Source organism: Odocoileus virginianus, chromosome 23 (genome assembly GCF_023699985.2).
Source record: "Odocoileus virginianus isolate 20LAN1187 ecotype Illinois chromosome 23, Ovbor_1.2, whole genome shotgun sequence".
Taxonomy (NCBI): domain Eukaryota; kingdom Metazoa; phylum Chordata; class Mammalia; order Artiodactyla; family Cervidae; genus Odocoileus; species Odocoileus virginianus.
The window spans coordinates 33,868,189-33,940,277 of NC_069696.1; the positions used below are offsets into that span (position 1 = coordinate 33,868,189).

The 72,089-nt window shown below is 39.0% G+C and overlaps 1 long non-coding RNA gene across 1 annotated transcript; it reads right to left on the reverse strand.

The window, feature by feature from the left end:
• Positions 1–13,900: 13,900 nt before the first annotated feature.
• On the reverse strand, positions 13,901–56,310 carry LOC110144402 (uncharacterized). The gene is made up of 4 exons (XR_011483096.1): positions 56,175–56,310; positions 54,895–54,951; positions 41,373–41,497; positions 13,901–14,045 (listed from the first exon to the last, which is right to left on the reverse strand). It is a non-coding gene; the product is annotated as an uncharacterized lncRNA (long non-coding RNA).
• Positions 56,311–72,089: the final 15,779 nt, after the last annotated feature.

The window sequence follows — 72,089 nt, forward strand, 5'->3', positions numbered from 1 at the left end:
GATGGCCAAAGTCACATGCAGCAACATAGACTAAATAGGGATGTATTGTTTGAGCCTATTCCACAATTTTGGGCTCTGCCCAAGTAATCCTACATTCTGTCACATCTGTGTGTGTGTTAGGTGCTCAGATGTATCTGGCTCTGAGACCCACAAACTGTAGCCTGCTAGACTTCTATGTCCATGGCATGGAATTCTCCAGGCAGGAATACTGGAGTGGGTTGCTACACCCTTCTCCAGGGAATCTTCCTGAGCCAGGGACTGAACTGGCATCTCTTATATCTCTTGCATTGGCAGACGGGTTCTTTACCGTCTGAACTACCAGGTCATTAAGGCAAATATGAAACAGAGACTCCCACAACAGAATCTGTGGCATCCTAACCCAACTGTTTGTGTTTTCTATAGTTTTTATTTCCAGAAGAATCACAGTACAGCATAGTCTCCTGTCTTCCTTAGTTGTCTCCATCCCATTGATTGATTCCTTCAATTTTTAATGCCAGTTATATGCCAGGAATGACCACAAACTTATCCCCTACAGAAAGGAGGATTTCTATTTTCAGAACTGCAGATGAGTATAACACTCCTGAATTTTGTTCCAACATTCTATCAACTAGCTTTCCCAATTTTTCCAAAGAAAAATTCTACTTTTCTCCTGCAGAGAAATTTTAGCACATGAGGGTGAAGGAACTTCAATCCTTCAAGTTAAAGGATGGTGGCAAGAAGTAAGTCAATGCAGTGTTTCTCCTTATACAGTGGGGGTAGGGGGTGGGAAGAAGGATTTCAATCCTGGATTGAAAAACAGGATTATTTCAGGGCTTTGGCCATCCTGATAAAATCCAGTTTTGATCTCAACTCTTCTTCTCTAGGAAGGTTGGGAGTCCCAGTTTGCTCCATTTCTGGGGCACAGGAGATACTGCTGCAATTTGAATGATGTACTTCTTCTCCAGAGGAAAAGGAGACATTTACAGGAGTCACTGCTCCCCACCATCTCTTCAGGAATAATGTCCACCATTAGGCTAAGTTCTAGAAGAAACAGAGAATGGGGCAGAATAACAATCACTTGAGATTGGGTTTTTGTTGTTCCCAGGGTCAGGTCAAGTTCTCAGCAATCTTTCTGTCTATAAATGGTGTAGCAGACCAGCCTGGGTCAAACTCTGGGGTCACTCAAGCATGTCACAACATGGCTCAAATCTGTGTACTATAGAAGCATCTAGCTAAGGAGTAATAAAGAACAGGTGTCAGCAGCTTCATTGTAATAGAAAGAGATGGAGTGAGAGAAGGAAAATAGGTTTAGTACATTCCAAATTGTAACCCTTGTTAACCAACCCTTGTTGTATTAAATCTGCTCAGGTTGCTATAGCAATCGCATAGACTGGAGACTTAAACAATATACATTTCTTTCCTTACAGTTCTAGAGGCTGAAACACCAAGATCAGAGTGCTGGCCAATTTGGTTATCAGTATGAGCTCTCTTTCTGTCTTTTTCTGGATTGTAGAGAGAGCTGTCTTCTTGCTGTATCCTCACATGGTAAACAGAGATATCTCTCTTTCTTCTTCTAATTATAAAGCCACTAACTAATCCTCTCATGAGGGCCCCATCCTCAAGAACTCATCTAAACCTAATTATCTCCCAAAGGCCTTATCTTCAAACACCATCACACTGGGGGGTTGGGGCATCAACATATGAATGGGGGAGGGCAAAATCTAGTCCATAGCATTGTTTCCCTGGTGGATCAGTGGTAAAGAATCCATCTGCTTGCCAATACAGGAGAGGGGGGTTCAATCCCTAGATGGAGAGCCCCTCTGGAGAAGCTCCTCTGGAGAAGGAAATAGCAACCCATTCCAATAATCTCACCTGGAAAATTCCATGAACAGAGGAACCTGGCAGGCTGCAGTCCATAGGGTCACAAAGAGTTGGACATGACTGAGCAACTGAAAAATGAATGTTATTTGTGTAACAGAGAAGTCTCAGCATGAAGAGGGAGAGGAGAGAAGAATCTGGCTTCTTAGAGGAATGATGCTGAAGCTGATGCTCCAATACTTTGGCCTCCTGATGTCAAGAGCCAACTCACTGGAAAATACCCTGATGCTGGGAAAGATTGAAGGAAGGAGGAGAAGGGAATGACAGAGGATGAGATGGTTGGATGGCATCACTAACTCAATGGACTTGAGTTTGACCAAACTCAGGGAGATAGTAAAGGACAGGGAAGCCTGGTGTGCTGCAGTCCATGGGGTCACAAAGAGTTGGACACAACTTAGCGACTGAACTGAACTGAACTGAACTGATAGAGGGTGGAGTTGGGGTTCTGGTTTGAGCTCAAGAAATGGAAACCATTCTTAGTCTTTCAATGTGAAAATTGATATAATAAAGGGAAATGTGGGCTTAGAAACCTAGTGGGAGATGAAAGAGCAAAGACTAGAGAAGATTCACTCAAATCCCTTCCTCTCTGGTTCAGTGTCAGGAAAATACTGCTGCACCCATTGGTCTGGAGACTTCAGGAAATGGCCACTGGTATAAAAACTGCTCTTAATCTATGCAAAGGTTTGTTGCCACTTAATGGTAATAAGTCTGTGGGTGAAGGATTCTGGGAAAATACATTTCTAAGGCTTCTGGTCCCTGTGATATAAGAGAGGATATAAAACAGAGTGTTACTACCCTTACTTCTAGAGAAATATTCACCCATTATTTTGGTTCCCTGTGGAATCAAGAAATACATTAAAATAATACTAAAAAAGGGTATTAAAATTTCCAGGTAGAAATGAAGTTAATTGTTATCTCTGCCCTTCACTAGATGTGATACCTGAAATAAACTACTTAACCATATCTTAATATCTAGATACATGCTGTTGCAGCTAAGTCACTTCAGTCATATCTGACTCTGTGCGACTGCATAGATGGCAGCCCAACAGGCTCCTCTGTCCCTGGGATCCTCCAGGTAATAATACTGGAGTGGGTTGCCATTTCCTTCGCCAATGCATGAAAGTGAAAATTGAGAATGAAGTCGTTCAGTCATGTCTGACTCTTAGCGACCCCATGGGCTGTAGCCCACCAGGCTCCTCCGTCCATGGGATTCTCCAGGTAAGAATACTGGAGTAGGTTGCCATTTCCTTCTCAGATACATGATAGGGACAGTCAATCCTAGAGGAAATAAATCCTGACTATTCATTGCAAGGACTGATGCTGAAGCTCTAGTACTTTGGCTACCTGATGCAAAGAACTGACTTATCTGAAAAGATCCTGATGCTGGGAAAGATTGAAGGCAGGAGGAGAAGGGGACAACAGAGAATGAGATGATAGGATAGTATCACTGACTCAATAAACATGAGTTTGAGCAAACTCTGGGAGATGTTGAAGGACAGGGAGTCGTGCTATGCTGCAGTCCATGGGGCCACAAAGAGTCAGACAAGACTTAGAAACTGAACAACAACTGTATAAATATATATATATATATCCTAGGATTATCATAATAAAGAAAGAAATAGGGCAAACAGTGCATTTTTCATGGTGCCTAACATATAGTAAGTATTCCAAAATTGTTAACTCCCCCTTTTTCCCTTTAGTAGATAGAGAAACTAACCACTCATTAACCACATCTAGGTATATGAGAACTTCTAGATTCCAGAATAAGCTCAAGAATTATATCTTTTAATTCTTTAAAAAAAAAAAAAACCCTAACTTCCAAAATAAAATACACTAGGTAAAGTTTCCAGAGTTTGGAATTTTACAAATCCTGCCTACATGCCAGAACTTCACATAAAGTGTCTGGGTTTTGCACTTAGGGAATCGGTGTCTCCATGATGCATATAAAATGTGAAGAGTTTGCTTCTCATCAAGCCATGAAAGAATGACTGACTGTAGAATGCCAGACAAGATAATTAGATGGTACAGACAATAGCTATTATCGCAAGCACTAACACATGGTGACTTGCATGCTACCGTGCCAGAACTGTCAAGAATCCTCAAACTATATATCCTGGAATACACTGAAAGCATCACTTCATAGCCTGAGCATCTGCATGAGCAAATGAGGGGCCAATTACTTCACCTCCCAAATACAGAGAGTGATTTGATTGCTTTAGCTTACACTTGCTTAACCTTCTTGGCTGAAGGATAGCATAGCACAATGTAGAAGTGCCCTCTAACGTTACTTTAGGGACAAAAAATTGACTGAGGGTGGGAAAAGCCTGGCCTCTGATACTTGCAGGTGTATTTTTCTTGGGAAGCAAGATTGCTAGAGAAACAAAAGATTTGGTTCGTTTGGCTTGGCAAGTCAAAAATGCAATCCTAGGGGAAGACTTTATTTAGAAACTTTATTTTTCCCCTGTTAACTTGAATAGTTTGTGGAGGGGAAAAAAGAACTATAAATGGTTCATAAGTTCGCAATTATTTTTGTTTTGGTTTTAAAAACAAAATGCACTATCCCCACCCAGGTAGATCTTGCTATAGATTAACTTCACTTTTAATTGGTTACTGTTCAGTTCCTCACAAAGCTGCAGCTTGGGCTGGAAGATATTTTAGAGCATGTGCACATATAGGGGGACTCTTGGTTATTACTACTGTCTCCTGAATCTACTGGAGAAGGAAATAGCAACCCACTCCAGTATTCTTGCCTAGAGAATCCTGTGGACAGAGGAGCCTGGTGGGCTGCTGTCTATAGGGTCGCATGGAGTCGGACATGATTGAAGCGACTTAGCATGCATGCATGCATTGGAGAAGGAAATGGCAACCCACTCCAGTATTCTTGCCTGGAGAATCCCAGGGACAGAGGAGCCTGGTGGGCTGCCATCTATGGGATTGCACAGAGTCGGACACGACTGAAACGACTTAGCAGCAGCAGCAGTCTGAATCTACAATGGTCCTCTGTCCCCTGGGCTTTCTCTCTTTAAATACAGCCTTTCATTGACCCTGCTCTACCTCTTTCCATAATCTCCAAATCATTGAGTTTTGGCTTTTCCCACCCTCCATTCACTGTTCAACCTCTCATAGTCTGGTTTTTGCTCCACTACAATCATGAAACTGAATTTGCAAAATCACTAGTAATTACCAAGTTCAAAAGAGACAGTCTGTCTTTATTTACATGATGTCTCTGAGTAATTTTATACTGTTGATCACTCCTTCCTCCTTGAAACTGCTCTTCCCCTTCTTGGTACTTCTTTCCCATGACCTCTCCTCTTGTTCCATCTCCTTTCCTAGCTTCCCTCACACACTTGCAGAGTACATTTCCTCTTCTCTATGCCTTGCTGGGTGATCAGATCCATACCTGTATCTTCAATTTTCTCCTATATTCTATGACCACCAAAATGATATTCCTAGTCCTATTAGCTTGCATCACCTCTAATCTCATATTTCTAGTTGTCTAAAAGACAAGTCATCCTGGTTACCCTACTCCATGAACCTCCAAATCAATCATTTAAGACTCAATTGACTGTGTTCCTGATGGTTCTAACCGTATCTCAGGTCAATGGATGGCAACATCCAGCTGCTTGCATGCTAAGTCACTTCAGTAGTGTCCAACTCTGTGCAACCCTATGGACAGCAGCCCACCAGGCTTCTCTATCCATGGGATTCTCCAGGCAAGAATACTGGAGTGGGTTGCTATGCCCTTTTCCAGGGGATCTTCCCAACCCAGTAATTGAACTCGCATCTGTTACATCTTCTGCATTGGCAGGTGTGTTCTTTACCACTAGGCCACTAGCACCACCTGGGAAGCCCATCAGTTGCTTAGGCTAGAAATCTTTGGGTTGCTTATGAATTTTTTTCACCTACATCATTCATCACCAGTGACATATCTTATTAATTATACCTCATCAATGTATCTTGAGGGAGCTTCCCTGACAGTTCAGTTGGTAAAGAATCCACTTACAATGCAGGAGACAGTTCGATTCCTGGGTCAAGAAGATCTGCTGGAGAAAGGATAGGCTACCCACTCCAGTATTCTTGCATTTCCCTTGTGACTCAGCTGGGAAAGAATCTGCCCACATTATGGGAGATCTGGGTTTGATCCCTGGGTTGGAAAGATCCCCTGGAAAAGGGAAAGGCTACCCACTCCAGTATTCTGGCCTGGAGAATTCCATGGACTATATAGTCCATGGGGTCTCAAAGAGTTGAACACCACTGAGCGATTTTCACTGATTTTCATTCAATGTATCTTGAATCCTTTTTATTTTCTCTATCTGTTCTGTTACAACATTAATTCAAAGCCTAAGTATTTCTCATCTATGATGATTACATTGAATTGGCCTTTTTCTATTACTGCCAAACCTCTTTCTAATCCATTCTGTATGTCATATAAGAGGTAGCCCTTTAAGTCATATTTTTCATGTTTCTCAACTACAAAAAAAGTGTACAAAATGAAAACTAGACAGTAGATCCTAAAGTATAAGACATAAAACCCAAAATCCTCAATTTGGTGCCAGCTTATATTTCCACTCCATCTGACTATCTTCCGTTTACATTCCTATACACACAATGCTGCAGCCATATCACATTAAATTCATTCATGTGCTTGCCTTCTTGTCATCAGAAAGGGCACATTCCCTTTCCACCTGGTGAACTCCTGCCCATCCCTTGAACTATAACTCAACTATTGGCACCTTTGTGAACTGACACCTCTGAGCTTAATGAACTAGGAGTGACTTCCTTTGAAATTCCATTGCAACTTTCTATACTATTATTACCAATTTTCACCATATGATTATTATATTTAAACTGTGTACATGTAAATCCTCTGGATAAGATCATTAAATCCCTGAAATTAGAGCATGTGTCTGATTTATTTTATACCTCCAGCATTTACCACATCACCTTCCATTTGGGAGTTGGTGAGTCTTTGGAATCAATGAATGAATGAATGCCTTCTCTAAAAATGCAGCACTATAATCTTTGGTTAGACTCATGTTTTTAAAAAACCCAAGACATTTCTAGTGTTCCAATTCATAGGTCTTTATTATTTCCCTTTGAGAATGATTTCTCAAGTGGTTTTTTTCTTTTTTAATTATGCAAATGACTACCTTGTGATACTTTTATATAATCTATTTATTTGGCTTTATTTAGAGAGTAAATAAGAGCATTGTACTTACTCAATAGAGCAGCAGAGGATGGGATGCTTAGACCGCATTACTGACTCAATGGACATGAATTTGAGCAAACTCTGGAGACAGTGAAGGACAGGGAAGCCTGATGTACTGCAGTCCATGGGGTTGTAAAGAGTTAGACATGACTTAGTGACAGAATAAGAATAGCTAATGAGTGCTAATGGAGTCTATTTGGCTCTAAATTGCAGAGCAGAGAAAGTAATTTAAAAGATCCTAATTGAAATATTGACCAGTCTCTCTCTAATAGTCTCTGTATATCCTACGTAAAATAAGTCTGAATTAGCATCCTTAGAGGGTCTCAGGAATTAAAAGAAAAATCCTAACAGATCTAATTAACCAATGAAAGCAAAGGTAAGAGGAAGTTACAACAAGGAAATTTCCTGAGACTGATGCATACATTTAGAGAATGACCCCAAAAGAATGAGAGATTGCATTAAAGAATGTTATAAAAAAGCAATTTATGCTATTAACCAAGAATTGAGGCATATTTTTATTTATGATAGAAAATAATATCCAGCCAGGGAATGTAACCTGTGGCATCCATCTTTTAGAAGTAGTCTCTGTACATAAAATGTACTACATAAAATGAGTCATATCTTGGTAGTCAGGAGACATATTTTTGTGCCAACACAGAAACAGCAGAATTCAGTGAAAGAATATTCCATGCTGCTTAATTGACCAGATGCCATGGTGAAAGACATGGGCCTCCTCAAGTCAGTCTACAGGACTCCCTCAGACTCTGAGTTAAGCCCCCTGGGCTTTACTCAAAGTTGAGCCATCACTGGTTTTCATTTCCTCCCTTTCATTTTTTTTTTAACATATGATTATTTTGGTAGCATCACTAAGAGTTCCCACTAAGAGAAATAGTTACCCATATTATATATTTGGTATGGACTTAAGTCCCTTATACATATTTTTCTCACTTAATCCTTATGAAAGTGATAGTGAAAGTTGCTCAGTCATGTCTGACTCTTTGCGACCCCATGGACTAAATAGTCCATGGAATTCTCCAGGCCAGAATACTGGAGTGGGTAGCCATTCCCTTCTCCAGGGGATCTTCCCAACCCAGGGAGCGAACCCAGGTCTCCCACATTGCAGGTGAATTCTTTACCAGCTGAGCCACAAGGGAAGCCCAAGAATACTGGAGTGGGTAGCCTATCCCTTCTCCAGCAGATCTTGCAGACCCAGGAATTGAACTGGGGTCTCCTGTGTTGCAGGCAGATTCTTTACCAACTGAGCTATCAGGAAAGTCCTGAAATGTCAGAATTATTAATTTCATGTAATAGATGAGGAAACTGAGGCTCAGGTGGTTAAATGAGAAGTATCTCGAAAGATGGATTTTAAAGAACAGTGGGAGGGGGGATTGGGATGGGGAATACATGTAAATCCATGGCTGATTCATGTCAGTGCATGACAAAAACCACTACAATATTGTAAAGTAATGAGCCTCCAACTAATAAAAAAAAATAAATAAAAACAAAACAAAACAAAATAAAGAGCAATGAGGTAACCTGTTTTCTCCTTGGGAGTCTATCAGCCATTGATGCCACAGTTTCTGGAATTAGAACTGCCTAGACATGAACCATGATACCCAAGTCTCTGAATTTATCCTTTTCAGCCTCTCTGAGCAGTTGCTTCAGAGGCAGATGTCCATCAGTCTGTCCTTTAGCCTCTATCTAATTGAGCACATGGGAAATCAGCTCACCATCTTGGTCATTATCTCAGACCCTTATCTACGCAGCTCCATGTACTTCTTGCTCAGCAACTTGTCTCTTCTTGACAACTTCTTAACCACCACTACCATCTTCAATATGCTAGTGAACCCTCTGTGTGGGATCACCATCATCTCCTTCTCAGCTTACTCGGCCCAGATGGATTTCCTCATCACCTTTGGGACAGCCAAAAGCATCTTTCTCTCGGTCATGGCTTATGACTGCTACCTGGCCATCTGCTACTCATTGCACTACATGACAATCACGACTAGCCTTCAGTGTGGCTTGTTGATGATGATACCCTGGATTCCAGGCAACCTCATCTCCATGGTCCACACAATACTAATGCTCTCCTTGTCATTTTGTTTTAATCTAGAGAATGTTCTCCAGTTTATGCACTTCCCTCAGCAGGTTCACTTGTCTTTTTTTCCCTTGCAGAAATAGAAATATTACCATCGACATAATTATCTTTGCTGACAGATTATCTAATACCAACCTTAAAAGCAAAGCAGCACTATGAAAAAAGATGCAGTGACAAACTCATTGAAAATGACCAATAAGAAAGAAAGATATACATTGACAACAGTCTATTTGCTTGTTAGAAAAAAGTAAAAAAAATATGATTGTATTCTTTGCAGTCATGTCAACAGTGTTTCTTTGCTTCCCAAATATCTGGTGGAGCAAGGAAAGGAGAGGATCAGAGAATATTATTGGTCATGAGAGTGGAAGGCTGGACATCAGCGGATGTGACCTGAGCAGGTTCCATGGCCAGGATGGTGAGTAAGTAGAAGAGAACCTGAGTCTTTTCTTGCCCGCTTCATAAGCTGTGGGGATTCTCGTCTGTATAAGGGCAAACTGTTCCCAAGACTCCCATACATAGGCATATTGTTCTTGTGAAGAAGGCATGGATGGTCATGCAAATAATCCTTAAGACAGAACTAATTATGGAGGAGAATGAAGTGAAAGGCACTACTTGACTCAGTGTAAATGTGTGGAAGGGCTTCCCAGGTGGTGCTAGTGGTAAAGTACTCTGGGTAAGAAGGGCATTGAAGTGATTTCCAGGGACATTTAGCATAGCTCCCCAGGACTGGCCTTGACGATTTTCCTCTCTTCTTTCAATGGGTTCCTCTGGGTCCTCTCATACATGCATGGCCTAGTTTACCACAATCCCGGGCATCTGTGGCTTCGGGCTGTCTTTGGGCTACCTAGAGTCCCCTGTAGGGTCCCAGCTAGACCTGCTTGCCCACCGCCATTCAGAGGCACAAGCCTCAAAGACAAAAAACACACAAAAAACAAAAACAACAACTCCATTATTAAGAATCTGATAAGCTAGTTAAACTTATTTCCTTGAGAGAATAAATAATAATGGTTGTAAGTTTTATTGAATTCTCATCATGTGCTATGTGCATTTTACACATTATCTCAATGAATTTTCACCCATGCTCTTTGAAGTAGGTATTTCTATTACACCCATTTTATAGGTAAGGAAACTGAGGATCAGAGAAGGTGATGCTGTCTACTATCCATAGGTTTCTGCAACTGGAAAAACCAGGATTCAAACTCAGTTATGTCTGTCACCCAAAGCTATGCATACTTTGTCTCAACTTGACCCTTAATTTTTACTAATCCTACTTCAGGTATTTGGAGCAATGTTATTCATTTTGTATTGAGTAATACTATTCACCTGTTTGGAAAAATGGAAACAAATTCAAGTTATTTTGAGATAGAAAATGATAGAATATGAGCTGTCTTGCAGTTGTTGTTAGTCACTAAGTCATGTCCAACTCTTTTATGATCCCCTGGAATGCAGCCCAGCAGGCATCTCTATCCATGGGGATTTTCCAGGCAAGAATCCTGGAGTGGGTTGCTAATTCCTCCTCCATGGGATCTTCCCGACTCAGGGATCGAACCCAGGTCTTCCACATTGCAGGTGGATTCGTTACCATCTGAGTCACCAGGGAAGCCCATGATACTGGATTGGGTAGCCTATCCCTCTTTAGGGGATATTCTGGACCCAGGAATTGAACTGGGTCTCCTGCATTGCAGACAGATTCTTTACCAGCTGCATATTACACTTCCATTAATGGATGTTCCCACTGGTATTGTGCTGTGTTTAGTCGATCAGCCATGTCCGATTCTTTGTGATCCCATGGACTGTAGTCCACCAGGTTCCTCAGTCCATGGAATTTTTCAGGCAAGAATACTGGAGCCTGTTGCAATTTCTTACTCCAGGGGATCAAACCTAAGTCTCGTGGGTCTCCTACATTCTCAGACAGATTTTTTACCACTGCACCACCTGGGAAGCAATACCGTGTATTACACCTCTATTAAGAGTTGAGAAAGCTTCCCTGATACTGAGTGAAAAAGAATCTGCTTGACAATGTAGGATTACCCAAGAGACATAGGTTTGATCCCTAAGTCAAAAAGATCCCTTGGATAAGGAAATGTCAACCCACTCCATTTTTCTTGCCTGGGAAATCCCATGGACAGAGGATGGGCTACAGTAGTGGGCTACAGTCCTTGGAGTTACAAAATAGTCCAACATAACTTAGTGACTAAACAACAACAATAAGAGTTGAGAACATAGCTGTGGATGGTAATAAGTCACCTAGTATTTAAGATGCTCAAAATGCTTTGCCTGTGGAATACAAATGTTCAAAACTGAGGATTGTAAGTAGAAGTCCTTTATCTATTTTTTGTTTTATCTTACACTTCAAGCCAAGTTTAGCCAAAATTGGTAGAAGACCTACTTCTCTTCCTTTAAGTGCTCTTGAATCCATGAGTCAACTTTTGAAAAATTAATGACAATTTAAAAAATCAATATATCCCAATTCACTATTGTAAGCAAAGGCACTGAATATTCTCATCATTAAAATACATTCATCAGTAGGCCTGACTCAGACTAATAAATGCTTATTTTTTTTTAACAAAAAGTTAAAAGGGCCCAAGTGAATTTTTCCAATATGTTTCCAAAAATCCATATAATGCTGTAAACAGATTTTCACACACTTGTATTTTGGAAAACACTTGCATTAGATGAGAAAACCTATATAATATAGTTCTTTCTTGGATATTGACAAAGTATATTTTGAAGATTCAGAGAAGACCTTCAGTAATGAGACTTACATAACTTTGTTTAATCCAATATTTGCCTAACTGATTTAATGAAAGGATATCTCATGGTATTAATATTATGATGAGCAGAATTTGGAAAATACTGCAAAGGCTATGAAATAATTCCAAACATGTATGGAAAGATAGATTTCCTATTGTTAAGTGCAATTTAAAACAAATTATACTGAAAAGAGTTTAACCAGAATTTCATAAAGATTAGTTACAGTAGAGATGACTATCTCTTTTTGAAGATAAAACTGTCAGACTGAGAAAGTATTAATAAATAACTTCCCTGAAGTCATATTGAAGAATAAATGTAAAAGATCTTTAACACAGTCTTCTGCCCTTTCTACAGATCAACACATGGAAAGAGAGCTTGCTTGAGATCTAGCAAAAGAAAAACAGTCAATTCAAACAACTTTTAATTTTTTTCCATAGAACTCACCTTATGACACAAAGGGTCAACTCTTCAAAAATCTGACAGAAACTGATTACTCAGATATATAAACTACTAGCTGACCAAGCCCCAAATAGTGTTCCAGATATTAAGACTATTTCAAAAGAGCAAACATAATAATAATAAGCAGGTTAAGTTTGTTTTTTACACATAGAAGAAGCATTAAGTAATAGAATTTACCTGCTCACCTATACTTTGTTCTGTAGGAAATTCATCCTCCTGAATTTTCATGCTAGGAACTCTGGGAGTCCTCTAAATGTACCACAGATACTCTTGGTCCTTCATCATTTGTATCCACTTTTCCCCCACCATGGTGCCAAAGTAAAAGTGCAACTTAGCTACCAGATGCCAAGTAAAGACATATGAGGTGATGTTGATGCTACTGATAACTGACATTGATATCAATGTCTAAAACCAAGAGAGCTGATGTTTTAGACTAGGTGTTGGCGCTCTGTCCATCACAACACGTGCACCACTGCCACTGCTGGCCACCCACTGCAACGGAGGCTGCCAATGCCAGGTCTGCTGACATCTCTGCCATTTTTACCTTATATTCTCAATATCTCACAGAGATGGTAGAGAAAAACAATTTTCAACTTTTATTTGAGTTTTAGTACAACTTCATCCAGTGACTCAAATGGAAGACAACAGTGAGAAGGCCACAGGCAATATTCTCTTTCCCTGATATGGTTTATGGGACTTGATCAAGTGAGCACATCTCAGCTTCTTTTTCCCTTGGAATGAGGTCTTTTCTGAGTGGCTTCTCAGTCCTCTGTGGCTTTTTCCATCATTTGTTTGATTTTCTCAGACACAGGTCAGAATCCCAGGATGGACACAGAGAATCTGTCTAGAGCCCTGACTGTAACAGCCTACACCCAGCTGTTCTCATCCAAAGTGAGAAGAAATTGCTCCTTCACTGACTGTTAAACAGTGTACAGCCATTATGGGATAGACAAACCCAGCTGCAATGAGACTATCATTTTCCTAAATAAACATCAGCGTTAAAAATAAGAGGTTCCATGAAGCGGTGAAAAAGCTCTGGCCTCGGAAGCAAGACATCTGGACTTTGCCTTTTATTAGTTATTTGGCCTCATTTGAGTCCTTTAATCTCTCTGGACCTCAGCCTCTTAGTTTGGAAAACCCACTGGTCACTAAGTTTCTAGGCAGCCCTGACATTCTCCACTCTAATAGGTGAATCTAGGTCATCCATTTTCCACAAAGAAGGCATCTATTTGCTTTATTGAATAAAGCATTTATTATTACTGTTTCAACTAAGAGATTATTATTCACCTTATTTTATTTATAGTTAAAGACACTGAAGTTCAAAAGTTTTATGTTAATATATATACAATACCAGTATAAGGGTCGCATTCAGAAAAAAATGCATTATGTCAATTTAAAGCTGATTGATTATTCTCTTCAACATTATTTATTAGTGGTTCCTTATTGTCCTTGTTTCCATAACAAAGATCAGTCAATATTTTGACAACAATACCCTTGACACATTTTCCTTTTTTTCATTCTCATTGCTAACTGCCTGATTTGGACCTTCTTTGTCTTCAAGTAGCTCATTGCTGAAGTAGCTTCTTACATGGCATCTCTTCCTCCTTCCTCATCTCTTCCTCCTTCATAGTTCTGTCGTATTATTTTATTCACACACCTCCAGAGATTCTGTATGGATCACAGAATAATATACAAACTTTTTAATCTGGCATTCAAAACTCTTACAATATGGTTTCAACATATTTCTATTTTTATTTTTCTAATCATCTTATCTTAAATTATGCAGATGAGTTTACCTTGAATTCCCCTAAACAGTTTTAAATACTCTTTCATTAAACTTGTTTCTTGGCTCATGCTGTTTGCATCCTCTGTCTGAGACAACTTTCCCTCCTATTCAGTAGGAAGGAATCTTATTTAAATTAAATCTTATTTGTTAAATTAAATTAAATTTTATTTGTCGCAAAAGTTGAGCTCCAATGAGCCCCTTAAAAAACTTCTCCATACCATGCACTGGAAGTAGTATTTCTCTCTGAATCATTGAGCACTTTATAAGTATCTCTTCTTTGTAGCCCTTATAAATGTTGTGATGTTTTGTTTATTTATCAATATCTTTCTCTCCTTCTAGACAATAATATCTAAAGGGGGAAGAACCATACCTATTTATGTGTTCATTCTGTTCCCAGGATCTGACAGAGTATCTGTCACATTGTAGATGCTCAGTAGGTAGTTAGCAAACAAGTAGCTGAATCAACATCTCTTAAGATCCATCAGTTTTTTAATTCATGAGGGTAGATATTTGTATCTATGTCTTGTCTTTCGTAATAAACTATTAGCTTCTTGAAAGCAATAAGTCTGATTCTGTTTGGTATCCCACAAAGAAAAATGCCTTCCATGTTGAGAATATTCATTTATAAATATTATTATTAAGAATTATTCATAGAAATATATTTATTAATAGTTGCTAACAGGGCAAATTTAGGAAAAGACACAGCTTTAGAGTCCTGTAGCCCTATGTTCAAATCCTGGCTTTGTGAGGTTAGAAAAAAAATATTCAGTAATATTTTCCAATTAAAATAAGCATTATATTTTATATCATTCAAAGAACTTTCACATATACCTCGGTTGATTGTCAAACAGGGTTAGATAGTATTACAACCCCTGATTTACAGATTAGGCAACAGAATTGTGAAGATAAGGCAATTGAGGCTTAGAATAGGGATTCAAACTAAGGTTTTTGGAGGTCAAAGTCTGTGTCTTTCCCATTTTCTTTAGTATATTGGCAGCATAGATGCAGATCAAGGGATGTGTGCCTTTGAATAATAACTTTTTTCCCCTAGAATTCAGGCCTCCTTTATTCCTCATCCACTGTTATGACCTCTGAAGGAGCACATTTGGAGTTTCTGTTGTCAGGATAAAAAGGCAGGAGAATATGTGTGGTAAGTTTTGGAAACAAAGCAGATTAGGTCCATTTTCATACTTGACAGGAGGAAACTACAATAAAGTCATAAAATACTTTTTTTTTTTTCCTCTCTGAAGTCTTCTTCACCAAACAGGTACAAAGTGAAAACTCATCACTTTTATTTAAACCAGAGATCTACTTCCTTTCTTTCTGTAAAAGCACTTGATCCCTGTGATGAAGCCCAAATCCAAATCAAGAGAAAAACAGCTCTTATTTATTACGCAGTTTGCTCTCATTATGTTCTTCCCAGAAATGAATCCCTGTCCCTCTCGGACTTTCTTTCACAGGACGCTCTGATCTGGCTCTCCCTCTCAGCACCAGGCGGGTTGTTTTGCCTGGCTTATCCCATCAATAGAATGCTCAGCTCCCTTTTCTCACACTCACAATCCAGCAGACCGTTTTCCTTGGTCATCAACAGAGAAATGGACAGACTGCACTTCTGCCAAGTTTCAAAGTGCTCTCGCCCTTCCTGAAGGATGCAGAATATTTGCTTTTTACCCAAAACATCTGGATACCTTGTGTGAGTAACCCTCTCCAGAGGGTGGTGGGTTGTTTGAAAGCAGATCATTCCAGTAAAAAATGTTTAGGCAGTTTAAGACAATTCTGATAGAACTTGGTAACAAAACAAAACAGACATCTTCCCCACTGCAGTTTCTACTCAATAGCAGGTGAAACAATAAAAATATTGAGCAAGCAAAATTAATCTGTATCCAGAGAATTTTAATAACAAAATTTCAAACAAATAATTCCACATAGATCCTCTGGGGTTTTGCCAGTAAGTCTTTAACAATCTGTTTTTAATAGCCAGACAATATACTACAGCAGCAGGCATTGAAGAATAATCAAAATACTTTGTAAATAACAAATAAAAGCTAGAGTGATGCTCAACACAATTTCAAAAAAGGAACAAAACAGTGACAGCAAACATTTTGGCTGAACCACATGGAGTACCAGATATGACATGGATTAAATAATATCTATCAACTGGATGGCTGAGTATGACAGCCTCCATTCTTAATCCAGAGCAATGTGAGGGGATGTAGCCTGACTACAACTTCCTCTGTGTGAGTCAGATGTGCATGCTTAGTTGCTCAGTCATGTCTGACTCTTCGTGACCCCATGGACTGTAACCTGCCAGGCTCCTCTGTCTGTGGGATTCTCCAGGCAACAATACTGGAGTAGGTTGCCATTCCTTTCTCCAGGGAATTCTCCTGACTGAATTGACCTGGGATCAAACCCAGGTCTCCTACATTGCAGGCAGATTGTTTACCATCTGAGCCACCACCCTACGAGCCAGACAGCTAAGGGTTAATACAGATCTTATTAACAAATGTACTGGAATCATGAAATTTGGTATGTTTTTCCTTTTCTTTTATTTATAGCCCCAAAACCATCTCAAAACTTCAGAAATAAAAAATAAGTTTTAACAAGACACTTTTTTGGTAACCATTATTTCTCTAGTTAGTGTAACACCTCATTTGTCCATCACCAGTGAGGGAACACTTATTCTTCATAAATTAATTTTCCTATAAAAGAAAGCAAGTTTCGTGTTCAAAGGAATAAATTTCATTTAGATATTTTTTCTGGAACTCTTTCTAAGAGATATTACATACTGAACAGGATTTGACCTTTTCTGATGATTCAGAGATATCATTATGAGCATCAATCACTGTGAATCGCCACCAACTCCTTTCTCTTAAAATGCACACACTGGAATCTCTCTCAAGCTGAAAGAAATGTTTATTTTGATCTTATCTGCTTGAATTACTCCCTTTATGTTCTTTTTAAAAATAACTTCATTGAGATATAGTTCATATACATTGCAATTCGCTCAAAGTGTACAATTTAATGGGGTTAGTATATTTATGGATTTGCACCGTCACCATACTCAATTTCAGAATACCTTCAAAAAGAAACTCATACCCTTTAGCCTATCATTCTCCTCACTGCTCATCCCCTCCAGCCCAAAGAAGTATTAATCTACTTTCTGTCCCTAGATTTCCCTATCCTGGACTTTACATCAGTGGAGTCATATAGTTCAAAGTCTTATGTGACTGACTTCTTTCACTTGGCATAATATTTTCAAGATTCATCCATACATCAGTATTCCATTCCTCTTTATCACCAAATAATACTCCATTGTGAGGAGTAGCAGATTGAAAAAAAAAAAAAACTCATTTCTCTGTTGATGGACATTTGGGTTTCTTCTACCTTTGACTCTTTTTAATTATGCTGCTATAAACATTCATGTACAAGTTTCTGTGTGGGTGTATACCTTCATTTCTCTTGAGCATATACCTAGGAATCTTATTCCTGGATCATTTGTCTATTCTGTATTTAATTGTTTAAGTAACTGCCAGGTGGTTTTCCAAAGCGGCAGAACCATTTTACACCCTCTCCCTCAAACCTCAACAGCATACGAGGCTTCCAATTTCTCCACATCCTTGGCAACATCTGTTTTCTGACTTTTTGTTTCTAGCCATTCTGTGGGGTCACAAAGAGTCTGACATGACTGAACATTCCACGCGCGCACATGCACACACACACACACACACACACAAATTCTCGTGGGTATGAAATGGTACTTCATTATGATCTTGATCTGTATTTTCCTGGTCGCTAATGATGTCAAGCATCTTGGCCATTGTGTGTGTGTGTGTGTGTGTGTGTGTGTGTGTGTGTGTGTGTGTGTGTGTGCGTGCGCGCGTGCACGTGTGTGTGCGGCTGTGTGCATGTGCTTGGTCATGTCCAACTCTTTGCAATCGCGTTGACTGTATGTAACTCACCAAGCTCCTCTGTCAATAGGATTTTCTCAGCAAGAGTACTGGAGTGGGCTATTTCCTTCTACAGGGATCATTTATATATCTTTGTAGAATTGTCTATACAGATCCTTTGCCCACTTTTAATTGATTTGTCTTTTTACTATTGGGTTGTAAGAGTTCTTCATATATACATAAAGTTCATTATCAGATATGTGATTTGCAAATATTTTTTCCCACTCTGTGGGTTTTTGTGCTTTTCTTTGATGGTGTCCATTTCCTGTAATTTCCTTCTGCTCTTGATGCTCAGTTACTTGAACGAAGTTCCTCATAGTCCTTCTGGTCTGCTACATCTCACTTCTCATTCATTGCTAAAATCTACTGTAATGTGGTGTCAATACACACTACTCCTTTGAAACCCTCTTACTAAGGCCAAATTGTTCTTATCAGGGCCAAAGACGCCTTTTTTATTGTTAAATCCAAAGGCATTTTCTTAAAGCTCATTCTACTTGACTTTTGACTCTTGGCAGTGGTCAATCTTCCTTTCTTTTAAAGTGTCTCCTTCACTTCCATGCTACCATTTTCTCCAGATTTTACTCTTATTATGTTAACAATTCCTTATTTTCTTTCTCTGGTCCTTTAATTCTATTTACACTTAAATGTTGATGTTCCCCAGAGTTTAATCCACCATCATCTTTTTAGAATATGTATTCTCCTTAAATGATCTCATTTATTTCCATGCCTTCAATTTCTGTTGATAACTCCCCCAATAAAACTCCAACTTCCACCTTGTTCTAAAGTTCAGAACTAGTTTTTTTTTTTTTTTTTTTTTTCTAAGTATGAGTAGCTACCTCTTAATCACTTATAGATCCTGCAGGCAGCTAAATGTTTTTGAAATACCAAATACATTTTCTCTCTCATTGTTTATCTTCTCTTATTCTCATAACATTGGGGCAAGGAAGCTTGGAATCATTTTCCATTAACCTTTTTCTTTTATGTTGGTCTCACATTGGTCATCATGTTGATTTCATCTACTAAGTGTTTTTCTAATCTTTTCCTTTTGTTTCCTCACTACTGTCATTGCCTTTCCAAAAACTTTCAAAACCACTTATTAGGATTATTTTAGTATAGTCTAATTCCCTTCTTCCATCATGTCTCCTGTTCAATCCATCTTTCTCACTTTGGTTAGCATTAACTTTCTAAAATCCCCTTTGCATTAGCAGCCTTTATGTTAACCAGTTGACTTCCTGAAACCCACAAGATAAATTCAGATGACTTTTTTCATTATATATCAAATCCCTTAATTAGTTTTCCCCTTGTCTGTTTCTCCTGTCTTGTCCATGATCCAGAAATTTTAATCTTCTCTTCCTTCAAATTGCTGTATTCATCTTTTTATTAGTATGTAACAAAGTCCTAGAAATTTAGCAGCTTAAAATGATATAAATTTATTATTTCATAGGTTCTGTGAATCAGAACGCTGGCACACTTTAGCTGTGTCTTCCACCCAGAATCTCACTAAGGTGAAATCAAGGTATCACCCATCTGTGTCTGTATATGGAAGCTTAACTAGGGAGAGAGCCAGCTCCATATTCCTTCAGGTTGTTTGTAGCATTTATTTCCTTGCAGTATAACTGAGGTAGTCACTTTATTACTCGTTGCTGTAGGGGCCACTGTAACTAGGAATCACTCTCAGCTTCTTACAGGTGACTCTCAGTTCTCCATCACAGGCTCTGTCTACACTGTGGCAGTGTGCTTCCTCAAGGTCAGTAGGAGAATCCCTCTCTTAAATCTTTTAGCGTCTTTGAAGAGCTCATCTAATTAGATCAGACCCACCCAAGATAATCTCCATTTTGATTAACTGAGAGTCAACTGATTAGAGACCTTCATTCAATCTGTAAAATCCTTTTGACACATAATGCAATATAATCGTTGAGTGATAGTCCATGATATTCACAGGCATGTCCTGCTCACACTCAAGGGGAAGGGATTATACAGGACATATTCAGCAGGGATGGGAACCCTGGGGGGTATCTTAGAATTCTGCCTGCTGTACACAGCATGCTCTTTCATTAGTTTTCATGCTGCAAAGTCTATCCTTTCTTCCTACTATATCCTTCATTACCTTTCTTCATTATCAATTTGGAAAGCCCTTGATGGCTTTTAACAGCAACTACAGACCTTACTTTTCCATTAAGTCTTCAAGACAGATCAGTTTTCCCTTCTCTAAGTTCTTACTGCACTTTCTTTTTCTCTTATAACTGCCTATGTTTCTGCTTTCCCAGGTGAACTGTACATCTCAAGGGCATGAGTTGCATTTTACTTGTCTTTGCTTCCCGAACCCCAGACATGTGTTAAATTCTTAGTAAATGGGTATTCAATGAAATAATCCATCTCTCTGTTGTGTAGTAAGGCCATAATAACCTCATGTCTGCAGGAGTGAATAGAGCTTTTGGGCACATAGCAAGTGTCCTCAGATTGACACTTTTAAGCCAGTTTTTTTTTTGTTTGTTTCATTTTGTTTTGGTTTTCCCTGTTCCATTGCATTATCAGATTGTCTAGTGTCATTGCTTCTTGGAGTCAGGGAGCCTGGCTGCAAAACCACTTCTGATTTTTTGTATCCAAATGATGTGGACCAGGAAACAAGCTAATTGAATATATTAGATTTTAAGAACAAAATATGAATACAATGAGCTTTCATTGATTGTTGGAAAGTCTCTTTTATGGGTGTAGTACTTGACTGTTGGCACAAAGACTGCAGAATCAATTTTGACTGTTTTTGTAGGAATTCATCCAGGTACTTGAAAATCAGTTAGCAAAGCTTTCTGGGTAAATGACCTTTAAATAAGCCAGGGCCAATTTAGTGTTCACAAGATCGATCATTTGGAAAGTTAAGTTTTTATAGAAGATACCTAAAAGCAAGAGAATTTATCCACCCTTTTACTGTTTTGCCTATAAAATTATTAACAAATGAAAGTTTTCAAGGAGCTTAACGAGAGTCTTGATATGGGAAAAGTGAGCTCATAATATTTCCTTCAAACTTAAATCTTCAATTTACTTGTTTTTGTCATTTCATTCGTTAGGTCTCTCTAGTATAGAGATAAGATCATGAATTCATGTTTTAGAATCAGGCATCAAGTTCCCAAGGGACCTTGGGAGAAGGTCCCCAAAAAAGTGGAAATCAATAAAACAGATCTCAGTGGAAATAACTATAAATTTGGAGCTGCCCAAGTTCTATATTCCAAAGACTACAGTGGCAATTTGCCAGGAGCTTGAGGGCAATGCTTAATTTGCACAGAAATTTATATAAATTTTAAAATTTTGAACATGTATGCACATGCTTAGCACTTGCTTATAGGTTAATGTCTTGCTTGTTTTCATCACTTATGAAAACTGCAAGATGGATAAGCTTTTTTCTCAGATCACTATTAGGCAAAAACGGCAGATCTGGAATTCATGGTCATTGTTTTAAAATAAATGTACTGGTTCTAAGCTAGGGCCTGCTTATTGCTGTGCTTATTGCCCTGTTAACATAAAATATGCTTCATAGATAGTATCAATGAGGCATCCCCAGAAACCAAATATTAATATAACATTCATAGCAGGTTCAATGCAGAAAACTGTGATTCTCTTCCAAGTTCAGACACAGACTTTCTGTTTGTTTTGATGTTATTCTGAAACCACAGCCTCTCAAAGACACAAATTTATTGAATGAGTTCTTTCATTGTTTTTTGTTTTTGGTAGGTGATGGCTTAGACTGTGCATTGACTATGTGCAGAGAGTAGTGACATGTATACAGAATAAGGTTTTTTTTAAATAACAAATCTATTAAGAAAGCAAATATTCAACTCTTAAAACCATTTGCAGTCAAGAAGATACAGGGCTTTGGAAACTGAATATAACCATAATATAAAGAACTGACGTGGAATAGGGAGAAGACGAGTCAAGAATATCCAATTTGTTGTGCAAAAGCTTTTAAGTTTAATGAGGTCCCATTTGTTTATTTTTGCTTTTATTTCCAATATTCTGGGAGGTGGGTCATAGAAGATCCTGCTGTGATTTATGTCGGAGAGTGTTTTGCCTATGTTCTCCTCTAGGAGTTTTATAGTTTCTGGTCTTACACTTAGATCTTTAATCCACTTTGAGTTTATTTTTGTGTATGGTATTAGAAAGTATTCTAGTTTCATTCTTTTACAAGTGATTGACCAGTTTTCCAAGCACCATTTGTTAAAGAGGTTGTCTTTTTTCCGTTGTATATTCTTACCTCCTTTGTCAAAGATAAGGTGTCCATAGGTACGTGGATTTATCTCTGGGCTTTCTATTCTGTTCCATTGATCTATATTTCTGTCTTTGTGCCAGTACCATACTGTCTTGATGACTGTGGCTTTGTAGTAGAGTCTGAAGTCAGGCAGGTTGATTCCTCCAGTTCCATTCTTCTTTCTCAAGATTGCTTTGGCTATTCGAAGTTTTTTGTATTTCCATACAAATTGTGAAATTATTTGTTCTAGTTCTGTGAAGAATACCGTTGGTAGCTTGATAGGGATTGCATTGAATCTATAGATTGACCCAGCAATCCCACTCCTGGGCATACACACCGAGGAAACTAGATCTGAAAGAGACACGTGCACCCCAATGTTCATCGCAGCACTGTTTATCATAGCCAGGACATGGAAGCAACCTAGATGCCCATCAGCAGACGAATGGATAAGGAAGCTATGGTACATATACACAATGGAATATTACTCAGCCATTAAAAAGAATTCATTTGAATCAGTTCTAATGAGATGGATGAAACTGCAGCCCATTGTACAGAATGAAGTAAGCCAGAAAGATAAAGACCAATACAGTATACTAACGCATATATATGGAATTTAAAAAGATGGTAATGATAACCCTATATGCAAAACAGAAAAAGGGACACAGATGTACAGAACAGACTTTGGGACTCAGTGGGAGAAGGCGAGGGTGGGATGTTCAGAGAGAATAGGATTGAAACAAGTATACTATCAAGGGTGAAACAGACCACCAGCCCAGGTTGGATGCATGAGACAAGTGCTCAGGGCTGGTGCACTGGGAAGACCCAGAGGGATGGGATGGGGAGGGAGGCGGAAGGGGGGATCGGGATGGGGAGCACATGTAAATCCATGGCTGATTCATGTCAATGTATGGCAAAAACCACTACAATATTGTAAAGTAATTAGCCTCCAACTAATAAAAATTAATGGAAAAAAAAAAGAATATCCAATTTGGATTCTACTCTTCTTCCTGCAATTTGGGAAAATCTGTAAAACCCTGTTCAGCTCAGTAATCTAGTAAAGGAAACATTTGATCATAAGAGTTATATGAATACATTCCTGAAAGGAGAGAGTCAGTTCAGTTGCTCAGTCGTGTCCGACTCTTTGTGACCCCAAGAACCGCAGCACGCCAGGCCTCCATGTCCATCATCAACTGCCGGAGTCTACCCAAACCCATGTCCATTGAGTCGGTGATGCCATCCAACTATCTCATCCTCTGTTGTCCCCTTCTCCTCCTGCCCTCAATCTTGCCCAGCATCAGGGTCTTTTCAAATGAGCCAGCTGTTCGTATCAGGTGGCCAAAGTATTGGAATTTCAGTTTCAACATCAGTCCTTCCAATGAACACCCAGGACTGATCTCTTTTAGTATGGACTGGTTGGATCTCCTTTCAGTCCAAGAGACTCTCAAGAGTCTTCTCCAACACCACAGTTCAAAAGCATCAGTTCTTCAGCGCTCAGCTTTCTTTATAGTCCAACTCTCACATCCACACATGACCACTGGAAAAACCATAGCCTTGACTAGATGGACCTTTGTTGACAAAGTAATGTCTCTGCTTTTTAATAAGCTGTCTAGGTTGGTCATAACTTTCCTTCCAAGGAGTAAGTGTCTTTTAATTTCATGGCTGAAATCACCATAAAAGCCTCCAATATTTCACTAGTTAATTACTTGTAACTGTATAAAATAAGAATAAAAATAGTTGAAACAACACAAAAGAATGGATGATGACCAAACTGAGCAACTATAAACATAAAATCCAGTAATTCTTTACAGCCTATAGGTCTGAAAAGGATACAGTCACTAAAATGTGAGCACTATTAGAGTGAAAATCATGTTCAATGTATGATCTCCACTGACTGGTCTAATTTCAGGTCCTATAGTCACCCCTTAAGTCCTTATTGAGCTAAATAATGATAGAGGCTCTGTTATGTAAGACTATGACTGAGTCTTGGATTAAAATATGTGGTCTTAGAAATGGATTAGCACATAATAGATAATCAGCATAAGGAAGATTGGAGAAAACTCTGACACAAACCTGGAGAGATGTTTTCCTATTCCTAGTGAAGTACTTCATCTTCTTTAGCAAAGTGGTACTAATGATGATTGATAAACCCATGCCAATGATGACTCTAAAAGTATCTATAGGTATTACATACATATAAATGCATGTAATATATATGTCTGTTTAGATTAATAGTATAATATTCTATAATGCTACTTTAGTCTTTTCCAAACACACATAAAATCTTGAAGTCTAACCACCTGAAATTGAGAATCAAATCCCACTTTTCTGGGAATTCTACTGGCCAGAATTTAAGGGCAGGGTAAGAACTTAGGACGACTCATAAAAAGGCACCTGTCCCTGTTTGGTACAATTTTGTATAGCCTGATGCCTTCAAGTTTAAGAATAATAACATAAGCAGAACAGATCTATACCAAAAGACCTTATGGTACAATATTAGTGGAAACAATTGAATAATTGAGTTTCATTGAGTATTTTGGGGAATTTGAGAGTGAGTTAGAGAACCATAGCTAGAGTGGTCTTTTAATAAATATACTCTAGCAAGCCACCACTTCATGGCAAATAAACAGGAAAATGGAAATAGGGACAAACTTTATTTTCTTTGGCTCCAAAATCACCAAGAATGGTGATTACAACTATGAACTTAAAAGACACTTGCTCCTTGGAAGAAAAGCTATGACAAACCTAGACAGCATATTAAAAAGCAGAAACATCACTTTGCTAACAAAGGTCTGTATAGTCAAAGCTGTAGTTTTCCCAGTAGTCATCTATGGATATGAGAATTGGATTATAAAGAAGGCTGAGTGCCAAAGAATTGATGCTTTTGAACTGTAGTTCTGGAGAAGACTCTTGAGAGACTTTATCTATACAATTTAATTCTTACCAAAAATCCACTGTATTTGAAGAATATGACTTGATCACCATTCTTGATACAAGACTGACCTCTTCCATGAAGATTTTTTGATTTTGCTCACTAGATTGTGCACTGAACAAGGCATAGCCAAAACCTGATTCATCTCTACACAGTTAGTACAGGGCATACCTTATAGAAGTGTCTGATAAATGTGGCTTGAATTAGGTTGAATTACAAAACAGATGGATTGTCATTTACTCTTCTTTACTGCAGCTCTATGCACATGGTTGAAGCATCCATGTGATACAGGCAGGGTCTTACACAGCGTACAGAAACACAGGCTGTTTGGGGTATAGCTCTGAAACAGGTGGCCATTGGCTGACTCCCTCTTTCAATCACGCTGCTTCTCTTTTCTTGGAATAAAATACAGTAATATTCCACTTTTTAGTTTCTTTTCCTCATTCCTTCCAAATTGCAAGTAGCTTTCTATGATATAAAACAGCATTCATCATAAACTCAGAAATGTAACACAAACTTTCTCTCCCACATCCCTCTACTACTCTTTCAAATACTCCCTGTCTTCAGTTGAAGTTGAGGATAACTAAACACTATTACTCACTGTAAATAGAAAGGGATGGCATTGAGACTGAATGTTTAATTTTAATTCCTAATATAAATGTTTCATCAAAGCCATAAAATCTTCATGGCAGTTCACTTTCACATGTTCTTTGCCAGTTAAGGAGAGTAAGTAAGGAGATAAATGAATGTTGAATCACACTTTAAAGAATGGATCCAATCAACATTTTCAACACAACCATCAGGAGGAAGACAATGAATAACCTTCCAGTTTTGAAATATAAATGCAACAAGGACTACCTCAAGAATGTATCATAGAGAATATTCCTTGAAAAACTGATATGAAAGGGAGGTTCAAAGACAGACTGCAAGTGACTGTCTTAGGAGACAGGAAAAAGCAGAAAAAGAGGAGAGAAAATTCTTTCTATTGAATATACCAAGAGAAAAAAACTAAAGCCTCTGCATTAGTTTTCTAGAACTGTGTGACAAAACACCACAAACTGAGTGGTTTAAACAACAGAAATTTCTTGTCTCACAGTTTTGGAGGCCAGAAGTCTGAGATCAAGACATAAACAGGTTGGTTCCCTTTGGGGGTTGTGAAGAGGAATTTGTTCTGTGCCTCTCCTCTAGCGTCCAGGTGGTTTTCTGGCATCTTTGGCATGCATGCATGGTAAATTGCTTCAGTCATCCAACTCTGTGTGACCCTATGGATTGTAGCCCACCAGGCTCCTCTGTCCATGGGATTCTCCAGGCAAGAATACTGGAGTGGGTTGCCATGCCCTTCTCTAGGGGGTCTTCACAACCCAGGGATCAAAGCAATGTCTCTTGTGTCTCTTGCACTGGCGGGTATGTTCTTTATCACTACTGCCACCTGGATTCCTTGGCATATGCAAACATAGTCCTGATCTCTGTCATTATCTTCATATGGTGTTCTTACTGTGTGCATGTCTGGGTTCAAATTTGCCCTTTCTATGAGGATACCTAATTTGTATTCCCTGGCGGCTCAGATGGTAAAGAATCTGTCTGCAATGCAGGAGACCCGGGTTCAATCTCTAGGCTGGAAAGATCTCCTGGAGAAGAGAAGGGCAACCCACTCCAGTATTCTTGCCATGGACAGAGGAACCTGGTGGACTATACAGTTCTTGGAGTTGCAAAGAGTCGGACATGACTGAGCGACTAACACTAATCGCTAAGTTGTATTGAATTCCTACTCCACTATGATCTCATCTTAATTATTATACAGCCATGGGTTTCCACATATGAATTTGGGGGGACACAAGCAATCCACAGCAGCCCTCTTTTATTATACAGAGAGAGTTCATGTTGATGGTGCGATTTTTAAAAATTTTTTGAAGGATAATTTCTTTACAGAATTTTGTTGTTTTCTGTAAAACCTCAACATGAATCAGCCATAGGTATACATATATCCCCTCCTTTTTGAACTTCCCTCCCATACCAACCCTCTAGGTTTATATGGAATCCCTGTTTGAGTTTCCTTAGCCCTACAGAAAATTCCCATTGGCTATCTATTTTACATATGGTAATATAAGTTTCCATGTTACTCTTTCCATACACCTCTCCCTCTCCTCCCCTCTCCCCATGTCCACAAGTCTATTCTTTATGTCTACTTCTCCAGAACTGCCCTGTAAGTCAATTCTTCAGCACCGATTTTGTAGATTCCGTATATATGCGTTAGAATACAACATTTATCTTCCCCTTTCTAACTTACTTCACTCTGTATAATAGGTTCTAGGTTCATTCACCTCATTAGAACTGACTCAAAGGTGTTCCTTTTTATGGCTGAGTAATATTCTGTTGTGTATATGTACCATTACTTCTTTATCCATTCATCTATTGATGGACATCTAGGTTGCTTCCATGTTCTAGCTATTGTAAATACTGCTGCAGTGAATAATGGGATACATGTGTCTTTTTCAATTTTGGTTTCCTCAGGATATATGCTTTGGAGTGGGATTGCTGGGTCGTATGATGGTTTTATTTCTAGTTTTTTAAGGAATCTCCATAATGTATGGAGATGTATGTATCAATTTACATACATAGTGGCTGTATTGATTTACTTTCCCACCAACAGTGCAAGAGTGTTCCCTTTCTCCACACCCACTCCAGCATTTATTCTTCGTAGACTTTTTGATGGTGGCCATTCTGATCGGTGTGAGGTCATATCTCATTGTAGTTTTGATTTGCATTTCTCTAATAATGAATGATGTTGAGCATCCTTTTATGTATTTGGTAGCCATCTGTATGTCTTCTTTGGAGAAATGTCTGTATGTCTTTTCCCCACTTTTTGATTGGGTTGTTTGTTTTTCTGGTATTGAGTTGTATGAGCTGCTTTTATATTTTGGAAATTAATCCTTTGTCAGTTGTTTCATTGGCTGTTATTTTCTCCCATTCTGAGGGTTATCTTTTTACCTTGCTTATAGTTTCCTTTGCTGTGCAAAAGCATTTAAGTTTAATCAGGTCCCACTTATTTACTTTTGTTTTTATTTCTGTTACTCTAGGAGGTCATAGATGATATTACTTTGATTTATGTCATTGAGTGTTCTGCCTATGTTTTCCTCTAAGAGTTTTATAGTTTCTGGTCTTAAATTTAAGTCTTTATTCCATTTTGAGTTTATCTTTGTGTTTAGTATTAGGAAGTATTCTAATTTTTCTCTCTTACATGTAGCTCTCCAGTTTTCCCAGCACCACCTATTGAAGAGGCTGTCTTTGCCCCATTGTATATTCTTGCCTCCTTTGTCAAAAATAAGGTACCCACAGGTGCATGGGTTTATTTCTTGGCTTTCTATCTTGTTCCATTGGTCTATGTTTCTGTTTTTGTGCCAGTACCATACTGTCTTGATGACAGTAGCTTTGTAATATAATCTGAAGTCAGGAAGGTTGATTCCTCCAGCTCCATTTTTCTTTCTCAAGACTGCTTTGGCTAATTGGGGTCTTTTGAATGTCCATATGAATTGTGAAATTTTTAGCTCTAGTTCTGTGAAAAATGTCATTGGTAATTTGATAGGGATCACATTGAATCTGTAGATTATGTTTGGTAGTATAGTTATTTTCACAATATTGAATCTTCCTACCCAGCAACATGGAATATCTCTCCATCTGTTTATGTCCTCTTTGATTTCTTTTGTTAGTGTCTTATCATTTTCTGTGTACAGATCTTTTGTCTCCTTAGGTAAGTTTATTCCTAGATATTTAATTATTTTTGTTGCAGTGGGGAATGGGATTGATTCCTTAATTGCTCTTTCTGATTTTTCATTGTTAGTATATAGAAATTCAAGTGATTTCTGTGTATTGATTGTGTATCCTGCAGCTTTGCTAAATTCACTGATTAGCTCTCATAATTTTCTGATACAATCTTTAGGGTTTTCTATGTACAGTTTCTTGTCATCTGCAAACAGTGAGAGCTTTACTTCTTTTCGGATCTGGATTCCTTTTATTTCTTTTTCTTTTCTGATTGCTGTAGCTAGGATTTCTGAAACTATGTTGAGTAATAGTGGTGAAAGTGGACACCCTTGACTTTTTCCTGATCTTAGGGGGAATGCTTTCAGTTTTTAAACATTGAGAATAATGTTTGCTGTAGGCTTATCATATATGGCCTTTACTATGTTAAGATATGTTCCTTCTATGCCCATTTTTTAAAGAGTTTTAATCATAAAAGCGTGCTGAATTTTATCAAAGGCTTTTTTCTGCACCTATTGAGATTATCATATGGTTTTTATCTTTCAACTTGTTAATATGGTGTATCACGTTGATTTACTTGCATATATTGAAGAATCCTTGCATCCCTGGAACAAACACAACTTGATCATGGTGTTTGAGCTTTTTGACATATTGCTGAATTCTGTTTGCTATAATTTTGTTGAGAATTTTTATGTTTATGCTAATCAGTGTTATTGGCCTGTAGTTTTCTTTTTTTTTTTTGTTTTATCTTTGTCTGGTTTTGGTATTAGGGTGATGGTGGCCTCATAGAATGAATTTGGAAGTGTTCCTTCCTCTGTAATTTTTTGAAAGAGTTTTAGAGGGATAGCCATTAACTCTTCTCTAAATGATTGATAGAAGTCTCTTGTGAAGCCATCTGGTCCTGGGCTTTTGTTTTGGGGGAAATTTTTGATCACAGTTTCAATTTCAGTGCTTGTAATTGGGTTGTTAATAATTTCTATATCTTCTTGGTTCACTCTTGGAAGATTGAACTTTTCTAAGAATATGTCCATTTCTTCCAGGTTATCCATTTTATTGCCATATAGTTGTTCATAATAGTCTCTTATAATCTTTTGTATTTCTGCATTGTCTGTTGTAACCTCTCCTTTTTTCATTTCTAATTTTATTGATTTGACTCTTCTCTCCTTTTTTCTTGATGTGCTTGCCTAAAGGTCTGTCAAATTAGTTTATCTTCTCCAAGAACCAGCTTTTAGTTTTACTAATCTTTATTGTTGTTGCTTTCATTTCTTTTTCATTTATTTCTACTCAGATCTTCATGATTTCTTTCCTCCTGTTAATTTTTGTATTTTTTGTTCTTCTTTTTCCAGTAGTTTTAGGTGTAAAGCTAGGTTGTCTATTCGAGGTTTTTCTTGTTTCTGGAGGTAGGATTGTATTGCTATAAACTTCCCTCTTAGAATTGCTTTTCTGCATCTCATAGGTTTTGAGTTGTTGTGTTTTCATTGTCATTTGCTTCTAGAAATTTTTTGACTTCCCTTTTGATTTATGCAGTAACCTATTGGTTATTTAGAAACATATTGTTTAATCTCCATGTGTTTGTGTTTCTTACAGTTTTTTTCTTGTAATTGATATCTTGTCTCATAGTGTTGTGGTCAGAGGAGGCATTTGATATGATTTCAACTTTCTTAAATTTACTGAGGTTTGATTTGTGACCCAAGATATGGTCTATCCTGGAGAATGTTCCATGTGCACTTGAGAAAAAGGTGTATTCTTCTGCATTTGGATGGAATGTCCTGAAGATATCAATGAGCTCCATCTCATTTAATATATCATTTAAGACTTGAGTTTCCTTATTAATTTTCTGTTTTGATGATCTGTCCATTGGTGATGTGCGTGGAGTGTTAAAGTCTCCTATTGCTATTGTGATACTGTCAATTTCCCCATTTATATCTGTGGCATTTGTCTTATGTATTGAGGTGCTCCTATGTTGGGTGCATAGACATTTACAATTGTTATGTCTTCCTCTTGGATTGATTCCTTGAACTTTATGTAATGACCTTCCTAATTGCTTGTAATCTTCTTTATTTTAAGGTCTATTTTGTCTGATATGAGGATTGCTACTCCAGCTTTCTTTTGCTTCCCATTTGCATGGATCTATTTTTCCATCCTCTCACTTTCAGTCTATATGTGTCTTTAGGTCTGAAGTGGGTTTCTTGTAGACAGCATACGTATGGGTCTTGTTTTTGTACCCCTTCAGCCAGTCTGTGTCTTTTGGTTGGAGCATTTAATCCATTTACATTTAAAGGAATTATTGACATATATGTTCCTATTGCCATTTTCTTAATTGTTTAGGGTTGATTTTGTAGCTCTTTTACCTACTCTTGTATTTCTTGACTATTTAAGTCCCTTTAACATTTGTTGTGAAGTTGGTTTGGTGGTACTGAATTCTTTTAACTTTTGCTTGTCTGAAAAGCTTTTTATTTCTCCATCAATTTTGAATGAGGTCCTTGCTTGGTACAGTAATCTTGGCTGTAGATTTTTCCCATTCAGTGCTTTAAATATATCCTGCCATTCCCTTCTGGCCTGCAGAGTTTCTGCTGGAAAATCAGCTGTTAAGCATGTGGGGTTTCCCTTGTATGTTCCTTGTTACTTCTCCCTTGCTGCGTTTAATACTCTTTCTTTGTGTTTAGTCTTTGTTAGTTTGATTAGTATGTGTCTTAACATGTTTCTCCTTGGGTTTACCCTGTGTGGGACTCTTTATGCCTCTTGAACTTGATTGACTATTTCCTTTTCCATGTTGGGGAAATTTTCAACTATAATCTCTTCAAAAATTTTCTCATACCCTTTCTTTTTCTCTTATTCTGGGAACTATAATTCAAATGTTGGTACATTTGATATTGTCCCAGAGGTCTCTGACACTATCCTCAGTTCTTTTCATTCTTTTTACTTTATTCTGCTTTTCAGAAGTTATTTCCACCATTTAACTTCCAGCTCACTGTTTCATTCTTTTGCTTCAGATATTCTGCTATTGAGTCCTTCTAGAATATTTTTAACTTCGGTAATTGTGTTGTTTGTTTCTGCATGTTTATTCTTTAATTCTTCTAGGTCTTTTTAAATTGATTTTTGCATTTTCTCCAGTTTGTTTTCAAGGTTTTTGATCATCTTTACTATTATTATTCTGAATTCTTTTTCAGGTAGTTGGCCTATTTTCTCTTTATTTATTTGGATTCTGTGTTTCTAGTTTTTTCCTTCATTTGTGTAGTATTTCTCTGACTTTTTATTATTCTTTCTTTCTTTTTTTTTTCTTTTTGACTTACTGTGTTTGAAGTCTCCTTTTCCAAGTCTTCAAGAAAAGTTGAATTCTTTCCTTGAAGAAGGTTGATTCTTTCTTCCTTTTGGTTTTTGCCCTCCTAAGGATGGTCCAGCGGTTTGTGTAAGGTTCGTATAGGGTGAGATTTGTGCTGAGTTTTTGTTTGTTTGTTTGTTTTTCCTCTGATGGGCAAAGCTGAGAAAGGTGGTAATCCTGTCTGCTGATGATTCAGTTTTTATTTTTGTTTTCTTTGTTGTTCAGATGAGGCTTCCTAAACTGGGTGCTTCTGGTGGTTGGGTGGTGGTGGGTCTTACAATCAAGTGGTTTCTCTGGTGTGAGTTCTCACTATTTGATACTCCCTAGGGCTAGAGCTCTCGTAGTCTAGCGTCTCGGAGTCAGTGCTGCCACTCCAAAGGCTCAGGGCTTGATATCCAGTCAGGAACAAAGATTCCACAAGTGGCTTGTTAATGGTATTAAGTGAGATTGAAGCAAATACCCCAAAATGAGAAACCAAAGATGAACCCCAGATATATGGTAGTTACAAAATCAGGCAAATAATAATCAGAATAATGGAATATACACATATACATATACACTCATGAGCAAAGTCAAAACAGTCCAACAAAAATAAAGTACAGGAGATTCACCCAGCAAACAAAGGAAATAACAATTGTATTTACCAGCTAAGAACAAAACTAACTAAGCACAAACTGGAAAACAAAAACCAGTTAAGAACTAAACTAACTAAGCATAAACTGGAAAACAAAACTAAAGCAAAGTGCCAAGTGGGGAATAAAGCAATGAAAACAAAACTAATATGTTGAGAGGGAAGGAAGGAAATAAAAGAAAGAAAGAATAGATATGCAAATTTAAATAGAGGTAGATGAAGAAGATTTATATACATTAAAGTTTAACTGCAAGATTAACTCAGAAGAAGAGTAGAAAAGGATAACAATGGAATAAATGTAGAAAAAAATAATAGGCTTAAAAATTAAAATTGTAAAAAAGAGAAAAGAAAAAAAATGGAAGAAGAAAGAAAAAAAGGAAAATTCCACAGAACTGCAAAAATCCAATGTAGAGGCAGAGGTTTATAACAACAATAAAAAATGTGACTGGTGGGGGGGGGAGTTTTAAAACTTAATTAAATTTCATAGTGCCAATAAAATCAACAACTACAACAGAAGGGGAATGAAAAGGAAAATAAAAATCCAAAAGAATCTACAGAACAAGTCAAAACATAAGAATAATAAATGTTTTTCTTGAATCACACTATCAGAGTCCTTTTCCTTGCTGGGAGTCACAGTCCACCTCACCCCCCTAGAATTCCCTCCAACACTGTGCTGATCTCTGGACCTCTTGTGCGGGCAGCTCAGATTCTAATCTGATCCTACTCCTCTGTGTTCTTACCTCCAATGTCCACAGCTATCAGAACTAGAGTGTTTTCTATTGTGGGAGCTCTCAGTGTCCTTTTATATATTCAATAGATACAGAGTCTGCCTAGTTGATCATGTGGGTTTAATCTGTGGCTTGTACAGCTGGTGGAAGGTTTTGGGTCTTCTTCCTTAGCTGCACTGCCCCTGAGTTTCAGTTCTGGTTTTATTTCCACCCGTGCATGTGGGTCATCCACTGGGGTTTGTTCCTGGAGTTGCCCTGGAGGACTTGTGTTTGCCCTTGTGAGGGCCAGGGGTGGAGGTGGTGCAGCTGCTTTTGTCTCAGGATCTGTGGCAGCACCTCCTATTCAGGGGAGTTGGCAGCTAGGGCAGCAGGAAATATAGTGCTCTAGAAGGATATGAAATCAGTATTGGCCAATATGCTCCAATATATTTCCCTAGAGAACCCCCTGGCAAAGAAGCCTGGCAGGCCACAGTCTACAGGGTTGCAAAGAGTTGGACATGACTGAAGTGACCCTGTGCACTTTGATGCAAGATTTTTTTGTCTGTGTCACTCTGCCCCAGTGAGAGTTGAGCGTGAAGGTGGCACAGCTGCTTGGCTTGTGGGCACGCTGGCAGCACCAAGTGTGAAGGAACATGGACTGCCTCAACCCCAGGAGTTATGGCCCTATCAGAGTGTTTTTTTTTTTGAGCCTCTTGTAGCTGGCAATCAGAAGGTCTCTTTGGCCAGTCTTTCTCCATAGCTCCGCCCATTCAGGCACTTAGAGGGCTCCCTTGCCTGGGGTCCTTCTCTATTGTTCGATGGACCAGGCACATAGAGGGGCCCCCTGGCTGGAGTCCTACTCTGTAGATCGGCGCTTCAGTCACTTACAGGAGCACTCTGGGTTGGGTCCTGCTCTGTAGTTCGGTGCATCAGGCGTTTGGTGGGCCAGCCTCTCTATTGTTCAGCTGCAGATGCTGGTGGTGGGGAGAGAGAGGCTATGGTGATGGCTCCAAGCCCTATGTGTGATTCACCAGTATCGCCTTGCTCTCATGGCTGCCTGGCTTTCCTCCACGGGTGTTTCCCACCACAATCTCCTCCCTCACATCCCCTTGGTCCATCTCTCTGCGGTCAACAGCAGCCCTCGCCCTGGGATTGCTCCACAATCCCTAAAGTCCAGCTCCCAGTCACTGCACCTTCCAGGGCACCTGTGTCCCTGTCCAAGTTAAGTATGGCTGCAGCAAGGACTGTCTGATTCTCATTCCACTTAAGCTGCCACAAATCAGCTGTTTCACTCTCAGCTTAAATGTTTCTCCTCTGACTCAGACAATTGCCCTGATGTGGGGATCGGATCCCTGCTTCATTTCCCCTACCTGCTGAAGGCAGGTCCAGTCCTACTAACACTCCTGTTTTTCCCCCTAGTTCCTTTGTCCTACCAAGTTTTGCTGTGGTTCTATTTATTCTTTTCCACTGGCCAGGTACTCCTCTCTGCTCTCAGCTGGTGTTCTGCATGCACTTCTGTGTTTGAAAGTGTATTCCTGATGTATCCATGGAGAGAGATGTACTCCATGTCCACCTACCCCTCTGCCATCTTATTCTCTCCCTGTATGCGTGATTTTGAAACATACATATCAATGGAGATTCACTTCTCAAACTAAAGATATCCAGAAGACAAGGAGTTAAGGAACTGAAATAAAAAACAAAGGTGGTGAGTAAGAATATATTTCAGCAAGATAACCAACTACAATGACTAAGAAAACTCATGCAGGAAAATGTTTACCATTTTCACTTTCCCTACAAGGGGCCACTCACTGGGTTGTGAGCACCTGACACACATCTATAGAATGAATTTCATAAACAACTGAAATACTAGGGCCATTTGACCTGACCTGTTGGGATTATTTGCTTCAACTGTTCACTTATTCCTTAGTGACACAACTCTTTTTGACTTGCATGGCAACTCAACATATGCAAGCTAATATTTCCTGAATGCTCAGTTGAGTGCCTTGGGCATTCATAGTCATGATCTTATTCACCTACCATCTAAGAGTGAGTAACTCCTATATTCATTTTTTAAAAAGTTAAAGTCTTAGTAGTTCAGTCATGTCTGACTTTCCAACCCCATGGACTATAGCCCGCCTGGCTCCTCTGTTCGTGGAATTCTCCAGGCAACAATACTGGAGTGGGTAGCCATTCCCTTCTCCAGGGGATCTTCCTGACCCTATTTAATTCTTAACAATATAAAAATTTTGTTAATAATAGATTAAATATTTATGGGTTTATTTCATTTAAGGAAAAATACAGGGGTATTCATCCCAGGGTATATCTTTTGCAATCAAATTTGTACACTTCTATGGAACTTCTCATCCAACAAATTTCCAATTGTATCTCATTCAGACTGTATCATATGCTATCCGTGGCTTGTAATAAATAAAAGAAAATACAACTATATTTCCAACTCTGGCCTTTCTCTTGAATTCTCTCTTGGCTTCCAGATATGTATATCTGGCTTCATCCAGATGTTACAGGGGCAGATCACACATTACATATCCAATTCAAAACTGAATTCTCCTTCTACTCACATTGCTCCTTTCATAGATGTTCTCCATTCCAGTAGACACTGTTGCTGTTGTTCAGCCACCCAGTTGTGTCCAACTCTTTGCAATCTCTTGGGCTGCAGCACACCAGGCCCCTTGTCCCTCATCATCTCCTGAAGTTTGCCCAAGTTCATGTCCACTGCATCAGTGATGCCATCCAGCCGTCTCATCCTCTGATGCCCTCTTCTTCTGTCCTCAATCTTTCCCAGCATCAGAGACTTTTCTAATGAGTCAGCTATTTGCATCAGGTGACCAAAATACTGGAGCTTCAGCTTCAGCTGCAGTCCTTTCAACGATTTTTCAGGGTTGATTTCCCTTAAGATTGACTGGTTTGACCTCCTCGCTATCCAAGGGACTCTCAGGAGTCTTCTCCACCACCACAATTCAAAGACATCAATTCTTTGGTGCTCTGCCTTCTTTAAAGTCCAGCTCTCAAAACCATACATGACCACTGGAAAGACCATAGCCTTGACTACACGGACCTTTGTCGGTGAAATAATGTCTCTGATTTTCACACACTGTCTAGGTTTGTCATAGTTTTACTGCTGAAAAGCAATCATCTGATTTCATGGTTGCAGTCTAAATTCACAGATTTTAGAGATGAAGAAGAGAAAATCTGTGACTATTTGCACTTTTTCCACTTCTATTTGCCATGAAGTAATGGGGTTGGATGCTGTGATCTTAGTTTTTCTTAATTTTAAGTTTTAAGCCAGCTTTTTCACTCCCCTCCTTCACCTTCATCAGGAGACTCTTTCGTTCTTCTTTGCTTTCTACCATTAGAGTGGTATTATCCACATATCTTAGGTGGTTGATGTTTCTCCTGCCTATCTTGATTCCAGTTTGTAACTCATCCAGCCAGGCATTGCTCAGGATGTGCTCAACATATAGTTTAAATAAACAGAATGACAGCTAACAGACCTGTTGTACTCATTTCTCAATCCTGAACCAATCAGTTGTTCCATACAGGCTCTAACTGTAGCTTCTTGACCTGCATATAGGCTTCTCAGGAGACAGATACGATGGTCTGGTGTTCTCATCTCTTTAAGAGCTTTCCATAGTTTGTTATAATCCACACAGTGAAAGTGGAGAAGGAAATGGCAACCAACTCCAGTATTCTTGCCTGGAGAATCCCTGTGGACAGAGGAGCCTGGCAGGCTACAGTCCATGGGGTTGCAAGAGTCAGACATGACTTAGAGACTAAATCACCACCACCACACAATGAAAGGCTTTAGTCAAGAAAACAGAGGTAGACGTTCTTCTGGAACTCCCTTACTTTCTCTATAATCCAGTGAATGTTGGCAATTTGATCTCTGGTTCCTCTGCCTTTTCTAAACCCAGCTTGGACATCTGGGAGTTCTTCATTCATGTAATGCTGAAGTGTAGCATGCAAGATTTTTAGCATGAACTTACTAGCATAGGAGATGAGTACAATCATCTGAAGGTTAGAACATTCTTTAGTACTGTTCTTCTTGGGAATTGGGATAAGAATTGAACTTTTCCAGTCCTGTGGCCACTGCTGGGTCTTCCAGAATTGTGACATATTGAGTGCAAAACTTTGATAGTATCATACTTTAGTGTTTTGAATAGCTCTACTAAATTTCATCACATCCACTAGCTTTATTAACAGCAATGCTTCCTAAGGCTCACTTGACTTCACATGCCGGGATGTCTGGCTTTGGGTGTCTGACCACACCATGGTAGTTATACAGTTCATTAAGATCTTTTTTGTACAGTTCTTCCATGTAGTCTTGCCATCTCTTTTTGATCTCCTCAGCGTCTACTAGATCTCTACTCTTTCTGTCCTTTCTGTCCCCTACTGAATTCAGTCCAAAACTGAATTCTTCTTCTATTCCCATTGCTCCTCTATCTAGATGTTCTCCATTCCAGTAGACATAGTAAGACAGAATTCTTGGTATGATGCTCGAATCTTATTCCAAGATATTGTTATTTACTTGTAGTATACTTGTACTAGCTATATTTATTTATAGTCAAGTCTTATATAGTCTGACTCCAAATATCTCTTTCCCTCATTTCATTTTTTCTTGCTTTGGTTTTGGCTTATATAGCTTTTGCCTGTAAGATTGTGATAGCCTAGTGAATGGTCATCCCACTTTAATATTTAACTCCTCAATATTTAACAATACAGATCTATATTATTAAAGAACTGATATTCTAAATACCAGCAAGGACCTACTGTATAGCACAGCAAACTCAATATTCTGCAATAACCTAACTGGGCAATGAACATGAAAAAGAATATATATTAATATATATGTATGTATAACTGAATCACTTTGTTGTATACCTGAAACTAACACAACATTGTAAATAAACTTGACTCCAATATAAAATAAAAATTAGAAAATGAAATGGTAAGTTAATAAATAAACACATAAATAAAAGGCAAAACTGAGTACCACCTATACACTCATTTTCATGATCTGTCCTATGTCTATTTTCAATCTGAAACATTATTTGCAATCCCTGTATACACCAAACTCTCCTATATTGCTGTAACTAGTTGAGTATAAGTATTGATTTTTTTAAGGTACAAGCAGAAAGTCCAGTTATTCTTTGCCATCATTTCCTTTTTGAACCCATTCTCTTGACACTGTTGAACTTGGTTGTCAGGGTCTATATACCAGAGAAATTAATGTGATTTAAGTACTCCAAAACAAGGAGGAGATAGTAAAGCAAATCAAGGAATGCTTCCATTCTATGGAAGGACAGGAAAGTACAGGGAAATGTATACTCAGAGACTTAGAAACAAGAAGACAAAGCTGTCTATTCAGAGGAACTAAAAGTATCTAATGTCTAGACTAAAGCATAAAGATATAGAAACAATCCCACATTTTCTCACAAGTTAGGCAGACATTCCTTTTCTTTTCTCTAAAAATAATTTCATTTTGAACCACTAACCAAAAATCATTATATAATACAATGCTCAAAAGGCATTAATGCAAGACTTGAATTATTATTTATGCTTAACAAAGATTATATTGATAATTCTTTTTACAGTCATTTATGGATATCTCAGTATCTTTGTTTGATACACCATTTTTTAAAAAAAATCAGATTACATGGTTACATCCCTGAAAATGGTAGGCTAAAACTTCCAAAAAGCTTCTCATCTGTAAAAAGTTGAGAACATTGGTAAAAATTGTCAGAACCCGCCTTTCTAAACTCTGTAAATTAACCAAAGGCTTACAGAAATCCAGGGAACATTCATCCAAGAAAAATGGTTAAATCACATTAAGAACAGTGAGACTTGTGGTATTTTAACTTTTCCAATTTTTTCCTCTGCAACTCCATGCTTCAACTAAATGCCATCTACAAGAGACATTTTATCTACAAAAACAGGTTTAAAGTAAAATTATATAAAAAGATATATACCATGCAAACAGTAACCTAAAGGGAATTGGAATGGCTATACGAATACATATTTTAAAAATAGACTTTAAGACAAATTGAAACAGTAAGGTCTTACTGTATGGCACAGGGAACTACTTTCAATATCCTGTGATAAACTAGGATGGAAAAGAATATGAAAACATATACAAAGAACATTGTATATATATGTATGTATGTATATATATATATATGTATGTGTATATATATATATATATACACAATGTTCTTTGTAGCATTGTAACTCAACTATGTGATTGTTGATGTGTTCAGTCACCAAGTCATGTCCAACTCTTCATGACCCTATAAACTGTAGCACACCAGGCCTCCCTGCCCCCCACCATCTCTCGGAGTTTGCCCAAGTTCATGTCCATTGCAATGGTGATGCCATCCAGCCATCTCATCCTCTATCACCCTATTCTCCTTCTGCCTTCATTCTTTCCCAGCATCAGAGACTTTTCTAATGAGTCAGCTATTTGCATCAGGTGGCCAAACTACTGGATCTTCAGCTTCAGCAACAGTCCTTCCAATAAGCAGTTAGGGTTGGTTTCCCCCAAGATTGACTGGTTTGATCTCCTTACTGTCCAAGAGACTCTCAGGAATCCTCTCCAGCACCTCAGTTTGAAAACATCAATTCTTCAACACTGCCTTCTTTATGGTTCAGCTCTCACAACCATATGTGGCTATTGGAAAGACCATAGCCTTGATTATATGGACCTTTGTCAGCAAAGAGATGTCTTTGCTTTTTAACACATTGTCTAGGTTTGTCATAGCTTTCCTGCCAAGGAGGAATCATATAATTGCAAGTCTGCAGTCACCATCTGCAGTGATTTTAGAGCCCAAGAAGAGAAAATCTGTCACTGCTTCCACCTTTTTCCCTTTTATTTGCCATGAAATGATGGGGCCAGATGTCATGATCTTAGCTTTTTTTTTAATATTGAGTTTTAAGCTGGTTTTTTTCACTCTTCTCCTTCACCCTCATCAAGGGGGTCTTTTTCTTTCTTCTGTTAGGGTGGTATCTTCTGCATATTTGAGGTTGTTGATGTGTCTCCCAGAAATCTTGATTCCAGCTTGTAACTCATCCAGCCCAGCATTTCTTATGATGTGCTCTGAGTATAAGTTAAAATAGACAGAGTGTCAGTAAACAGCCTTGTCATACTCCTTTCTCAATCCTGAACCAATCAGTTGCCCCATATAGCGTTCTAACTGTTGCTTCTTAACAGGCATACAGGCTTCTCAGGAGACCAGTGAGTTAGTCTGGTATTCCCAGCTCTTTAAGTGTTTTCCACAGTTTGTTATCATCCACACAGTTATAGACTTTAGTGTAGTCAATGAAACAGAGGTAAGTTTTTTTCTGGAATTCCCTTGCCTTCTCTGATCCAGTAAATGTTGGCAATTTGATGTCTTGTGCCTCTGCCTTTTCTGAACCCAGCTTGGACATCTAGAAGTTCTTGGTTCTTGTAATGTTGAAGCCCAGCATACAGGATTTTGAGCATAACCTTACTAGCATGGGAAATGAGTGCAATTGTCCAGTGGTTTGAACACTATTTAGTACTTCCCTTCTTGGGAGTTGGAATGAGGATTGACCTTTTCAAATTCTATGGCCACTGTTGGGTTTTCCAAATTTGCTGACATATTGGTGCAGCGCCTACTGTCTTATTGGGATTTCTCTTACCTTGGGCATAGGGTATCCCCTCACGGGCTCCACTCCTGACCTTGGACGTGGGGTATCTCCTCTCTGACGCAGGCTGCTCCAGTGCCATGCAGCCACTGGTCGCTGCTCCAGTAAGACAGTAGGTGCTGACAGAGGGCAACAGAGGGCAGACAGACTGAAACCACAATCACAGAAAACTAGCCAATCTGATCACGTGGAGCACAGCCTTGTGCAACTCAGTGAAACTAAGCCATGCTATATATGGCCATCCAAGACACCTGGGTCATGGAGAGTTCTGACAAAATGTGGTTCACTGGAGAAGGGAATGGCAAACCACTTCAGTATTCTGGCCTTGAGAACCCATGAACAGTATGAAAAGGCAAAAAGATAAGACACTGAAACATGAACTCCTCAGGTCGGTAGGTACCCAATATGCTACTGGACATCAGTGGACAATTAACTCCAGAAAGAATAAAAGGATGGAGACAAATCAAAAACAACACCCAGTTGTGGATGTGACTGGTGATAGAAGCAAGGTCCGATGCTGTAGGAGCAATATTTCATAGGAATCTGAAATGTGACGTCCATGAATCAAGGCAAATTGGAAGTGGCCAAACTGGAAATGGCAAGAGTGAATGTCAACATTTTAGGAATCAGCAAACTAAAATGGACTGGAATGGGTGAATTTAACTCAGATGACCATTATATCTACTACAGTGGGCAGGAATCCCTTAGAAGAAATGGAGTAGCCATCATAGTCAACAAGAGTCCAAAATGCAGCATTTGGATGCAATCTCAAAAACGACAGAATGATCTCTGTTCGTTTCCAAGGCAAGCTATTCAATATCATGGTAATCCAAGTCTATGCCCCGACCAGTAACACTGAAGAAGCTGAAGTTGAAAGGTTCTATGAAGACCCACAAGACCTTTTATAACTAACACCCAAAAAAGATGTCCTTTTCATTATAGGGGATTGGAATGCAAAAATAGGAAATGAAGAAATACCTGGAGTAACAGGCAAATTTGGCCTTGGAGTACAGAATGAAGCAGGGCAAAGTCAATAGAGTTCTGCCAAGAGAATGCGCTGGTCATAGCAAACACCCTCTTACAACAACACAAGAGAAGACTCTACACATGGACATCACTAGATGGTCAACACCGAAATCAGATTGATTATATTCTTTTCAGCCAAAGATGGAGAAGCTCTATACAGTCAGCAAAAACAAGACAGGGAGTTGACTGTGGCTCCGATCATGAACTCCTTATTCCCAAATTCAGACCTAAATTGAAGAAATAGGGAAAAGACCACTAGACCATCCAGGTATGATGTAAATCAAATCCCTTATGATTATACAGTGGAAGTGAGAAATAGATTTAAGGGACTAGATCTCATAGACAGAGTGCCTGGTGAACTATGAATGGAGGTTCATGACATTGTACAGGAGACAGGGAGCAAGACCATCCCTAAGAAAAAGAAATCAAAACAGCAAAATGGCTGTCTGAGGAGGCCTCACAAATAGCTGTGAAAAAAGAGAAGAGAAAAGCAAAGGAGAAAAAGAAAGATATACCCATTTGAATGCAGATTTCCAAAGAATAGCAAGGAGAGATAAGAAAGCCTTCCTCAGTGATCAGTGCAAAGAAATAGAGGAAAATGATAGAATGGGAAAGACTAGAGATCTCGAAAAAATTAGAGATACAAAGGGAACATTTCATGCAAAGATGGGCTCAATAAAGGACAGAAATGATATGGACCTAACAGAAGCAGAAGACATTAAGAAGAGATGGCAAGAATACACAGAAAAACTGTACAAAAATGATCTTTATGACCCAGATAATCACAATGGTGTGATCATTCACCTAGAGCCAGACATCCCGGAATGAGAAGTCAAGTAGGCCTTAGGAATCATCACCACAAACAAAGCTAGTGGTGGTGATGGAATTCCAGTTGAGCTATTTCAAATCCTAAAAGATGATGCTGTGAAAGTGCTGCACTCAATATGCCAGCAAATTTGGAAAAGTCAGCAGTGTCCACAGGACTAGAAAAGTTCAGTTTTCATTTCAATCCCAAGGAAAGGCAATGCCAAAAATGCTCAAACCACTACACAATTGCACTCATCTCACACGCTAGCAAAGTAATTCTCAAAATTCTCCAAACCAGGCTTCAGTAATATGTGAGCCATGAACTTCCATATGTTCAAATTGGTTTTAGAAAAGGCAGAGGAACCAGAGATCAAATTGCCCACATCTGTTGGATCATCAAAAAACAAAGAGAGTTCCAGAAAAAACATCTATTTCTGCTTTATTGACTATGCCAAAGCCTTTGACTGTATGGATCACAATAAACTGTGGAAAATTCTGAAAGAGATGGGAATACCAGATCACCAGACTTTCCTCTTGAAAAACCTGTATGCAGGTCAGGAAGCAACGGTCAGAACTGGTGATGGAACAACAGCCTGGTTCCAAATAGGAAAAGGAGTATGTCAAGGCTGTATATTGTCACTCTGCTTATTTAACTTATATGCAGAGTACATCATGAGAAATGCTAGGCTTGATGAAGCACAAGTTGGAATCAAGTTTCCTGGGAGAAATATCAATAACCTCAGATATGCAGATGACACCACCCTTATGGCAGAATGTGAAGAAGAACTAAAGAGCCTCTTGATGAAAGTGAAAGAGCAGAGTGAAAAAGTTGGCTTAAAACTCAACATTCAGAAAACTAAGATCATTGCATCCAGTCCCAACACTTTCACTGCAAATAGATGAGGAAACTGTGGAAACAGTGGCTGACTTTACTTTTATGTGCTCCAAAATCACTGCAGATGGTGACTACAGCCATGAAATTAAATGATGCTTACTCCTTGGAAGGAAAGTTATGACCAGCCTAGACATTTAGCACCTAAAAAGCAGAGACATTACTTTGTCAACAAAGGTCCATCTAGTCAAGGCTATGGTTTTTCCAGTAGTCATATATGGATATGAGAATTGGACTGTGAAGAAAGCTGAGCACCGAAGAATTGATTCTTTTGAACTGTGGTGTTGGAGTAGACTCAGAGTCCCTTGGGCTGCAAGGAGATCCAACCAGTCCATCCTAAAGGAGATCAATCCTGGGTGTTCATTGGAAGGAGTGATGTTGAAGCTGAAGCTCCAATACTTTGGTCACCTAATGGGAAGAGCTAATTCTTGGAAAGACCTTGATGCTGGGAAAGATTGAGGGCAGGAGGAGAAGGGAACAGCAGAGGATGAGATGGTTGGATGGCATCACCAACTCAATGGATATGAATCTGGGTAAACTCCAGGAGTTGTTGATAGACAGGGAGTCCTGACGTGTTGCAGTCCGTGGGGTTGCAAAAAGTCAGACAGGACTGAGCGACTGAACTGAACTGCATTGGTGCAGCCCTTTGATAGCATCATCTTTCAGGATTTTAAATAGCTCTGCTGCAAACATCACCTCCTCTAGCTTTATTAACAGCAGTGATTTCTAAGGCCCACTCGACTTCACACTCCAGGAGGTCTGGCTCTAGGTGAATAACCACTATGGTAGTGGTTATCTGGGTCATTAAGGTCTTCTTTGTACAGTTCTTCTTTATTCTTCCTATCTCTTCTTGATCTCTTCTGCTTCTATTAGGTCTTTACAGTTTCTGTCCTTTATTGTGCCCATCCTTGGGTGGAATGCTCCTTTGCTATTTCCAGTTTTCCTGAAGAGATCTCTAGTCTTTCCCCTTCTGTTTTTGTCCTCTATTTCTTTGCATTGTTCATTGAAGAAGGCCTTCTCATATCTCCTTGCTATTCCCTGGAACTCAACACTTAGTTGGGTGTACCTTTTCCTTTTTCCCTTGCTTATCACGTCTCTTCCTTCTTCAGCTATTTGTAAAACCTCCTCAGATAACCACTTTGCCTTCTTGCTTTTCTTTTTCTTTGGGATGGTTTTGTTTGCTGCCTCCTGTACAATATTATGGACCTCTGTCTATAGTTCTTCAGGCATTCTGTTTCCTAGATCTAATCCTTGAATATATTAATCATTTTCCACTGTATATTTATAGGGGATTTAAGTCATATCTGTCTGGCTTAGTGGTTTTCCCCACTTTCTTTAGCTTAGGTCTGAATTTTGCTATGATAACCTGATGATCTGAGCCACAGTCAGCTCCAGGTCTTGTTTTTGCTGACTGTCTACAGCTTCTGCATTTTCAGCTATAAAGAATGTTATCAATCTGATTTCAGTATTGACCATTTGGTAATATCCATGTGTGAAGTTGTCTCTTATGTTGTTGAAAAAGGGTGTTTGCTGTGACCAGTCCATTCTCTTGACAGAATTCTGTTAACCCTGCTTCATTTTGTGCTCTCAGGTCAAACTTGCCTGTTACTCCAGGTATCTCTTGACATCCTATTTTTGCATTCCAATCCCCTATGATAAATAGGACATCTTTTTTCTTTCTTCATTTTTTGGTTGGTTTTTTTTTTTTTTTTTTTTTTTTGGTGTTAGTCTAGGAGGTCTTCTAGGTCTTCACCAAACTGATCATCTTCATCTTCTTTGGCATTAGTCTTTGGGGCATAGACTTGTATTACTGTGATGTTGAGCAGTTTGCCTTGGAGATGAACCGATATCATTCCGTCATTTCTGAAGTTGTACCCAAGTACTGCATTTTGGACTCTTTTGTTGATTATGAGGGCTATTTCATTTCTTCTATGTGATTCTTTCCGATAGTAGTAGGTATAATGGTCATCTGAATTAAATTCACTCATTCCTTTCCATTTTAGTTCACTGATTCCTAAGATTTTGATGTCTACTCTTGCCATTTTCCTGCTTGACCATGTCCAGTTTACCTTGATTCATGGACCTAACATTCCAGGTTCCTATGCAATACTGTTCTTTACGGCATCAGATTTTACTTTCATCACCAGACACATCCACTACTGAGCATCGGTTATGCTTTGGCCCTGTGGCTTCATTCTTTCTGGAGCTATTAGTAGTTGTCCTCCTCTTTTCCCCAGTAGCATGTTGGACACCTTCTGGCTTGGAGGACTCATCTTTCAGTGTCATGCTTATAGCCTGATTGAGTTATAGTTTCACGTTTATAGCTGCATGACTCATAGCTTCAGTGAGTTACATAATCCCCTTCACATGACAAGGCAGTGATCCATTAAGGGATCAACTATACATCAATAAAACTTTTCCAAAAGACAGATTACTAGAGACAAACAAGTTACTAGAGACAAACAAGTTACTAGAGACAAACAAGTGCTTTATATAAAGATAAATGGAGCAACATATCAAGAATATACCTCAGTTCTAATCATAGCAAGAGAACCCTAAATTAAAAGCAATATAGACTAACAAAACTGAAAGAAGAAATAGATAATTCAGTGTTAATAGTTGAAGACTTTAATATCCCATTTCCAATAATGGAGAGAAAAATTAGAAATAATCAATAAAGAAATAGAATACTTAAACAACACTATTAAAAAACTAGACCTAGCAGATATTAAAGAACACACCACCAAACAGTAGGAGGCATTATACATTTCTTACAAATGCATATGGAAGAATTACAACTCAATAATTTAAAAAATAAGATAATCCAACTTAAAAATCGGCAAATGGCAAATGATGTGACAGACAAGGGATTAGTCTTCAAACAGCTCACAAGGCTTAACATCATCGAAACAAACAACCCAATCAAAAAATGGGAAGAATACCTAACCAGACATTTCTCCAAAGAAGACATGCATGGACAGAAGGCACATGAGTATATGCTGAACATCACTCATTACTAGAGCAATACAAATCAAAACTATAATGAGATTATCACCTCACAACAGTCAGAATAACTACCATAAAAAAAATCTACAAACAATAGAAAGAGAGAGGGTGTGGAGAAAAGGAAACCCTCCTACACTGTTGGTGGGAATGTAAGTTGGTACACCATTATGGAGAACATTATGGAGGTTCCTTGGAAAACTAAAAAATAGAGCTACCATATGACCATGCAATCCTACTACTGGGCATATACCTAGAGAAAAAAATGGTCTGGAATGATACATGCACCCCAATGTTCATTGTGGCACTGCTCACAATAGCCAAGACATGGAAGCAATCTAAATGTCCATCAACAGAGGAACAGATAAATAAGATGTAGTACATATATACAATGGAGTATTATTCAGTCATTAAAAGGAACAAAATAATGCTATTTGCAGCAACATACAATACGGATGACCTAGATATTGTCATACTGAGTCAAGCAAGTCAGACAGAGAAGGAGAAATATCATATAACATCCCTTATAGGTGGAATCTAAAAAGACATGATACAAATGAGCTCGTTTACAAAACAGAAATAGACAAACTTAGAGAATGAACTTATGGTTATCAGGGGGAAGAAAGGAGATGAGAGATAGGGAGTTTTGGATCAACATTACACACTGCTATATTTGAAATGGATAACCAACAAAGTCCTACAGCATAGTACAGGGAACTTTGCTTAATAGAATGTGGCAGCTTGGATGAGAGGAGAGTTTGAGGGAGAATGGATACATGTGTATGTATGACTGAATCCCTTTGCTCTCCACCTGAAACTCTCACAACATTGTTATTTGACTATAAGGCTTCCCAGGTGGTGTTAGTGGTGAAGAATCCACTTGACATCAAGAGACATGAGTTCAATCCCTAGGTCAGGAAGAAGCACTGGAGTAGGAAATGCAACTGGCTCCAGTATTCTTGCCTGGAAAATTTCATGGTCAGAGGAGCCTGGCGGGCTACAGTTCATGGGCCACAGAGTGTCAGACATGACTGAGTGATGAAGCAGCAGCAATACCCTAGTATAAAATAAAAAGCTTAAAAAATGATAAAAGGAGAAAAACTACTTATTAAAAGTGGGCAAATGATCTGGATAAACATCCTCAAAATAAAATGTACAAATGGATAAAAAGCACATGAAAAGATTTATAATATCATTCATCATTTAGGAAATGCACATCTAAACTACAACGAGATAAGTCACAACAATTAGCATGTCTCTAAATAACAGACAGAAAGTAACCACTGTGAGTAAAGATGTAGAGAAATCAGACCGCTCACATACAGCTGATAGGCATGCAAAATGTTCGATTCATTTAGAAGAGCAGTCACCCCAGATCTCAAGCGGACACAGGTGCTAGAGACAGGTTGTCAGACATAGAAAATAGGGCACTTCTCCAGAGCTGGGAAGAGCCAAACAGAACCAAGGAAAACAACATGAAAACCAAGCGATGGGGTGGGATGGTTGTGGGCAAAGGACTCTTACTGCTTGGGCAACCATCCCACCTTATCCCTGGACTCCAGGACTGTGATGCTGCAAACAGCCTCATGTGCTTCCTGTTCAGTTTTCCCACCTACCAGTTGTAGGCTTTTACTAGAAAATATTTCCTCATGTACCTCAACATTGTTAGTTTCAATATAGAGTAACAAAAGTTTGAGAAGTTGCTTCTAAAGAAAGAGCTGCAGGCATTTCTAACGCCCCTTTGCTGATAAGAGCCCTGAACTGTCTGGCTGACCCCATAAGGAGAGGAGAGAGAATCTTTACTTGACCTACCCAGGTTCCTGATCAAAAAAAGCTGAAATGCTGTCTTTTCACCTTGCTTATAGTTTCCTTTGTTGTGCAAAAGCTTTTAAGTTTGACTAGGTCCCATTTGTTTATTTAAAGACAGCCCTCAGATTGGGAGAAAATAATAGCAAATGAAGCAAGAGACAAAGGATTAATCTCAAAAATATACAAGCAACACCTACAGCTCAATTCCAGAAAAATAAATGACCCAATCAAAACATGGGCCAAAGAACTAAACAGACATTTCTCCAAAGAAGACATCCAGATGGCTAACAAACACATGAAAATGTGCTCAACATCACTCATTATCAGAGAAATGCAAATCAAAATCACAATGAGGTACCATTACACGCCAGTCAGGATGGCTGCTATCCAAAAATCTACAAGCAATAAATGCTGGAGAGGGTGTGGAGTAAAGGGAACCCTCTTACACTGTTGGTGGGAATGCAAACTAGTACAGCCGCTATGGAGAACAGTGTGGAGATTTCTTAAAAAACTGGAAGTAGAACTGCCATATGACCCAGCAATCCTACTTCTGGGCATACACACCGAGGAAACCAGATCTGAAAGAGACACGTGCACCCCAATGTTCATCGCAGCACTGTTTATAATAGACAGGACACGGAAGCAACCTAGATGCTCATCAGCAGACGAATGGATAAGGAAGCTGTGGTACATATACACCATGGAATATTATTAAGCCATTAAAAAGAATTCATCTGAATCAGTTCTAATGAGATGGATGAAACTAGAGCCCATTATACAAAGTGAAGTAAGCCAGAAAGATAAAGACCAATACAGTATACTAACACATATATATGGAATTTAGAAAGATGGCAATGATAACCCTATATGCAAAACAGAAAAAGAGACACAGATGTACAGAACAGACTTTTGGACTCTGTGGGAGAAGGCGAGGGTGGGATGTTTCGAGAGAACAGCATCGAAACATATATATTATCTAGGGTGAAACAGATCACCAGCCCAGGTTGGATGCATGAGACAAGTGCTCAGGCCTTGTGCACTGGGAAGACCCAGAGGGATTGGGTAGAGAGGGAGGTGGGAGGGGGGATCAGGATGGGGAATACATGTAAATCCATGGCTGATTCATGTCAATGTATGACAAAGCCCACTACAATATTGTAAATTAATTAGCCTCCAACTAATAAAAATAAATGGGAAAAAAAAAGAAAAGCTGAAATGATACATGGGTAGGTGGTTAAGATAGATTCTATGGCTTTTCTACAGTTACTGTTTGTGTTATTATTTTCATGCTGTATCTTCTTCCATCTTTTAACTTTGAACTTATTTGTGTCTTTGGATCTCAAGCATATTTCTAGTAGAAAGCATGCAGTTGTATCATTTTTATCCAGTGTGACACTCCATGCCTTTTAACTAAAATTTTTAATCCATTTATATTTTGCAATCAGTATTCCATATGTCTTACATATTTTTGATTTCTCTGTCTCCCATTTACTATCTTCTTTTTGGTTAAATATATAATAGCTTCCCAGGTGGTGCAGTGGTATAGTTTCCACCTGCCAATACAGGAGTTGCAAGAGACTCAGGTTTGCTCCCTGGGTTGGGAAGATCCCCTGGACGAGGAAATGGCAACCAACTCCAGTATTGTTGCCTGGAAAATCCCATGGACAAAATGGGCTAAATTCCAAAAGGTTGCAAAAATTGGACACAACTGAGCAATATATATATATATACATATATATATATATATATATATTCAATTTTAATTCCCTTTTATTAACTATATTTATGAGACTTCTTTATTCTGGGGATTACAATATAAACATTTAATTGGTTCTAATGTCATCACAATCTACTTCAGGTTACTATTGACTAATTCTGGCAAATATAGCAGTGTGGCAGAGCTGTGAGTTTTTATGCCCTGCTACAAATCAAACCTACCTTCTTTGGTAGCAAAGCTGCAAGTTTTGAGGCCAGACCCAAGCTAATAAAACTATAGTTATCATCTATAACTATAGTTGTGTAAGGGGAAGTTTGGGATGGGAAGAACCACTAGCAAATAGGCCTCAGCCTCCCAAATTCTTATGTGAAAAAAAATTTTGGAAGTCTTCAAAAACAAATATTTCTCAATTTATTGTATACCTATGATCAGCAAGAAATGGTTGCTTTGTAAATTTTGTCCAGTTAGGGTTTGTTTTATAGGACGGAGGTGGGGAGATGATCAACAACCTCATCACAAAACCATAAAAGGAGGCCCAGGCTGCCCGTTTCATTCTTAACCTTAGGTTCATTGTTTTTTTTTAATCAAGATTGCCAAATATTTGTACTTGCTATTTACTGAAGGAATAAAAATTCACTGAATTAGATAAACCTGTTTCCTATTTCCCAGTATACAAATTAATTCACCTAGAGATGATGTCAGCAAGATGACAGGATAGGAGATGCTCTGTCTGTTTCCTCCCACAGAAACAGTAATTTGGCAGCCATCCATTACCATTCATGGAAGCTGTAGTATTCACCCTGATGGAACCCAAGACTAAGAAATGCCATTTTGATAAGGCAACACCAAGCACAGGTGGAAGCTTGTTGACCATGGTTCTAGCTACAGACCCAGAAGAAGCCCAGGTCCCCTGCAGACTTGTCTACAGTCCCATTTAGCCTTGGTTCTGCCAACATTACCATTTCCCAAGCAACCAGGGACAAGCTATGCCTACCCATGCCTTGGATAATGGACATGCTGATTTTGATACTAGCTATGTACCATGAAGAAGCCCATCTGTAGACCTTCTTACAGGCTCTCATGAGCAGATCTGTCTGTGAACTCAATTTAAAGTATCTTTTCTGACAATACTGGTATGAAACTAGAAATCAATTACAGGAGGAAAATGGGAACATTTATTCATATGTGGAAATTAATTAAGATGTCCCTGAATAACTAATAGATAAAAAGAATTCAAACGGTAAATCAAAAAGTATCTTGAGACAAATGAAAATGGAAACACAATACACTAAAATGTATGGTATTCAGCAAAAAACAGTTCGTAGAGGAAAACTTGTTATGATAAATGCCTAAATTTAGGGGGGGAAAGATGTCAAATAAACAACTTTACATAGTTTTAGTCTAACTTTCTACTAGAAAAGGAAGAGCAAACTCAGCTCAAAGTTAGCAAAAGGAAGAAAATAATAAAGATTAGAGAAAAATAAGTGAAAAAGAGACTAGAAAGATAATAGAAGGGATCAATGAAAGTAGGAGTTGGTCTTTCATTTAAATAAAAGAAAAAAAAGCTGACAAAGCTTTAGCTGGACTATGCAGCCCATGACCCAGCTCTAACTCTGCTCAGCCACAGTCCAAAAGTAACCCTGCCTGCTCAGGAATAGGCAGAACACACATCCATCTGTGACCCTGGAGGCAAAATGGGACTATATCAAGCTAAAAGTCTTCTGCACAGTGAGGGAAATGCCAGCAAAATGTAAAGGCCACCTATGGAATAGGAGAAAATATTTGCAAGTGTGATAAAGAGTTAATATTTAAATAATATAAATAACATATACAGCTCAATAGAAAAAAAAATAATCCAATTAAAAATAGGCAAAGAACTTGAATAGATATTTCTCAAGAGAAGAGACACAGATAACTGAAAAACAAAATGGCCAGGAGCTACCTGAAAAGGTGTTTTAAATCACTAATCATCAAGAAAACACAAATCAAAACCTCACACCTGTTATGATGACTTTTACCAAAAGACAAGAGATAGCAAGACTTCACAAGAGAACCCTAGTAGACTGTTGATGAGAGTGTATCAGTGTACAGTTGTTATGAAAGTATGAAAATAAGGAAGTATGGAAAAGTCCTTACAATTTTGTTAAAATAAAAGCAAAAAATCATTCATACGAATGATTCAGCAACCTCACTCTGGATGTATATCCTTAAGACATGCTATCAGGATCTCCAAGACATATCTGCACTCCCATGTTCATTGTAGCATTATTTAACACTAGTCAAAAAGAAAACAACTAAGTGTCTGTTGACAGTTAAATGGATAAAGAAAATATAAGATGTATGTATTCATATATCTACATTTATGCTGTTGTTGTTCAGTCATTAAGTCATGTCCAACTCTCTTTGACCTCATTGACTATAGCTTGCCAGGCTCCTCTGTTCTCCACTATCTCCTAGAGTTTGCTCAAATTCATGTCCATTGAATTGGTAATGCCATCTAACCATTTCATTCTCTGCCACCCCCTTCTCCTTTGGCCTTCAATCTTTCCCAGCATCAGGGTCTTTTCCAATGAGTTGGCTATTTGCATCAGGTGGCCAAATTGGAGCTTCAGCTTTAACATCAGCCCTTCTAATGAATATTCAGGGTTGACTTCCTTTAGGATTAATGAGTTTGATCTCCTTGCAGTCCAAGGGACTCTCAAGAGTCTTCTCCAGCAATATGATTTGAAAGCATCAGTTCTTCAGTGCTCAGCCTTCGTTATCATCCAACTCTTACATCTGTACATGACTGCTGGAAAAACCATAGCTTTGACTATACCGACATTTGTCGGTAAAATGATGTCTTTGCTTTCTAATACACTGTCTAGATGATGCTGAAAAGTGCTGCACTCAATACGTCAGCAAATTTGAAAAACTCAGCAGTGGCCATAGGACTGGAAAAGGTTGGTTTTCATTTCAATCCCAAAGAAGGACAATGACAAACTCTACATCTACATCTATACCTATATTCCAAAAGAAGGAAATCTTGCTGTGGCAATACCATGACTGAACCTGGAGGACACTACACCAAATAAAAGAAGCCAGACAGAGAAAGACAGATATTGCATGATCTCACTCATATATGAAATCTAAAACATTAAATCTCTTAGAAGCAGAGGGTAGAGTGAAGATTGCCAGGAATTGGGAATTGGGAAAATAGGTAAATTTTGGCCACAGGGTACAGATGTTCAGTTATACGATGATTACGTTTTGGGAATCTAATGTATAGCCAGACAACTATAGTGAATGATAATGTATTGTATACTTGGAATTTCCCGAGAACAGATCTTAAGTGTTCTCACCACACACGTGAAAATATTAACTATATAATGTTATGGATGTGTTGATTAACTTTATTGTGATAATTACTTCACAATGTATACATATATTAACTCATCACTTATACATCTTAAATATATTCAATTTTTATGTATCAGTTATGCCTTAATAAACTGGACCAAAGTTTGTCCAGTTTGTCTGATTTAGGTGAAAATAATTACTTTCTAAATATAGTAATTTATTGTTTTATGCATATTTACTATAATTAAATAACTAGGTTAAAATAATCAAATAATAAAGACCTCTTCCTGGTTCTTGTGACATTTTTGGCATTCTTTTATGGCATATATTAAGTTTCTGATTAGGTTTAAAAACATATTTCCTATTCTCAAATTAAATGTGATTTTAAAAAGAATAGTCAAAACATTTTTGGTCTGTACATCTGTGTCTCTTTTTCTGTTTTGCATAGAGGGTTATTATTACCATCTTTCTAAATTCCATATATATGTGTTAGTATACTGTATTGGTCTTTATCTTTCTGGCTTACTTCACTTTGTATAATGGGCTCCAGTTTCATCCATCTCATTAGAACTGATTCAAATGAATTCTTTTTAATGGCTGAGTAATATTCCATTGTGTATATGCACCACAGCTTCCTTATCCATTCATCTGCTGATGAGCATCTAGGTTGCTTCCATGTCCTGTCTATTATAAACAGTGCTGCGATGAACATTGGGGTGCTGGAATATCTGCAGTAAAGTATTTCAGCATTAAGTGAGAATATATAATCTTTTTACTCTCAACCAAAAAAGTGAGTCTGAACAAGACCAGAAACGACATTTGCAACATTTCATCAAAGCAGTGAGAAAATATTTTTATTTAAAAAAATCACTGAAATTGTTTTACTGGGAAAAAACATAATTAAATTTCTCAAACATATTTACCTGAGAATATAGGAGGGTGTTGCCTTTAATGAGAATTCACTACATATTTCCAGTGATCTTTGTGCAAGAAAAGGAGAAACAAATTAGGAAAAGGGTAAATTTAAAAGGTGCCAGTTGATAGGAAAAATAGTCTCTCTCTCAATATAAGGCAAAGTCTTTGCAAAGATTTATTACATTCATAAGAATCATCTCTGTAGGGACACCTGATCACAAGAGTCAAAGTATGTGAGAATAACAAATGATAACTCAAAAGGAATTCAAACAAATTTAGCATCAAACACATATAATGCAGATGGAAAGGAGGCCAGCCATTGTGCTGTGTTTATTAACACACATAAATGCATCCATCAAGGATGACATTCGGTCTCCATGGCAAGCCTGTAGGACAACCAGCACTTTGTGGCACATTTCATCCAGGGAGGGATTGGCAGTGACCTCCCACTTTCGGAAACTCTGCCTAGGGCCACAGGAAAGTCCTTAGCAGGCATGGAGGAGGTAATCTGAGGCTGCCGTTAGCACTGCAATGAGCAGTAATTACCTGGAGACTCAGCAGAACGGTAGAATTTAAAGAAGCCTCCACAAATGACTAAGTTTTTCTTAGAGAATTTCTCAAGCCCTGGAAAAAAGGTAGGCTATTATATGTAAACATCACTGAGGGTGTTCTCGTGTGAGAGTGTAGAGTGAAATGTTTGTGTGGTGGGAACATGAAGGAGCTGCAAGACAGGACCCAAACATGAGTGAAATGATGAAAGGAGGCTTTGCACTGGCAGCCCAGCCCGGGTGATGGAGAGGAGTCTGGGGACCCTTAAGAAAGGCATGTAAATAGAACTCCCAGAAAAGTGTTTAAAATAAAGAGCAAGGCGAGAACCTCAGAGAAACATCCAGAAATTTCAGGAGGGAATTAGGTTACACTTCAAAAATAAATGTCAGAAAGGTGGAGGTGCCAGAAGAATAAGATCAGCTCTAAGGGGAAAAAAAAAAAAAAACCCTTGTGCAGTGATGATGGTGAACCCGGAAGTTTAAAAGGGATACTTCTGGTAAACAGCTGCTGACCAGATGTCCCAAAGCACATGGCAGATAATAACACGCACCCTTCTTCTGAAGGTGTCCCCCCACTCCAGCCAAGGAACCCAGTCAGAACTGAAACTCTCCGCAGAAGGCTCCCCAACCTCAAATTTCAGTGTCTAATCCTGCCAGTTTTTCACTTGGGAATGTTATTCCTCCTCAGTGAGGAGCTTCCGGAAAACTCAGCACACTCTGTTCCCACATATATGACTCACGTCGGGCATAGTGAGGGGAGCCAGGTCTCCGCAGGCTACAACTGGGCTCCCAAGGGTGGCCTTGGCCTGCCTCCCGGGGGAGGTGCCAGTGCCCGGCTGCTGCCCAGCTTCCAGAGAGGAATCGGTTCTCGGTGGAGGTAGCTATTGTTGGCCAAAGATTCTGGGGCGTATCTCATCACCACGTCACAGTGGTGGTGGCTCTTGTCAGCAGGGCCTTCTGCTGACATGCTCCTGTCAGCACTATTCCCAGGGCCCACCCTTGGGCCCTGAGGCTCTTGCTGACACTCAAGTGCATGTGCTAAGTTGCTCCTGCCGTGTCCGACTCTTTGCCACCCTGTGGACTGTAGCCAGCCAGGCTCCTCTGTCCATGGGATTCTCAGGGCAGGAATACTATAGTGAATTGCCATGTCCTCCTCCAGGGGATCTTCCCCACCCAGGGGTGGAACCTGTGTCTCTTGTCTCCTGCGTTGGCAAGAGGATTCTTTACCGTTAGCGCCACCTGGGGGAGAGTTCAGCACCACCTCCGATTTCTCCCCACAGCAGGGACTTGCTGAGCATTTCAGCAGGAGTCACTATACCCCGTCTATAAACTAGCTTGTGAACAACTTCTACAGATGTGATGAGGTGCAGTCTTAAATGACACTGCACACATCATTTCCCTCATTTAATTGCAGACACCAATTCTCTGTCTGCTGGGCACAAGTACACATCTTCACAAAGGTGAAGGAGAAGGAACCCATCACTCAAGCCAGTGTCTACACTTTTCAAGAGATTCAGATCAGGTGTGGAGATGGCTAGTCATGAATCTTAATCTAGCCTGCACCATTTATTAACTGTGTAACTTCCTTAGCTACCTTACTTGTTAATTTGCCTAACTGAGCCTTAGTTTCCTCTCCTAAAAATCTTCTCTCTGACAAAAGGGGCTGTAAGGATTAAATTAAATTCATTCAATGATTTTACAGCACTTAGTTTAGTTTCCGGTTTGCCTTCCCTGGTAGCTCAGATGGTGAAGAATCTGCCTGCAATGCAGGAGACCTGGGTTCAATCCCTGGGTCAGGAAGAGACCCTGGACAAGGAAATGGCTACCCACTCCAGTATCCTTGCCTAGAGAATTCCATGGACAGAGGAGCCTGGAGGGCTACAGCCTGTGGGGTCACAAAAGAGTCGAACATGACTGAGTGACTAACACGGTCTTCTGGTTATATGCTATTTTCCCTAATAAAAGGAAATGAACCCCAGCATACAATAATTCCCCAATGTGGTGATTCACATATTCCCTGGGACTAGAGATTTCTTGGCAAAGGTGGAGTATCACTGCAAGGAGTCCCATCTCCTTGGAGCTGGGTCAAGTGCATCAACAGCAAGGAGGAAGTTTGGGCAGCCCTGATAAGCCCCATTTGACCACATCACGTGGGAGCCAGGGAAGCCCAGCTTGGGTCTGAATTACAGGTGAATGCAGGATGGATTGTGGAAGTGTCTCAGGAGATGAGGCAGCCCTCTAGGAGATGCAGGTGATGAGTCTGCAGGGGAGAGAGGCAAGGAGCACTGTGTGCAGAGCAGAGGGAACAGAGCAGGGGCTCCTGTCTGATCGCTAATGATACCGACCTTTGTAGAATCCGTCATCGGCATTAATGGAAGGGAATTCCACTGGGCACTTAACCTGTCTCCACTAAGGTGGCTCAGACATGTCTGAGCATGACTGGTGAATTTGATGAAGAAGTATATAGAGACAATTGGTGATCCACTCAAAACCATCAATGCTGATTGTGCGTCTCTAATGCACTAGGCGCTGAACAGAACCCTACATATGGAGATGTAAACAGATATTGCTGTGTAGGAAGAAGGAAGCAGACAGAGGAGGCTGTGCTGGGATTGAAGGCTTAGCTGAAGGCTGACTGGGCTGTCCCACATCACGTGACTTGGACTTGGAGAGGGATATGGGCCTTTCTTCCTGCAGGATGCACAAGTCACAGCTTGCCTTTAGCTCCTAAGGGCTCCAAGGAATACTGTGTTGGCTGCTGACTGTGAACAGAGAGGTTCTCAGAGTATTTCAGCTGTCACTAGCTGAAGAGCAGAATCTGTGGACAAAGTCAAGAGATTTGGGAATAGGAAAACAAGAGGAGGGAAAAGGAAATAGCAGGCACCAAGGGGCAGCTGACAGAACACACATAAGATATGAAGATTCTCAGACATAAATGAGCTGGGCTCTGCCTTTGCCAGGGTTTGGAAAACTGCAGTGAGAGGCAAGGTCCATATCCAGGGAAACCTGCAAGTGATGCTGTTCTATTACAGGAGCATGAGCCCACCTGGCTCAGGAAATGGTCCCAGCAATGGTGATAACAGCCACAGCAAGGGGTGTGAAGCAGTCTCTCTGCTGACCCATACGAGATAATGGCTCTTTCGGCAATGTGGAGTGTGAGGGGACAGACACTGTGAGGTGTTGGCACCTAGGACTGTTGGAGAAATTGATGCTGATTGCTCTGTCAGTCAGAGGGCAGAGGGTCATGTTGCTCTGGGTGTGAATTCTTCTCCCATTCATACCTATAGGGTCTGCAACCCTCCTATCTTCCTTCACTCTGGCGTGACCTATCTATGCCCATTTTCAGTCTTACCTCTTTTATTTTAATTTATAAAATAATATTATCATTTACTTCCTAGGATATACATTTTAAAACCTGCTAACACTGAGCAAGCTAAGCCCTGACTCAGGTAGCATCTAAACACATGGCTGGGGCAACTTACATACACCAGTGCTACTCTCATATAGGAGTCACTTGGTGCATGCGTGCTAAATCGCTTCAGTCGTGTCTGATTCTTTGTGACCCTACAGACTGCAGTCAGCCAGGCTTCTCTGGCCATGGGACTTTCCAGAAGTCACCTGGAGATTTTCTTGAAATGTTGATGCTGATTTAATAGTTTTGGGAAGGAGCCTATACACAGTTCTTACATGTTCCCAGGTAATGCTGTTGCTGTTGCTCGCGGATGACCCTTTGCATAGTGGGGATTTGAACTCTGAGCTGCAGTTTCCACATCTGTAAAATGGAGAAATAATGGTTGGATTGTTATGAAGATTGGTAAGATGATGCATTTGATAACAAGTGTTTTAGTATGTATATTAGTATATTTAATACATATATTAGTTGCATTTTATGGGAAAGCCCACAGAGGCATTTTATGTGACTTTCTTGTGAATGTGTATGGGTGTTCTGAAACAAATATCTTATTGCAAATTTTCTATTTTATGTTTCTGAACTTTGAAGTAATTCCTTTAAGTGGTTAATTTTGGTTGTTTATATAGTCTCTCCAGTGTAGTGAATAAATTTATTATTATTGGTAGTAATAATATATTTACCTTCAACATAGTATTGTATATTAATTCTCCAAGTAGTCAGATCTCTGGACAAGCTACAAAGAAATCAGTTCTTTATTCATCCCCGGTGGCCTTCCCCTTATTCTGATTTCGTTAGCATGTGAAAATGTTTATTCTGACTTACTTTCTAAAGTTACCTTTTAAGTATGAAATAACTTAATTATAGATCCCCCAGTAGTAGTAACATTCTGCTATGAGATTTATGTCTTATTTTTAAGACTGAAAGCAAAAACCATCATTGTGCAGTTTCTTCCAAAGAAGATGATAGAGAAATTTAGACTTAAATTTATGTCAGAATAGCTTAAAACCTTGTTTAGTACACATATTAAAGCTTTTTTTTTTTCCATTTGTTTTTATTAGTTGGAGGCTAATTACTTTACATCATTGCAGTGGTTTTTGTCATACATTGAAATGAATTAGCCATGGATTTACATGTATTCCCCATCCCAGTCCCCCCTCCCACCTCCCTTTCCACCCGATCCCTCTGGGTCTTCCCAGTGCACCAGGCCCGAGCACTTGTCTCATGCACCCAACCTGGGCTGGTGATCTGTTTCACCCTAGATAATATACATGTTTCGATGCTGTTCTCTTGAAACATCCCACCCTCGCCTTCTCCACAAGTCTGTTCTATACATCTGAGTCTCTTTATATACAGAGTGAAGTAAGCCAGAAAGATAAAGACCATTACAGCATACTAACACATATATATGGAATTTAGAAAGATGGTAACGATATTAAAGCTTTTATAACCTGTTTACAATTTGAAGTTTTGTAAAAAAAAAAAAAAAAATCAAACATTTAAAATGTACCTGTAAGCTTATATGTGATAATTACTTTGATTCCTTTTAAGGGATTGCTCTTTGAATTTAATACATCAGATTTTGTGATGTATTAAATTAGGGGATCCTCTGTGAGTATTAGCTACTTACAAATTCTGTTTTATAAAATATTTTGCTGATATTTAGAATATTGATCTCCACTTTTTCCACAGAACCTAACACATTCAAGGGATTTTGCAGCTGCAGAGAAAAGAAGAAATGCCATATATGACTATTTTTCCCATAGCATTTCTAAGCATGAGGGTATATTAGAATAAACTGATTATTTTTTAGTCCAAAGATTCTTGTCTTCTGCATGATGCTTGAAGAGTTAATGTTTTAGTTTGCGGAGAACAAGTTATTCATTATCAACCTAGAATGATTACTAACATCCACTGAGCTCTCATCCAATAGATTTCAACACTGGCTGCACATTAGAACCACCTGTGGAGCTTTAACAATACCACTAGCCATGTTTTACCCCAACTGGTAGAATTAAAATCTCTGAGGCTCAGTTCAGTTCAGTCAGTCATATCTGACTCTTTGAGACCCCGCAGACTGCAGCACATCAGGCTTACCTGTCTATCATCAACTCCTAGAGCTTGCTCAAACTCATGCCCATCAAGTCGGTGATGCCATCCAACCATCTTATCCTCTTTTGTCCCCTTCTCTGCCTGTCTTCAATCTTTCCCAGCATCAGGGTCTTTTCTAGTGAGTCAGTTGTTTGTACTAGGTGGCGAAAGTATTGGAGCATCGGCTTCAGCATCAGTCCTTTCAATGAATATTCAGGACTGATTTCATTTAGGACTGATTAGTTCGATTTCCTTGCAGTCCAACAGATTCTCGAGAGTCTTCTCCAACACCACAGTTCAAAAACATCAATTCTGCACTGCTCAACTTTCATTATGATCCACTCTAACATCATACATAACTACTGGAAAAACCATAGCTTTGAGTAGATGGACTTTTGTCAGCAAAGTAACGTCTCTGCTTTTTAATATGCTGTCTAGGTTGGTCATAGCTTTTCTTCCAAGGAGCAAGCGTCTTTTAATTTCATGGCTACAGTCACCATCTGCAGTGATTTTGGAGCCTCCCAAAATAAAGTCTGTCACCGTTTCCATTGATTCCCCATTTATTTGCCATGAAATGATGGGACCGGATGCCATGATCTTCATTTTTTGAATGTTGAGTTTTAAGCCAGCATTTTCACTCTTCTCTTTTACTTTCATCAAAGGTCTCTTTAGTTCCTCTTTGCTTTCTGCCATGAGGGTAGTGTCATCTGTATATCTGAGGTTATTGATATTTCTCCTGACAATCTTTATTCCAGCTTGTGCTTCATGCAGTCTGGCATTTCGTGTGATGTACTATGCATATAAGTTAAATAAGCAAGATGATAATATACAACCTTGATGTACTCCTTTCCCAATTTTGAACCAGTCCATTGTTCCATGCCCAGTTCTCACTGTTACTTCTTGACCTGCATACAGATTCCTCAGGAGGTAGGTAAGGTGATCTGATATTCCCATCTTTTTAAGAATTTTGCACAGTTTGTGGTGATCCACAGAGTCAAAGGCTTTAATGTAGTCAATGAAGCAGAATAGATGTTTTTCTGGAATTCTCTTGCTTTTTCAATGATCCAATGGATGTGGGCAATTTGATTTCTGTTTCCTCTGCCTTTTCTAAATCCAGCTTGAACATCTGGAATTTCTCGGTTCATATACTGTGGAACACTAGCTTGGAAAATTTTGAGCATTATTTTGCTAGCGTGTGAGATGAGTGCAATTGGGCAGTAGTTTGACCACTCTTTGTCATTCCCTTTCTTTGGGATTGAAATGAAAACTGGCCATTGCCAGTCCTGTGGCCACTGCTAAATTTTCTGAATTTGCTGGCATATTGAGTGCAGCACTTTCACACCATCATCTTTAAGGATTTGCAATAGCTCAGCTGGAATTCCATCACCTACACTAGCTTTGTTCGTAGTGATGCTTCCTAAGGCCCACTTGACTTCACATTCCAGTTTGTCTGGCTCTAGGTGAGTGATCACACAGTTGTGGTTATCTGGGTCATTAAGACCTTTTTTATAGTTCTTTTGTGTATTCTTGCCACCTCTTTTTAGTATCTTCTGCTTTTATTAGTTCTATACAGTTTCTCTCCTTTATTGTGCCCACTTTGCATGAAATGTTCCCTTGGTATCTCTTATTTTCTTGAAGAGATCTCTAGTCTTTCCCATTCTATTGTTTTCCTCTATTTCTTTGCATTGATCGCTGAGTAAGGCGTTCTTATTTCTCCTTGTTATTCTTTGGAACTCTGTATTCAAATGGGAATATATTTCCTTTTCTCCTTTGCCTTTCCCTTCTCTTCTTTTCTCAGCTATTTGTAAGGCCTCCTCAGACAACCATTTTGCCTTTTTGCATTTCTTTTTCTCGGGGATGGTTTTGATCACCACCTCCTGTACAAAGTCACAAATCTCCATCCATAGTTCTTTAGGCACTCTATCAGATCTAATCCCTTGAATCTATTTGTCACTTCCACTGTATGACCTGATTTGATTTATGTCATACCTGAATGGTCTAGTGGCTTTCCCTGCTTTCTTTAATTTAAGCCTGAATTTTGCAGTAAGGAGTTCATAATCTGAGTCACAGTCAGCTCCCAGTCTTGTTTTTGCTGACTGTATAGAGCTTCTCCATCTTTGGCCGTAAAGAATATAATCAGTCTAGTTTTAGTATTGTCTGTCTGGTGATATGCATGTGTAGAGCCATTTCTTGTGTTGTTGGAAGAGTGTGCTTTCTATGACTAGTGTGTTCTCATAGCAAAATTCTGTTAGCCTTTGCCCTGCTTCATTTTGTACTCCAAGGCCAAACTTGCCTGTTTCTCCAGGTATCTTTTGACTTCCTACTTTTGCATTCCAGTCCCCTATGATGAAAAGGACATCTTTTTGGGATGTTAGCTCTAGAAGTCTCGTAGGTCTTCATAAAAGTGTTCAATTTCAGCTTTTGGCATTAGTGGTTGGGGCATAGATTTGGATTACTGTGATACTGAGTGGTTTGCCTTGGAAATGAACAGAGATCATTCTGTCATTTTTGAGACTGCACCTAAGTAGTGCACTTCCATCTCTTTTCTTGATATGAGGGCTGCTCTGTTTCTTCTAAGGGATTCTTTCCACAATAGTAGGTATAATGGTCCTCTGAATTAATTCACCCATTCCAGTCCATTTTAGTTCAGTTCAGTTCAGTTCAGTCTCTCAGTCGTGTACGACTTTGCAATCCCCGTGGACTGCAGCACGCCAGGTCTCTGTGTCCATCACCAAACCCAGACTTACTCAAACTCATGTCCCTTGAGTCGGTGATGCCATCCAACCATGTCACCCTCTGTCATCCCCTTCTCCTCCCACCTTCAATCTCCCAGCATCAGGGTCTTTTCAAATTAGGTCAGTTCTTTGTGTCAGGTGGCCAAAGTATTGGAGTTTCAGCTTCAGCATCAGTCCTTCCAATGAATATTCAGGACTGACTTCCTTTAGGAAGAACTGATTGAATCTCCTCACAGTCCTAGGGACTCTCAAGAGTGTTTTCCTACACCACAGTTCAAAAGCATCAGCTCCCAGTTCACTGATTCCTAAAATGTCAGTGTTCACCCTTGCCATCTCCCGTTTGACCACTTCCTATTTACCTTGATTCATGGACCTAACATTCCAGGTTCCTATGCAATATTGATTTTTGCAGCATCAGACTTTATTTCCATCACCAGTCACATCTACAACTGGGCATTGTTTTTACTTTGGCTCAACCTCTTCATTCTTTCTGAAGTTATTTCTCCACTCTTCTCCAGAAACATATTAGGCACCTACTGACTTGGGGAGTTCATCTTTCAGTGTGATATCTTTTTGCCTTTTCATACTGTTCATGAAGTACTGAGGCTCAGATATCTATTTATTTTTAAGTGCTTCTGGTGATTTTGGTATAAAATGAGGTCTGAGAAACACTTAACCTAGTTAATAGACCTTACTATGCAAACCTCATTACAGATTAGTAAGACTAGATTCACTTTATTATATAATTATAACAATTCTGTGAAATCAGTATATGTGGTCTACCCTAGATTTAAGCTTGTGCTCAGTTGTTCAGTCATGTCCAACTCTTTGGACATCCTAAGATTTAAGTTTAGGGTGACTAATTAGCTCAATTAAGATCATAAAGTCACCTTTTCCTTTCTTTCTTTCCAATATCAATTTTTCCAGCTTAAAGAAAAAAATTAAAGTAGATATATATTCACTAACATTCAGTTCAGGGCAATATTTATTAAGCAATTATTCCAGACATGAATTTCTAGGAGGTACTGGAAAGGTAGTGAGACAGAGAAAATTGAACATATGTGAACTCCTTTTTGGGGCTTCCCAGGTGGAAGCGGAAAAGAACCTGCCTGCCAATGCAGGAAACATGAGAGATGCAATGGAAAAGAATCTGCCTGCTAATGCAGGAAACATAAGAGACTCAGATTTGATCCCTGAGTCGGGAAGCCCCTTGGAGGGCATGAAAACCCACTCCAGTATTCTTGCCTGGAGAATTCCATTGACAGAGGATCCTGGTGGGCTACAGTCCATAGAGTCACAAAAAATTAGACATGACTGAAGTGACTTAGCATGCATGAACTTCTTTTAGGCAGAGAACATATGAGTCATGTGAGATAAGCCATAAGAACTCCCACCACCAATAGTATTGCTCCACTTGTAACAACTGTGTTTATACAACAGAGGGCGTTTGAAATAATTTGCAGAGGGGTCTTATTAACTGCAAAGCTTTTCAATGTAAAGCTTTTTACAAAGTGGGATATGAGAGTTTGGGACACAGCCACCTCTGGTCCTTTTATCCCATTATTTGATATGCAATCTCCTCTCTCTTCCAAATAAAGGTGAATGAAATCTTAAAATAACAGTGTGAAGAGCCCTGCCCAGAGCAATCAAACATTGGTTTTCCTGGGGCATTTTTCAATCTGACTCTTCCAAGATTCTCCTAACTTGTTGTCAAGCTTGAGCTAGACCTTGATTAAGATCAATTTAGACCAGGTTCATTTTATACAAGGGAAATTTCATTCAGCATTTTTTAGGAGCTAGCTATGTGCCAGCCTAAAGGAAGAGTCAGCTCTTGGGCCTGACCTCCGGACCTCCCAGTCCAACTGTGGTTGGGATCAGTTGGATCCCAATGTAACAATGCAAGGAACATAAGATAACTTTAAAATGGAACTTTGATAAACACACTGAGATAAATAAAAGATGATACTATTTTCATAAAAATAATAGATACTATAAAAAGGAGGTAAAAAGCTTTTAAAAATTAAAAACAATATGATAGCATAAATGAAAACTTGATAGAAGACTTGCAGAAATAAATTTGAAGAAATCATCAAGAAAGTAGGGCCAAAAGGTAGAGATGGAAATTAGAGATAAAAATGTAAGGAAATTAGAGGATCAATTCTAGCAGCCAAGCAACTATGAGGAGGACTCCTTAAAGAAAACAGAGGAAATAGAGGGGCACAAATTATCAAAGAAGTAATATTAGAAAATTTACCAGAACAAAAGGATGTGAGATTCCAGCTAAATGAATAAAAAGACCAATACCCAGACACAATAACAATATGAGTTACAGAGTATTTTGAATAAGAGAAGATCCTAAAAATTCCAGAGAAACAATTATGTTGTGAAGAAAAGAGAGAGAATAGGCATGGCTTCCAGTATAGCAAAATATAAATGGAAGACAGTGAGACAATGCATTAGAAATTGTGTTACAACCTTGTCATGAATTTCAACTTCAAATAATTGATTCTTCAACTATAAATCCAATATGTAAATACAAAAAACTCATTTTCAGACAGACAAGTTTGAAAATTGCTTACCTTGTTTTTTCTTAAGAGACTTCCATGGATATACTTCACTAAAATGAGAAAAGAAATCATCAAAAAGGAAAACAGGAACCAACAAAAGAGAACATTTGACAATGGAAGGAGTCAAAAGCTAGTCAAGTTCACTGACTCCTTTGCCTTATAAAGTGAGGTTATAGCTGCTGGAATGACAGGCCAGGCTCCTATCGAAGTCTCTGAGACTTAACCCTAAACATTTGTCTTTGAAACATAAAATACTGCCAGACAGTGATCTCCATTGTTCATCTTATTAGCAGATTCTGTACCTAGAAGAATATTCAGTATTCCAATAAGCTACCAAAATATCATTCATGTGTAAGTGGTCCATAAATAATGTATCTCAGCTCAGCTTAAGGGTACATTTACCTTAGCAGCTGGTGGTGCAGTCAATCTGACTTTAACTTTGAAAACGACCCAGTTTCACAGCCCTCATCTATTTACTAAAAGGCAAAATGTTAAGATGGTGGCTCTAGTTCTGTGCTTTCAAAATATAGTTCAGAATTGACAACCTCAGCATCAACTGGGACACTTATTAAGAGTTATAGGTTACGTAGTACCAAACTTTGCTGTTTTTCTTTTGAGAAATTTCCTCCTTATTTGTGCTACAAGATTCTCTGGATTCATCTTGGATTGTCCCCTAATTCTAGCATCAACTCTCTCTCCCCAAATCATGTATATTTTAAAGAAATCTATTTTAGGACATATACCTTTATAATGAATCAGCGCTGCCTACACGGAGGTTTCAGAAGAAATATCTGAGATGAACCCAGGCACTTATGTTTCCCCTAAATAAGAAATTACAGCTCTAGATAAACCCCTAAAGTTTACTTTGAATATAATTCTGGGGCCCATCCTATAGTTCGGCCTATACTTGGAATGGTTACATTACTGTGATGGAGGTCTTTTCCTGGGTCTGTGTTCTGTGAATTTTGAGAATATTCTAGAATATTTCCCCTTTTACACACCTCACATGAGTGAACAGAGCAAGAATCTGATACCCTGGACATGTGAATACTGCTACCATGCCCACTTGTACTTGCAGAAGCCCTACTTCATTTGTACTGAGGAAGGGCAATTGGGGCAGATTGTGTCTATTCAGTAACTATCACAAAAATCAGCATTATCTTAAAAAAAATATCCTGGCACTCTCCAGTGTGAACAGATTCATGTACATTAGTCGCTCCCCTCTTTTGTTTATAAACTATGATAGTATCTCTTTTCATCTTCACTCGCATGGTGCCACGACTTATAAAACAGATATGGGTTAGACATGCCTGATACTAAATGAGTTACCCTTAGAGCAACTTTAGGAAATTCACTCGGGTGCGATTGACTTTAGATAAACAAGCTTGCTTATAAACACTCCAAAGTTAAAAGCATGTTTTAAACCAAAAATTGACAATAAGATGCATCCCTCATTTGCATTCAGTCTTTTCAGTAAATACTCATGGTATTTGAGAATGAAGGAGTAAAAATTATTCATTGTCAGTTCTCTTTTCTGTTAATTCTATCATTACCATATATCATAGAGAAAGAATTAAAAAAGTTTGCCTATTTGTCAAAATTTGGATGTAAGATGACTGATTTTCACTCTTGAACTCATTTTGCTATGCTCCAAGCAGACTTCAGTGTTGCTGACTATAGGATAAATGACATCAAGGAAGTTCATCCCTACTCTGATGTCTTGAAGTGTGTGTGCAAATGTGATTTCACAATACTGGAGGTTCTTCTATGACTTAGTAGAGTTCCTTGTTTCTTAGAAATTTAATTTCCAGAATGATCTGCTTTCCATATTACTTCTGAATGCTGAGAGTTTGTATATAGTACCTTCCAGCATTCATCTCTACAGAGTCACATTGGTTCAAAGAATGTTCAAATCATGGTGCTGAATGGTGTTGTAATAAAAAAAGATATCACAGTCTGACCCTGAGACATATCTGTGATGCCCACATGTTTCTGGTCACCCTAGACCCAGAGCATAACAGAATTATTGTCAACTAAGAAGCACTGATTCTGATTTAGTCTCATTCTTCAGAACAAGGAAATCTTAATCCAACTCTAATTCTTCCTCACAAGTTCTAGAACTTGGGAAAGGTCTCTCTAAGAAAATGACATTTAAGCAAAAAAAAAAAAAAAAAAAGTGCTTGAAATGGGAGAGGAAGCAGGTGAAGATTTAGGGTAAGGACAGATCAGAATGAAGGGGAGGCCAATGTGAGGCTCAGATGCTGTAGTAGTTTGGTTTGCTTATGAAACAGCAAGAAAAACAGAAAGAGAGAGAGTGGGAGGGAAAATAGTGGATGGGGAAGAGAGGGATCAATGCATACAATTTTATTCACCTTGGCAAGGAGTTTGAGTTTTATTCAGAGTACAGTGGGAATCCACTAGAGGATAAATGTGGGGAAAAAATGTAACCTTGATGTCGGCAACTGTAGCTTCAAGTCTCAGTCACTTCTGGCGATAACCACTCATTCTTTCATTTTCTTTCCAGTGGGGCTTCCCAGGTGGTGATAGTGGTAAAGAGCCTGCCTGCCAGTGCAGGTAGACATAAGAGATATGGGTTCAATCCCTGGGTCAGGAAGATCCCCTGGAGGAGGGAACGGCAACCCACCACAGTATTCTTGCCTGGAGAATCCCATAGACACAGGGTCACACAGAATCAGACATGATGGAAGAGACTTAGCATGCACTCACTCATGCTTAGTAAAGAGAAGGATAAATCCTTTACAGTCATTTTGTTACACTGGTACATAAAGGGCATTACCTTGAACTCAAATGTTTTGTAGCAGTTTTATTCATACAGTCCTACCAGTTATAAGCCCCTCTCCCCAGGTGTCTGGTCCAAGTCCCTGGGTCGGAGTTTGCAAGGCTTTGGAAAAATAGAGTAACTGATATTCTGCTGTTCTCAGAATTTTTCTTTTAATCTCACCAGTAGTTTATTGCCCCTGGACAGGGGTTTCCCAGTGAGTCTCTGTATTTCCCTGGGGTTGGTTTTCTCCTATGCAGTTCCCTTACATCCTTCCAAAAAGGCCTCTGACAAGACAACCTTTCTTACCCTACATATACAGGAGTTTATGCTCAGACTCTGGCATCCCTTCATAATACATGGTCTACATGAAACCTGTCTAATGGGCCTTAGAGGGGTCTTGGTCCCTGGAGTGGTAACTCATAACATCAATGCATTATGGCTCCTAAGAATTCTTCTGTATCCTTTATAGAGAGTCTATCCTTTACAGAAAGACTTTCTCTAACCTACTAGATAACATCATAAGACCTCTTGAATAATTAAATAAAACACCAAATTTTCTTCTCCTGGAAATTTTTGCCTTAAATTTCCTTACCTTCAAGTCTTCAAGGAAGATGAGCAGTTTTATTTGATATCAGCTTTCCATCCTGTTATTGTTTGTTCACTTAGCAAATATTAAAGTGATGTTGAACTTGACATCTGGTGAGGAATGAGGTTCAAGTGGAAGCTGAGAAGTCAGGGATGATCAGCTGCCCAATGAGCACATAGATTTCCTGAAGTTAATTGCACCACTGAGGATTTGTGTTTGTTCATCTGCAGCTTTTGTTATTGCTTTTAAGTTTTTTTATGTTTTTGGTTTTTTTTTTTTTTTTTGGTTTTGGCAAAGAAAGACTTGTTAGTGGTTTAGGGAAATGAAAATTTCTACCACTTTATAGAAGCAAAATGAGATGCTTCTCTCTTTCAACCAGCAACATTTTTAGACATGATTGCCTGATCTGTTTGTCTAAAGAGTCTACATAGAAAGTAGTATTTTTGCTTTTCATGAAGAAATCAGGGTGTCATTCTCTTAAGGCACTCAAATGTTCAGAAAGAATGTTTTCTTTCTCCCAAGGAAGGATTTTCTGCTAAATGGAGCCCTGACTTAGTACTCTTTGAATTTTAAATTTTATAAACTTCTGTTGATATCACTTTGGTATCTTTATCATTTTATACAAATCTTTGATATACATGCCCCCTTGGGAATGGTCTTTCATTTATGGGATTAGTTCCTTCTTCAGTGTCATTTCAAAGCTTCAGTCTTTTTAAAATTTACAAGACCATATCCAAGGAAGTCTTCATTTTCTTCTATAAGAGGCTGTGCTCTTCTATGGTGCATATTAAATTCTGCTTTAAACAAGATATATGTTCCTGGCTCCCAACTCATTAAGTGGATAAATGTTTGTGATCTAGGATACTGGAACAATGTTAAAGCACATAAGGTTTTGGAAAACATTAATCCTGCTAAACCTACCTGCAATAATGTCCTGTCATCCTGCATTTTCTCTAAAGCTCCAGCAGCATTGTCATAGAGAAGGAGACATTGACGGGGCTGTGCCTCCAGCAACTCTGACATCTTGAGAAAGATGCCATGCTCCTGGCAGTCCATTACTACCACCCCCATCAGACGTCACCGGGAAGGCAATAATTTAAAACACTACATTTTTGGGTTGGTGTCATTTTGAACACCTCTCTTTGCTGCTTTTTAAGTATTTTTTAAAATTGTCCAATAATGACAGCTTTGAAGTTGTTTCTCCTGGTCCCCCTTTCTTCGCTTTCATCACATGCTCTCTGTTTTAGGGATATTTATGTTTAGGATATTTACAGAATTCTGTTTTAACCTCAGGTTTCTGAGTGCTGCATTTTCACTCCATTGTTACTTTTTGTTTCATCCTGCTGCCAGATGTGGCACATGGGATTGAAACACACCTTCTGCCAGACACAATCCTGAATTCATTAACTTGCCATTTTCTTTCTCTCCATGGGACCTGACAGACAAGCTCCCCCATGGAAGGAATATTTACCCAACACCAACAGCTGCCAAGAAAAACAGAAAAACAGGAAGCAGAGAAGGTGGACTTGGTGGGGGAATGCACATGTTTAGAGATTGGAAAAACTTTTTAAAAACGTCTTGTTTAGGGGTCTGAGAAAACGACTCCTGCCGCTACCCAAAGGAGCTGGTCACTGACATGTGGTCTAAAATCTGAGCTGAGGGGAAAACCTTGAACTCTCTGACACAACATGGATTAACTCCACAGCTGACTTCTGACAGGGAAATGAACGTTCTGATCTCAGCAGGAGTCTCTGTAGGGTGGTAGCCCAATGGATTACAAAATAATCTCTGGTCATTAAACACACTTGGCCTCTTCCGTGTGTGGGAGAAGACACGGGTGAACAAATGGGAAGATTGAATTTTTATGCAGGATGGAGGGTGATCTTGCTGAGTCAGGTCACCTCTTGGGCAAGGAGGCAGGGGCAGAGGCGTGTTGTTTGGATAATAGAAACACTGAAATCATGTCTTGACATTCTCATAATCCCTCAGTCCCAGTGCACGTAGGGAGAGGGGGAGGATGATGCAATGTCAGTCCTGGTTTATATGAAGCAGAGGCCAGCCTCACTCCTCCGTACCTAGTGTGGTCCTCCTCCACAAAGACAGCAAACACAGTAGAGCCTATTCTCTTTCTTCTGACCTCTGACACTCTGATAGAAAAAGGACTTTTCAGAGGGTTTGGGGGAAATGCAGAAAATAAGGAGCTCTTTCTTCCAGTTCATTCTAGAGAGTAGACTATGTCACTGTAGCTACATCTTACAGAATGATTGAAGTTAGCCATGAGAATGGGAAGCACGTTAGCCAAGAGCCACACCTTTTAAGAACTGTTTTCCTTTGTTGTGGAGAACCGTCCAAATACCTCCACTCAGTTTGAGCCAGCACTGACTGTGTTTCCTCTGCCCCTTTCTGGAATCACGGTTACCCTCCACGTCCTCCACCCACCTCTGCAAGAATGAGTGGCCGGTGAGGAACAACACTGAGCTCCGGG